Below are 72,089 nucleotides of genomic sequence, written 5' to 3' on the forward strand. Positions count from 1 at the left end.
CTGACTGTATGGTTTTTTTGGAACAACATGGCGACACAATGTCACAACATTAGCTCACTCCAAAGGATCATAGAGATGAGTATTACGTACAACCGGCTACTTCACATAACACTAACCGATAACAAGGAACTTTGCCACAGGGAGCACATACACCATAGGCACCAGGGAAGCAATCAGGTTCTAGCCCTATAGAGTCTAAGGGAAGACCAGATTTCTGTGACCTTTTTTATGTTTCATCAAAAAGGTCCATGTAGTGTGGAAAACAATCATCAACAAAGGGTACCAAATAACGATAGCCAAACAAAGAGGTAGTGAGAGAAGGACCCTAAGCATCGGTATGCATAATATGAAAAAGGAACTGTGGATCTATTGTCATGGTAAGGACATAAAGAACGACAATGTTTAACAAACAAACATGGTTCACATTGAAATACATAGGAATATTGAATAGAATAGAACAAGTGTCGCAATTTTTTGTGCATAACACAGAATGAGGGCTGACCTAAACGTTGATGCCACAACATCATAGAGTCAGCAATACTGTTGTCACTACAGGCATAGGACTGAGGATGAGGAAAAAAGATGTTTACGGATCAAGAAGGGGGAGCACTTTTCCTCATGTCCACTGACAGTAATCCTCTTATTCACCAAATCTTGAAAAATACAATGTTATGGGAAAAAAGTGAACAAAAAAAGTGACAACAATTCAGGGATTTGGTTATGTGGCTCACAGATTAGAGGTTAGTGTTAAACTTAGGAACATGAAGAATAAAATGAAGGGATATAGAGTTGGAAGTTGAGTAAGAGAAAGAGAGAAGAAAGGAAGAGAGGAGAAGGAGAGACGATGAGAGGAGAAAGAGAGAGTTGAGGGCAGAATTGTGTGTGAGCACATTTGCTCACCACACATATATTAGATTCTAATAATAACTTAGGGAATTACATATTCCTCCCTAGGGAGGTGAAAGGAAATAAAAGGAAATACAAAATAGGACGACTTAACATAAATACAGATCCTAAAGTACCCCTATTACATACATTCTAACATCCCCCTCAAGCTGGAGAATAAGTGTCATACATTCCCAGCTTGCATAAGAGGGAACTGAACTGGTGAGGAATGAGTCCTTTGGTGAAGATGTCTTCTGTCAACTGATCACCCATCTTTACAAGGGTGTGCAAATGTTGCCAGTGTCAATTTTTTCTTTGATAAAGTGTCGGTCCACTTCAATGTGCTTGGTTCTATCATGTTGTACTGGATTATGGGCAATGGTTATAGTGGCTTTATTGTCACAATAGAGACGCATAGGTACATCAGTATCAAATCCCAACTCAAGAACTAGTCGTCTCAACGAAATGAATTCACAAACTCCATGAGCCATTGCTTGTACTCTGCCTCTGCATTAGATCTAGCTACAATAGGTTGTTTCTTGCTCCGCCATGTAACCAAATTACCACCTACAAATGTGCAATAGTCAGAAGTAGATCGTCTGTCAGAGATGGATCCAGCGTAATCAGCATCAGAATAACCTTCTATCCCCAAGTGATTGTTTTGAGCATATAAGAGTTATTTTTCCGGAGAGGACTTCAAGTATCTGAGGATACGATACACAGCATCCAAGTGCCCACTCTTGGGAGCATGCATAAACTGGCTCACTACTCCCACTGCATAAGTGATATCTGGGCAATTCAGAGACAGATATATCATCTTCTCCACTAGCCTCTGGTATTTTCTTGCATTAACAAGAGAGGAACCACAATCTTCTCTTAGCTTGTGATTTTTTTCAATAGAAGAACTTGCCGGTTTACACCCCAACATCCATGTTTCCTTCAACAAGTCTAACACAAATTTTCTTTGACAAATGTTGATTCCCTTCTTAGACCTTAATACTTCAATCCCCAAGAAGTATTTCAAGTGTTTAGGTCTTTGATCTGAAATTGTTTGGCTAAATAAGCTTTCAGCCTAGCTATCTCATCATTGTCATCTCCAGTCACGACAATATCATCAACATAGACAATTAACGTTGTGAAGGTACCTTTACCACTCCGGGTAAATAATGTGATCTGCTTGACTCTGAGAATACCCATTCTTCAAGATGGCTTGCTTGAACCTCTCAAACCAAGCTTTTGGTTATTGCTTGAGACCATATAAAGCTTTCTTTAGGAGACTTACCTTACCATCAGCTACTGGGAATTTGAAGCCAGGAGGGGGCTGTAGATACACTTCCTCCTCTAAGTCACCATGGAGGAAGGCATTCTTCACATCTAACTGATATAGGGGCCAATTTCTGTTTGCTGCCATAGACAAAAGAACTCTTATAGAGTTGTGTTTGGCCACTGTAGCAAAGGTCTCCTGATTGTCAATTCCATAGACCTGACTGTACCCTTTGGCCACCAATCTTGCCACCTTGTACCTCTCAATAGCACCATCTGATCGATACTTGATTGTATAGACCCACCTACATTTAACTACGACTCTTCCTTTGGGATTGGGAAGATCAACCAGTTTCCAAGTGCCATTCTTCTCAAGAGCCATCATTTCCTCAGACATGGCTTGCTTCCGCTTGGGGTTTGCCATAGCCTCAATAACAGTTTTAGGGATGGAAGCAGAAGAAAGAGTAGTAGTAAAGGTAACACCTGTAGGAGAGAGAGCATCATAGGAAACAAACTAGGCTATAGGATTAGTACAAGCTCTCTTGCCCTTTCGAGCAACAATAAGGAGGTCTAACTCAGAAGGAGAAGAAATGTTACTTGGCTGAAGATGATGAAACTCAGGATGTGGATCCAAAGAGGACTCTTGGCAGGTCTTCTTTGTCCTTCTTGTGTAAACAATAACCGGTGACTTCTCTATATAAGGCCCACCAGTCTCCATAGTGTCAACATCATTGATGCAGAATTGAGGCTGAACCTGGTTGACCCTTCGGGCAATCTCAATCAAGACGAACCTGATCCAATTTGATTTTTGGGATTAGTAGAATATTTTAGGATTTTCTTTGTTTAGGAAATAATGAGTTATTTTATTTGAGAAGATATGTAATTTTTTATTTTTGGGGTAGCTCTTAATCAATTAGGGAGTTACCAATTTGAGTTTATTGTGTTTCTAATTTCATTAGTTAGAATTTAGGAAGTAATTAGAAGTTGCTAATTTCAGTTTTAGATTTTAATTTGGTAAGTTTTAAATTCAGTTTATTATATAAAGACATGTAACCCAAGGTATTAAATAGATTTTGAATGATGAATTGAATTGAAGGTTTTTGTACCAGGTATGGTGCAAGACGTGTGACCCCTTTCCCCCTCCTTGTGCTATTCTTGTCTTCTTCTCCCCTACAACTCTGAGTTCATTCAGGGTTTTCTTCCCTTTCTCTACAGGCCCTCCATCAATCATCCACCTGTTTATGTTTCCTAGTATCAAAAGAGAAAGGAGTAAGAGGCAATGGAGTAAAAAATGGAATAGCATCTGCAACCTTTTCACTTGCATTCCCATTCTCCCCCTGAAGAGGATGATGATGAGGAGCAAAGAAAGGCATAGACTCAAGAAATGTGACATCTTTGGAAAGAAATCTCCTACGAGAGGAAGGGTGATAACATTGTAGCCTTTGGTAGTAGAAGAATACCCAAGGAAGAGGCATTTAAGAGCCTTAGGATCAAGTTTGGTGCGGGAGGATTTGTTAGTATGCATATAACAAATACAACCAAACACGCAGGGAGGAAGGGAAAAAACAGAAGATTGAGGGGACAAGAGTGCAACAGGGTTTTGGGACCCAAGAATTTTGGTGGGCATGCGATTGATGAGAAATGCAGCAGTAAGAACAACTTTAAACCAAAAAGTTTTAGGAATATGCATACCAAAGAGAAGGCTTCTACCAACTTCTAACAAATGACGATTTTTCCTCTTAGCCACCCCATTCTATTGGGGGGTTACATACGCAAGCTGATGGATAATACCATTGTCAGTGAAAAAATCCTGTAGACCACCATACATGTACTCCCCCCTTTTTTCAGACCGGACAATTTTGATCCTGGTTTCAAACTGGGTGTGGATCATTTTATAAAAGTTTTTTTAAGGCATTATAAATCTCACTTTTCTGTTTCATAAGGATAGTCCAAGTGCAACAAGAGAAATCATCAACAAATGAAACAAAGTAATGATGACCAAATAAGGAGGTAGTAGGACAAGGTCCGCAGACATCAGTATACACAATGTGAAAGGGAACAACAAATTTACTATCATGATAGGGATAAGAGGAACGACAATGTTTAGCAAAACTACATGGTTCACAATGAAATACATGAAAAGAAGCAGAAGATGTAAATAAATGAGGTAATTGGTTCCTCATAACAAGAAAAGATGGATGTCCCAAACGTTGATGCCAAAGCATCACAAAATCCATAGAACTATTATCACTATTCACTATGACCACATGTATAAGACTGTGGTGTAGTAAAAAAAAGATGATTGTGGCTCAAGGCAATAGAGTCCGCTCTCCTCACGTCCACTGCCAATAATCCTCTTTGTCCCCAAATCCTGAAAAAGATAGTGGGAAGGGAAAAAAGTGATACAACAATTCAAAGACTTAGTCAAATTATTCACAGACAAAAGGTTCAAGATAAGATTAGGAACATGGAGAACTGACTTAAGTGAAATAGAAGAAGTAATGGGAATACTGCCTTTACCGGAAAGAGAGGAAATAGTACCATCAGTCACCCGAATCTTATCCTTACCCGAACAAATGGAGTAAGAATCATAATAGTGAGACGTACCAGTCATGTGATCAGTGGCCCTAGAGTGAATAACCCATGATGGGGCTGTGGAAGGTGCAGATGAGGTGACATGCATAGCGGAAGTTGAGGCATCCTGCGAGGTAGATGAACTATCAAGTTGAGACATGAACTGGCGGAGCATTGCAATATCATCACTAGAGAAGGAGCTGGTATCTTACTGTGAGGATCCCCAAGGATCAGTCTCTGTCACAGTAGCATGGGTTGTAGCTCCACCTCAACGACCATCATGTGTACTAGTAGACCCACTACGTGTACTAGGGCGGCTATGAAGCACCCAACACCTATCCCGAGTGTGCCCAGGTTTCCCACAATGATCACACTGTCGGAGTCTATCTCTGTCGTCCCCACGGGAAGGTCTTTGGCCTCGGCCACCTCCACACCATTTTCTGTGAGTGGTGGAAGTAAGAATAGATCGCTCAAGTGGAGTAGCAGACTCCATAGCACCTCTTCTAGTCTCCTCACTCGATAAGTAGCTACACATCTCATCAAGAGATGGAAGGGGTGACCGTCCCAAAATCTGTATCCTGATTTGCTCATAATCCGAGTTCAACCCCCCCAAGTAAGATCAGAACTCGCTCCTTTTCAAGGGATCTATAGACCTTGGTTTCATCTTCAGTATTAGACAAGTGAAAATCTCGATAATGATCATACTCCTCCCAGAGTTTAACAACAGTGTTGTAATATTCAGATATAGTCCTGTTTCCTACTTCATAGAGAGGGCCTGCTGGAGGAATTGGTAGACCTTAACAGAGTCACCCACTCTGTCATAGGTCTTAGAGACACTATCCCAGATATCCTTAGCTGTTTCCTTTCGGATAAATTTTCTACCAATCTCAGGTTTCATGGAAAAGATGAGTCAAGTCATAACAGTGGAATTTGCAGTTTCCCACTTATGATATTCTGAGTTAGAGACCGCGGGAACCTTGATAGCCCCATTAATATATCAAAGTTTCCCTCGACTCCTCAAGGATAGCTTCACAGAGTGTGACCAGTCTAAATAGTTGGTGCTATCCAACTTGACAAGGGAAATCTGAGTATTGGGGTTGTCAAAGACAATCTGGCAGGGAATGGTGCTACTCGTCCCACACGAAGTAGCTTCCAAGGGTTCAGTGAGATCAGACATGATGAGTGGATACTCCTAAACAATCAGAGTGGGAGATCCAAAGCAAGGGGCAACAAAATACCCCAATAATGTCTTCTCAAAACCAGAAAAAAAAAAAAAAAAAAATATCCAGCTAAAGACACATGAAACTTGGGATAAAACCAATCAAATCCACTATTAAGCTGTAGAACTTCATTCCAATGTCACTCATATGTATCATAAGATAGAATACATGCATCAAAACCAACCCAAGAGCACAATACTAGTCATTTCAGTTCATATATGCAGAAAAAAGGTTGCTGTCGATACCTGGCAGCAAGCAAAGATGTGAGGTGTGTTCCATCAACACTACAAAGTTCAAACCTCAACTTAGGATGGCCAAACAAGGGGCCTTGGGCGACACTTATAGGCCCAACCCCATCCCCAACACTTGATGCGAGAGAGAGAGAAGCTCGAACCTAGATCTGGCGGTAATGGTGTACAGGTCAAAAAAGCATGCCACGGGCTCCAATGATGCTGTATAATGCTTCAACCTCCCTCCAAGAGTCTTCAAGATGCTAGGTTTGTTACCTTTTTAAATTTGTTTTACATAGTATAGCCTCTATTGGAACCCTAGAAATCAAAGGGGTCCAAAAGAGACTCAAAGAATGAGAGGAAGAAAACTTAGTCGACTCTCAAACTCCTTATAGATGCTCTAATACCAAGTTGGAAGTTGAGTAGGAGAAAGAGAGAAGAAAGGAAGAGAGGAGAAGGAGAGATGATGGGAGGAGAAAGAGAGAGTTGAGGGCAGAATCGTGTGTGAGCACATTTGCTCACCTCACATATATTAGATTCTAATAATAACTTAGGGACTTGCATATTTCTCCTCCTTAGGGAGGTGAAAGGAAATAAAAGGAAATACAAAATAGGACGACCTAACATAAATACAGATCCTAAAGTATCCCTATTACATACATTCCAACAAATAGAAGAAAGGCACCATTAACTACCCTAATATTATCCTTTCTTGAACAAATAGAACAAGAGTCATAATACTGAGACATACCAATTATATGGTCAGTGGCTCGAGAGTCAATGACCCAAGAAGACGTAGTGGAAGGAGTAGATGTAGAGGCTTGTAAGGCGGAAGCTGAAGAATCTGGCACTGTAGGTGTAGAAGAAGAGCTACCCAAATATGATATAACCCTACGAAATGCTACAATATCCTCTTGGGTGAGAGAACTGGAGTTTGTCCAGATGGAATCCCATAGATTCAGTCTCACTCATCATAGGGTGTGCTCTCGCTCCCCCTCTCCTGCCACTAGGCATACCAGGGGGACCACCATGAATTACCCAACATCTCTCTCTAGTGTGCTCAGATTTCCCACACTAATCGCATCTGAATCCATATCTGACATCTCCACAGGGTGGCCATTGGTCTCTTCCTCTAACCTCTGACATAATGGAGGGACATAGAGAAATTGGGGATGATAACCAAGTTGGAGAGTACATGTTCTGCCCAAGTTCTTCCCAAAGAAATTAAACTCAAATACACTCTTCAAGGTCCAGCAACATCTCATAACAACTTGAGAGGTCCAAATACGATGGCGTGCCAACAGGTGTCAGATAGAAATATCACACAACATTTCACGAATAGAAATGAGCAAAAAAAGGTGCTGGCAGCACCTATCCAGCCAAAGGAAAATGAGTTGTGCTTTAACAACTCATGTCTTCAAGAGTTGAGGCCACAAAGGGTATTGGCGGGGAGTCTTGGGCGATCCAAATGGGCCCTATCCCAATTCCAAACAATGCTTGATGAGAGAGAAATAACTCACTTTATCAGCAAACGAGACTATGGGGGAAAGATAGATACCCCCTGGGAATTCCTACAAGATTAGCCTCGCTTGTAACCAAGGCCCGATGAGAGAGAAGGGAGATGGACAAGGTGTTGCTGGTAGTACTTTGTTCTTTTTTTTTTTCTTTTTCAAACGATCTTCACAGCACCCAATCTCCTTCCAGTGAGTCTTCTAGTTGAAGATAGACTCCTTTAGGTCTTCTAGTTGTATCTTCTTACATGGTGTAGCTTCTATTGGACGCCCTTACTTTTCTAAGGTTCCAAAAGAGGCACACAGAATGAGGGAGAACTGCTAGTCAACTCTCAAACGCCCGAAGCTCTTATACCAAGTTAGAAATAACCAAGGATCAAGGTAAGAGAGAAGAGGAGCAAGGAGAGGAGGAAAGAAGAAGATGAGAGAAAGAAGAGGGAAAGAGAGAGAGATGTGTGCAACCATATGGGAGAAGGGGAGAGAGAGAGAGAGAGAGAGAGAGATCTTCCTACCAATGTTGGATTACTGTATGATAGGAGAAATTACATGCACCTCCCTAGGGAGGTAAAAGGTAAAATAGGAAGAACACATTACAACTTATTACAACATATTATACATATATCTAAAATTCCCTTATTAACTCTAACACAGCTCGGTTAATCGCACTATGGGTCGTACTCCATTTGGATCATGCTCAGAGTTGAGCCTAAAAGGCTGATTTGACTCGGTTCCCCTCCCTCCTCATGAACAGATCAGCATTGAGCAGACTCGTTTATTTGGCATATCACTGAGGGGCATGCTGATGTACGATGTCGCATTGCTCTTAACAATGATATGTACATGCAAGAGGCTGATACGGCTGATCATCATCACTGTTATGTAGAATTCAAACCTGGAGATATGGTGATGGTTCGAGTAACTCAGAAAGATTTGCTCCTGACACCAATATTAAATTGCATCCAAGGAAGATGGGTTCTTATAAAGTGCTGACAAAGATTGTCCTTAACGCATATATTTTTGACTTCTAAGGAAGATGTTCTTCACAGCAGCATGTGTTCTTATAAAAGTGCTGCTGTGAGAGACTTGAGTGAGAAACTCTGATTGGGGAGATTCTGATCTAGGCCTGTTGGTGGGAAATCAAAGGTCATCCCCCTTTCCTATGTTCTGTTTTCCTTCTCAAGTAATTGCTGTTTATCAGTTATTTATATTACTTGCTGTATTCTGACTTAATCTGAGATTGGGTGGAAATATTGCCTACTCAAGTTGCTGTTTGTGTGTTTTATTTTTGAAGATTAACTTACAGCAGATTCATTCATCACATAACTGGTGGCAGCCTGTTTTAGGGCTTATTTTGGGATAATTGAGATCTGCTACTGAGGGGAATCCATCCATTAGATTCCCACCAGCTTTTGGGATATTAAAGGGCCTACCCAGAAAGGCCCTTCGAACAGGGTTTGTAGTAAAACAGAACCTCTGATCTGCTTTGACACGAAATCTCCTGAATTCTGGGTTTTGAATTTCAGATTCCATTTTTTTTTATTCCCGACATAAATCTAACCCTTGGATCATTGCAGTACTCGGGTTTTATTATACTAATAGCCTGCTGCTTTTGACCAGAATTTGATCTCCATCCATAAATGTTAACTTTGACTTTCATACAGAATCTAATTTCTGGTTGTAGGGCTATTTTGGATCCCGTAAAAGGGGTGACATCTGAAACCACCACATCTGTTCAGCTTACTTATCTCCCACCAGAAGGGCTTGCTATTGAGATATAATGTTATAGGGGGATAAAACATCATCTGAATGGGGTGAGCAATGTTGCTTATGGTAAAATAGTGTGATCCATGATCTCAAGTTTGGTGAATTTGGATGGAATTTATATTTAAGTCCTTTTTCTTTAATGTCGGAATTTGATCACTTTCCCTTAATTCAATTTTTGAGATATCAACCAGTTATTTTTTTAGAGGGTGTTACCTCTTTGGGGTAAAATATCTGTGAAGTCTGTCTGGTTGGTATTTACATGCCTTGAAAGTAATTCTTGGAGTTGTTCATTACAAGGAAAAATATGTATTGCAGGTGAAATACATCCTTCATATATTTTTCTTGCAGCTATGAATGCCCAATTTAGCTGTCTATCCTGATAGGCCTTTGTTCATTATTTCTGCCTTTTCCTTGAAGCTGATGGCCTGAATAAAAAATGACATTCCAGTAACATATTTCTGTTGGAATTTCAAGTCTTCAGAGAACTGCACCCTCTACACACTTTCTTTTTTAGGGTTAATTCCTCAATTCTTGAGTTGGAAAGATGATGAGCTGTATACTTGGTTAAGTATTTTACTCCGCAGAATCTTGGCTGATGTCATGGACATCTAAAAAAGATGGGATGCTTCAAGGCCACGATTTGATACTTTTCTTCCACATAAGTTGTTCCAGCACTCCCGAATCAATTCAAACTCCTATCTTCTGCCACCCATAGTCTCGAGCTTGCTTTAATCCGATATTCGTTATGCTTTGTTATCTCACGTTTCACCAGTATTATGTTTGAGGCACTTCATGTTTCACCAATGTTATTTTTTAGGTTTCTTAATTTTTTTTTAATTCCACTTTTACCCCACTTATTCCCTATTCCCTGTTCCCGTGCCCATCCCTCTGCTCCATGCTACATCGCCATTGCACCCTCTCTCACCAAATCCCCTTGTCCTGCAGTCCCAACCCACACCCCCTCCTCTGCTACCCCTCAGAATCACACTCCTAGTCCACAATGATCCCATATTATTCCATGGCCAACATTATTACCAATACTAGACTCATGGGCAACAGCCTACGAGAAATCGGACTTACAAGATTTGATAAGAGAAAGAGGAAAAAGAAGCACTCTCATAATCTGCAACATCTCATTCTCCTGAAAGGCTGTCCATGTAATTCAAACTGAACTTGTTTTTTTTTTTTAATGGAATGAAGAAAAAATTAACATTAATTAAAATAGTTGATTGAATCCACATTTGTTCAAGTCCTAAAATACTTCCTGTGCATAACAAGGTAAGCGAAATGCTTAAACGAAAGCAATTCATTTGACTGCTTGAGAAATAAATTAGTCACATAAAAAAATGTGCAAGAGACCCCCTATGGCAAGAAGTGTTTCAAGGAAGAGACCAACCACCCATTCATACATAAAGTTAGGCATTCCTAATCCATCAAGGAATGCAACCTCCTAAATTTAGAGGATATGTCTCCAATATTTGTTTGGCAATAATATAACGATTTTGAGATTTCCTTTTAATGAATCAATCCAACACAAAATAGAAAGCGAGTGTGTGCATGTATCGTATGGTTGATTACACTCAAATCTTTTGCATACCAAACTATGCTTAGTAAAACTCGTATCTTCCTCTCTCACTTTGATGTAGATAAATAATTTTAATTTCCGTATGCCGATTTGGTTTACACTTTGACAAGGTAAAAATCAAAATCAAACTATTAGGAATCAGTCAAAAGTATAATTGTTTTGTATTCGGTCTAGTTTTACCAATTTCTATTTGTTTCAAATCCGGTTTACTATGCAATTCTTAGTATCGCTTTTGACAACCGTTTTGCACTTTTGATTTATAATGTGTTTTAACTTTGGTTCCTATATACATACGGTTTGTAATGTTGAGTCACATTCGATTTCATCTTTGTACCATTGTGGATTCTCTTACTAAACATTCTAACATCATAAACAAGTAATCATAGAAATTTAGTCCCTTAGAAACATAAAACCAACCTTTGCTTGAACATAAGCCAATAAAGAAAATTAAGTTTATTCAGTCTAATTTTATCAATATTTTATTAGATTCGATTTATCGGGTCCTACTTGATTTGGTTTTATGAATTCCTCTACAATTTAGAATCGTCGATTTTCTGGTGTAAATTAAAACTGAACCGAAAAAAGAAGCTATGAAATCAGAATCGAATCATTTCTCTGCGATCCGATTATAAACGATCAATTCCGGTTCAATCGACACCTTTGGCCCAAAGTGTATTTTCCTTGAATTTCTGGTCTTTGGGGTTTTCTCACTGGAATGCCTCTCGTAATGCTCCACCTGTCTAAAACTTGGCTAATCCACGGCGATCGGACTGTCCGGCGAAGTGAACGCTGAAGGTGAGTCTTCGAACTTGGGTCCCTCACTTCCTCGTCATAAATCTCTCTCTCTCTCTCCAGTGATTGTGAGAAATTAGAGAGTTTCTTCTTATTCTTCAAGGATTTCTTTGAAATTTTTTGATAGTTTTGGTGAAGTGAACAATAAGCCGAGATGTCTCAGGCATCCCCAGTTTTTTTTACCTTGATCAGTTGAAGATCTAGACTAGGGGATGAAAAGAACGCCCCTAAATCTGGTGTGAAACCAGAATCATGGTTTTCAGTCTTCCTGGACTCTGCCCTTTAGAGGGTTGAGAAGATAGAGTAGCTAAAGGAACCGAATCCATCAAGTTAGTTTTTTATTTTAATTTTGTGGTGAACCCAGATCATATTTTCCACAACCCAGAAGAAAAAATTACCAGTTCGATTTGTTTGAAGCTTGACAAACCTATTCCAGAGATTTGATTATATATCGTGATACTGTTAGATTTGCATCCATGTTAGTTTCTAGAAAGGTTGACAATGGCCATTTTAATGTGGCAGCTAATGATATCTGTGTTTCAGAGATCTCCTATTGGGAGGATTGAATGAAATGGGAATATTCAAGAGCAGTTTTGTGTTTATGATTGGGACTGTGTGTGGAGTGTATATTGCTCAGAATTATGATGTTCCCAACATAAAGAAGGTTGCCAAGACAGGGATATTTATGGCTAAGCACATTGAAGAGAATTACAGGAAGCCAAAGAAGAAAGATGACGATGATTAATAGTTTACTCTAGACTTGTTGCTGCAACCCAGGTTCTTCTTCCTCTTCTTTTGTCTTTAGAGTCGACAGCTTTCTGTATTGGTGCTGATGTACTAAAATCAGTTCTTTGTGTTATTTATTTATTTTATTTTTTTAGACATTATAATTGTCATCAAACCAAATACCATTTTCGATTGAGATTTAATAATGTCCATTCAATTTGTTTTGAAAATGTGGAATCCCTTCATTTTATCTTTGGTTCCTTCTTCCAGTTATGTAAAGTGGATTATATATCATGTCTTAATTGAACTGGAGAATAACAAACAAAGAGGAAAGAGGTATGGAAAGATAAGGGGAAGGAGGCTCATGATCCACAATTCCATTAATGACCACCATTAGTATCACTCACCCCCTCCCCCCTCCCCCCTCCCGGACAATCCGTTATGGAAAAATTTAAACTGAAAAAAGATTTATTGGTAGTTTCTAGGATCATTGCATCAACCGAATGGATCAACAGAATCAAACCAAGAGCTGTTATTCGATTCAACTAAATTAGACTATTCATTTATTAGTTTTTTGGATTTCACTTCAGTTTGACTTCCATCTCATTTGGAGGATGTCTTCACTAACTTATAGTTTTGTTTTAGCTTCTCTAATCAGCCTTTTTTTCTAGATCATAGTCCCTCAATAAAACATTTCTTGAAGTGTTTCCCAGTTTAATAGGAATTATGTACTTGCATGTTAAGGTTGAAGTCTGATGGTGCCTGCTGCTGAGAGAGTGAGCCATCAAACATCTTCGAAGAAAACATCTAGGGGTCAAATCCAAGCCCCAAATATCTCCTTGAATATTCTCCTTTACTAGAATTGTAGTGCATTTAGTTGTGTGTTAGTTTGGCTTATGTTGAAACCTTTAGATCCTAAAGCCTTGCATGGCTGTGGCTCTGTATTTAGTCCTTACCTAGTATTGTCGATTAAAAGGCAAACACATATCATGCGTCCTATGTATGAATGGTTTATTCATCCATGACTAATGCAAAATGATAAGAGCACTTATACTGAATCATGGGGTTGGATTAGTGTTGCTCATCCATGGCCTAAATAATCCATGAGTTGTTTAATTCTGAAAAGCAACTAGAAATGCCCAAAAGAGGAGCTCAAGCATAGGTAGGAGTAAAAGTTGTTGTACCTAAAGGTCTTGATGACTTATGGATCAAAGCATGTCAATCAGCCCAAAAAATATGAAGAGTAGTCATCAGAGTAGAAGTAATAATCCCATTGAAATCATTGATGGGAGGACCAAAAGATCAACTGTTTCTTAACCTAAATCTATCATTACTTAATATTAGGGAAAGCTATGTTGAAGGTCCTTCAACTCCAATAGAAAGCATGTCTATTGAGAAGCTCAGTGCAAATGGGCCAATTTCATAAAAACTGGTGGAAACCGCTCAGTTGAATCATCCCCTTGTTTTATTCATTTTTTGGTCCATTTGGAGAAACCACCATATCAAATTAGATAACCAGCTTCATGGAATGTATGATGCCTGCTGCTGTTTTCAAAACAACTCAAGAGGTTGTTCAGAATCTAGTAAGAAACTCAGGACATGGTAAAATTTGCTTGTTACAAGGTCCAAGCTGTAGAAGATAATTGGTTTGCTTTTGCTCTCAAGTGGCTTCAATCATGGTCAAACCATTCTTACAAGTGCCTTCCCCTTACAATTTATATTACCCAGATCAGCTTCATAATGGGCTACAATTCTAATCCCAAGGAATTATTATATAAAACAAAAGAAACTTACTGCTGCATTTGAGCTCCCTTAGAATCTTTTGTTGCAGCAGAACATATCATGGAAGTGAGCCAAACATTTGTTAACAACCCTGACTTCTTTGCTGACAGAAATAAGCCAGATGAACTTAGTAACTCTTAACTCAGCATTTCTTTTTCTTCTTCTTGAATGAAGTCCAGGGCAGGTTTTTGTGTCTCCATCACCTTGTTATGTTCCTGGAATTACATTATAACATGACAACAATTACCTACCCTAGCAGTAAGGGCCCTCCCTTTAATTCACCCCACCAAATTCTGGATTCATATTTTCTGCCCCTGTTTTGCATATCCCTTCCACATTTCCAGGGTTCCTGACTTCCTGTCAAGTGGCCCTGCTGTATGCATTTTTTATGTGATTGAACCTCAACAAGGTGTTTTGTTAGCTGTTGCCGCAAAGGATATTTAGATATGCATCTTGTTTGGTATCCTTACCACTAAATTCTGGTGTTAACTGGGTCATCCTTTGTAGCTTGTTATATCATAGTGGTGAGTGTGGCAGCTGCTCAGTTTTTTACACTAAGAAATCATAAAGGAAAATAAAAAGTTATGCAAGTGGTTCTGTCAAAATAACACAATTACACTATGAACACCTAGGTGCGGACAGTAAGAAAGGATCATTAGAAGGATACCTAGCACTCTTGTATTATGATTTTACCCATTGTGATGTAGATCCAAGTTGATGCTCCAACCTTGTTGAACTGTTACTGTTGTCTATGCATGTGGAATCCAGGTTCTGGGCAATGATTATTCTCTGTAGAAGTTGTAGGAAATTGACATTGAGATTAAGGATTCTGCAATTGAAGTTGTGCTCCCAGAAGTAGAATCCATGAAAGGGGGGGCCTTTCTTGAATGAGAATACCAGAGAGAGAGAGAGAGAGAGAGAGAGAGAGAGGCTGTGGAACTGTAGTTACTTGTTTGTAACCTTGGTTTTATGAACTTATAGTTCAGGTCCTGGGAAATTATCCTTTTGAAGAAAATTTTTTTATGGAGACATCTAATTATTGAATAACTAGTGTTTGATGTTCAAGATCAAATAGTGAACCACTTTGCATGATTGAACAACTAGTATGTGATGTTCAAGATCAAAACTGTGAACTATGTTGAATAAGTCTGGTAGCAAGGACTTGACATGCATGCTACTACATTCTTGTAAGGGGGGACGGAGCACATGGTTGCACTGAGGTCTTTCAGAGCAGGAAAGGGAGAGGCTGCCGATGAGCCTCCACTTAGTTCTAGGCGTTAATTTAACTGATATCATTTCCATTTAGGGTCGACTAATTTCAATACGATATGGATCAAAATTTGCAGAGATCGATTTAATCCCTAGTTCCATATTTTGAGAAGATGCTCTAAACAACATAGTGTCCTGTAGAAATTCTTAAAGAAGAACCCAGTGCACAAGGCTTCTGCTATTGCAGGGTCTGAGAAGGGCAAATACATCTAGGCTTACCCCTTGCATTGCTGGATTCCAAGTTTGGAACCTGCAACCAGTAGGTTGCAATAGCCCAGGGAGCCTAATGTTTTCCCTCAGAACTTTGTCCGCAGCTGGACTGTCTAGGTAAATTTTGGGTGAGTGGAATCAATCTTCCAGGTTCGAACAATGTAAATTTCCCTGCTATGTGCAACAACAAATCTGGCCATTTACAATATAGTTTGCAAAGATAGATAATTGCAAGGTTTAAAAGCCTGGAATCAGGCACCAGATCAGATTCCCTTAATATGGATCTGATTTGAATTGGTTTGATCAAATTGGCCGAGAACCCTAAAATTTTTCTTTTCCCAGTTCTTTGACATTCGGAAAAAGTGGCCAAAAAAGATTTTGAAAATCAAGCATAATATGACTAGGAGGATCAGTTGGTTGATTCTTATTCTGAATCAGTGGAGTCTATTGGTTTTAATCTGATTTATCAAACCTTGAATATTTTCTTGTCCATCCTAGTCGAAGAAGTTAAATACCAATTTGGGAATTGGTGCTAGTATTATTAGGTTAGGGTGTTATTTGTAATTCAAGGTGCAGTGGAAGGTGTTCAAAGTGGGGTTTTGCCAACTATATAGTAGAGAAGGTGTTATTTACAATATAGTTTTTAGAGATTTAGATATGTGTCGCCCCATCATAGTGTAGGAAGCTAAATACCCAGCCTGTTTGTAGAAGTGAGCTGTATACCCCCATTCAGGCCAGGAGCCTTCTTGTCCTTCAAAGAGAACATAGCTTGTCTCACCTCTTCAGCTGTCACCTCTTGAATCAGATCAAGAGCTTGCTGATCATCTAACTTCCTTTCATAGTTAATAAAATTTGCCACATCTGCACTCAAAAGGAGATAAATCTTAAGGACCCATTAACCCAACAGCCCCTTGGTTTGAGAAACAATGCAAACCTTGATCGCTTCAGGTGACTCGAATATTGTCTTTCCATCCTTATTGGGTGGGTTTTTTTTCTTTTTTTTTAAGGTGTGGGTTTTCCCAATTGTACAGTAGAGGTGGTGTCCACAGACAAGAATTTTTCCTGATTGGAGTTTACCTGTGTTTAAACCATGGGAAAGAGGATTCCAGGACACTCACCCAGAAGTACCCAGGAAGCCTGTGTTTTTTGCCACATGAAAAAATGAAGTTTAGGAAATGTAACTTTGTCACATGTCAAATTCCTTGGGAGGCTGGACCTTCCTCTTTGTTTGTCTACTTCTGACCTTCCAGATCAAACCCATATAAGCAGCCTCAGGAAACATTATATACATTGCAGGCACCAGATCAAACATGCTCATACATACATTGTGGTGCACAGTGGGTTAAGTGCAGGATCATGTATCAAATTGATGCATGTATAGCAACAATAATATGCCTTCACTGATCTAGTTTGCAAGAGTATTATCCCAATCAACTCCTTTTGTCACTATTATACCAAGTTTCTTATTCTGTACAGGGAAGCTTTAACATCTGCCTCATGTTAGATATTGCTAGTGTTTATGTTTCTATAGAGTAGAACTTCACAGAAATTATAGTATGACAGCAATTACATAAAAAATATCCTAGCCCAAATAGTTGCAACAATTTACAGCCTAAGTGAAACAAGATATCTAGTATACTACATGGATCATAATTCACATACATATCCTAGAATTCTCTGTCAGGAAAGATCAGAGGGGCAACAAGGTTCCACACATACAGTGCTGCAGTGACCCACTCGGTGCAAATCCGAATCCATACAGATGTCCAACCAACATCTATAAGTTCTGAGCTTTCTGACGAGCTGGTCCACCCTGTAAGAAGCATACCCGAATACATGCTAGCAAGAGCAAAAATCAGATGGAAGAATGTATAAGAGTAACTAACTGGTCGGGCTTCAGTGTCCTTATCCTTCTTTTCTTTCCCTTCCTCCAACTTTTTTGATTCGAGAAGTGGTTCCTTTGCACCTGAGGTTGGATACAATTTTTAGATGGCTCAATAAATAAGAAATTAAAGAGGAACTTTTGACCAAATTTCAAGACTCCACTCAACGTGGCTTGGTCAATTTCATCATTTCTGAAAAAAAAATTATGTTCTAAGATACCAGTTTGGTGGATCTAACAGATTATCTACTGACATCTCACGCACAAACAAACTTACATGTGACTGAGACCCACAAGTCTGGGTTACTCCAAGAATCCAAACCAAAAATGGCCCAACCATATTAACAATAACTGTTTGATAAATCACATTTTCTTGATAGTAAGAACTGGAAAGTCCCAGAAGAAGTAGATTTTAACCATGATGGTGAGTCAAACTCAGGTCATAAGTAGCCCCAATAGTGGTCCATTATTTGGCAGGCCAACTTCAGACGTGTGACATAGGAGGTTTTAACATGATCTGTGATTTTATTTCTCTGGTAAATCAAGATTATAGGCTAACCAGTACAGGTAAGAACAAAAGTAAACTCTCTCAAGAAGCTTTATTTTTTACCCTTTATTTTCAGTTAGGTCGCAACTGCTATTGTGTCTGGCATTGGATTTAGAACAGATAAAAAGGATCATATGCAGTTCATATACCTGATTTGGGTGAGGATGGTGGGGACAGAAAGGTCGTAGATGATCCAGCGCGAACAGCAGAGTACACAACTGAGAGTACTGTTGTAAGCATCCCAAGAATGAGGGTACTCACAGACACTGCTTTAGAGTTCTTATGGAGGCCATTACATGCATAATCTTGAGGCTCACTTGAGAGGCCAGTGTAGCACACATATCCACAATATAACGAAATTACAGAAGCAGGCAAGAGGCTGCCATTCACCTGTTTCAAAGCCCAAATCACCTTTTAAGTTCTTAAACCTATAGCTCTAGCGCATCATAAAATACAAGGGAAATCCCATTGCATATTTTCTCCTTTTTGTTTTTATTTATTTTTTATGACAGAGTTTCCTTACCTGTGGATGCAATGCAATAATTGCAAATGCAAATGCAAGGATCATAGTCATGACAATGAAGAAAACATTGAGGCTGCAGTCATGGCCAGAGGGGTTGAACCAAATGAATAGAATTCCTGAGAAGGTAAATGCTGCAAGGTAGCACACAACCGATACTGCAAGTAAAGCTATGTACCTGTAGTACCATTAATAGTATTAGCATCAGAAAGAATACCATGAGAAGAAGGATGATAACATAAAGGTGCTTGTACCAACCACTTCTGTTCATCTTTCTCTACCCATGCATCATTCCATGACTGTGTGAAGTCTAGCAGCATAACTACTTGAACCAGCAAAAACAGCCCCGAACCAAATTTTGATAGCGTTGCTGGAAATAAGGGACCAAACATCAGTTTCATGAGGTTGATGTCAAATGAAGGAAAATATATGGATATTGGACAAATTACAAGTTGGGTAAAAAAAAAATTGCTACAAGGTCATTATACCATATGGTGGGTCCCATCATGGAGCTCTTCTTGATCAGTAAATGAGTCCATCTCTACCAGAAAAACTCCTTGATGGGACACACAAAAATTGCAGGTCCGACCCACAGAATGGATGCCATCTGAGAGCAGAGTCAGGATCTCCTAGCTAATGTTGATCATCTACTTGAGTTTGGTTAGATTTTCCTTTTGCCTCCTAAGCTCCCTGATGTATCATGAATGTACTGTGGACCAAAAGGACATTTCTTCCCTTTGTCATTAACTACTTCCCCTACATGGATATGAATAGACAGCCCTACATAGGCGAACATCTAACCAAAAAAACTAAAGGGTTGAAAATGTTTACTTAATAAAGCCTGGATTTGAAAAGAGAAAAGTAGCTAGACAGAAGCCAATAAAGATCAATTTGAATTTAGTGTGAGAGAGAGAGAGAGAGGAAGCTGACCATAAATTGTGATGATGACATTCGGAAGGAAAAACATGAGGATGATGAGCAAGGCCCACACCACAATTTTAGCTATCCATCCACCGTGGTGCCATGAATCTCGTCTATCATTTTGGTCCTTCACCCCAATCATTATAAGGGCAAATATTGCAAAAAATAAGAAATTTCCCAAGCTGACTCGAAGGACAGCATTTGTTTGAAACCATTCCTTCGTGTGAGAAGAGGTGTTTATCCCTGTAAACAAAAAAGGAACATGATGCAAAAGTGAATTGTTTACTTTGAAGGCACCATTCCAAAATTCTACAAAATGGAAAAAAGGGGCCATACGATAAAGAATTCTCCCAAAAAATTATCATAAAAAATGTTAAAAAGTTCTGCTCTAAATAAGTAAATTGAAAAGCTCTTTGCAGACCGCAAACTGATATCACAAATTCATGAAGGAAACAAGAGCATGAAAATCCAGGATCCATGTGGCCAACCCCATTTAGTTGGGAAATTTGAGTTTGAGTTGTCCTCCTATCCTTATAAGTCCCCATTGAGAAAAAACAAAGCAAGGTTTTATTGAAATGCAAAAGAAGTTCAGAAAAATAGGGATAACAAGGATTGAAAGCAGCATTGCCTTCATATTGACATCCTAGTCCATGATACTTCCTCCTATACTTTAAACAGTATACAGCAAAAAGACCCTTTAAACTTTCACACCCACAATAAAGATCAGTGAAAAAGATCAATCTCAACCACTTAAACTCCAACCTTTAAATAGAACACAGTTATGAAGTTTCATTTCATAAGCTACTAATCCTTTCATCCGTTCAAGGACTGGGTCACCACTTGTAGAACCCTTCATATGGAAAAGCAGAGTCAACCAAACAAATCCATGCCATCCCTTCTGTAGGAGGTGGCAAACTAGTAATCTCTGGATGGTCACTGGAATTGAAGGCAAATAAACAAGCCACCCACATTATGAGAAGATTTTGAGCTCAACTGATTATTAGCTCTGTCAACCTTCAAAATCATGGTTAGGGATTCACTTGATGGGTCTTCTCAAATTGGTGGAGATTGGTGACTTTCATGCCAGTCAATATTTTCTTTTTTCATGAAGTTCCTCTTTTGAAGAAAACCGCTTCTTCTCATTCTCACTTAAACTCCAAGCTTCAAGTGAAACACAGCTATGAGGTTTCATTTCATAAGCTACTAATCCTTCATCCGTTCAAGGACAGGGTCACCGCTTGTAGAGAAAAATCTTGGATATGGAAGAGCAGTGTCAACCAAATGAAGCCATGCCATCCCTTCTGTAGGAGGAGGTAAAATAATCATTTCTGGATGGTCACTGGAATTGAAGGCAATAAACAAGTCACCCACAACATGAGAAGATTTTGAGCCAAACTGACTATTATCTCTGTCAACCTTCAAAGTCATGGCTAGGAATTCGCTTGATGGGTCTTCCCATCTTGGTGGAGATTGGTGACTTCCATGTCAGTCGATATTTTCTTTTTTCATGAAATTCCTCTTTTGAAGAAGATCACTTCTTCTCAATCTCAGCGAAGTCAGATATCTGATAAACTGTGTTGTTTGAACACTGAAACCTGTTTTAAGAGCATCCCAATCGAAAGATATCCTGTCACCATATGATGGGGAACCACCAGCAGATTGGCCACATTCGTCTCCCATATTATGGACAGGAACACCAAGTGATATGAACAAAATGAAAAGAAAATTCCGGATCTGTTTAAGACGTTTTTCAAGGACAATAGTTTTATTTGTTTGACCTTCTTCTCCACAGTTCCAACTTAATTCTGATGAGAGCTCATTGCTACTGAAACTGACCAAGTCCACAAGAGGAAGTCCAGAGTTCCTTGCAATAAAATTAAAAGAGAATGCAGGACTTCACCCATCAGAAAAAGTGTCCCCACTCCCACAAAGCCGTGTTGCAAGGTCACTAAGAAGGCCCTCACCCCTAAAAAATTTTCTTACATCATGACAAAATTGGGAGTTCATTTCTGCCCACCTGTTCCAATGAGGGAAACATATTTCTTTGGACACCATGTCCTTTGGGTCCCAGCAGTCCGCTATAATTTTACTTCTAGAGAGTAACGGATCAAATGCAATGGCATCAACTAAAGAAGGCCGAGATAAGTGTTCACCATTTGACCCTTTCAAGAGAGATGATGCATTCATAAAAACAAAACCATCAATATGAAACTCAGTCACCCAATGCTGAAGACTATCTAAAATCATTCTCTGGACAATGGGATGGTTGCAGTTCAAGCTGTTTCTAGTTTTTGATTCCATGTCTCCATCAAAAACATAATAGAATGAGTTATCAATCCCTCTGAGTGCTACCATTTCACGAGCGGAATCTCCTGTTTCTGCAGTATGGGTGAAAACAACTTCTAACAAAACCTCTATTCCATTCGCATGCAATTTCTTGACCACCTCCTTTAAAGCATTAATATTATTCCATCATGAGTTGGTCCATATAAATTCATAGGTGAAAAGAAATTGTAGGGGAAATATGACCCTTTTTGTTCATAAAAAGGGAATATTGGTTCCATTAAGATTGCATTAACACCAAGACCTTTCAAATGGTTTAACTTCTCATCTATGCCAGAGAAAGTCCCTGCAACATCAGCATGTAGCTGACTGGACTGGTCCTCAGTAAAGCGCTTCACGTTCAATCGGTAAACAACTAGTTTCTCCATTTGCAGATGAGAGTGAGCATCACCAGCCCAATCAAAAGCAGGTGCTGTGCGTAAGAGCCCAAGACACTTCAGAAGTGAAAAGGATCCAGATTGATCAGGAAAGAAGTTTCTGAGAATTTTAGCATAAGGGTCCAAAAGAATCTGTCCATCTCCTCCACTCCCAATAGTAGTTCCCCGGCATCGGTAACCATAGCTGACATATGGCCCAACACTTTACATTGAGACATGCCAAATATCACCCCTTCGATTAATGTACGGATCCAGATCAATCTCTAAAGAGGATTGATCTGTCATCTCATCATGCAGGCACAAGACTACACCTTCTGGATTCCTTGAGAAAAGGGCGAAATTGACTAAGCCATCATTCAAAAAGGAGATGCCCAATGGTGCAGGATACCCTGAACTGAAGCCAACAGGCACACAAAATTTTTTCTTCCTATGGCTTCTTATTCTACTTATGTTACTTGAACCTCCATCAGATAAGTATAGCATAAAAGAAAAATAAAAGGGAGCTTCATTTGATTTGAATTCCAGCTGTAGGGCATACCTGCCCAAGGATTTCTGCTTAAATGGGATTTCATTGGTATTGAACCTGGTTTCTGGAGCTGTTTGAGGGTCTGATTCATACCTCAACAACCCCCAAAGTAGTACCAAATTATTCTCACTACTCCACCGTGGCAAGGATGAAACTTCAATATTAACTCCATATTTCATATTTTTTCTTCCAACATATACCTTCACCAGACCACCATTTTCTGTCCTAAATGAATAAGTTGACTCCTTCTCCACTTCAACTTTGCTACCATCCAAGCTCTTTCCGATTTCATCAACAGAAATCTTTTCTGCAGCAAAAGTTTTGACATCAAGATCCCGTTGAATATTCCCAGTTAAATCTCTAAAACCTTCTCTATTGAAATGGCATTTTTCCATATCAGTTTTCTTTACATTGTGGATCCATTTCCTTTGATCATAGTAACAGGAGACAATTGACAACCTTGCCAGGTTGATGGCTCCAAGTGATGCGGATCCGGGTTCCAAAAGTCGGAATCGGATTGCTTAGGGCCCACTTAAACACTCAATAAAACAAAGGTAACACCCAATAACAATTGTATTGAAATAAAGCTTCAACTAAATGGCAGAATTGTAATTAAGCTGAAGTTTCCAATGAAGGTGGCAGTTTTATAAATAAATGGAACTTAACCAAGGAAAACCAAAAGTGACTTGAGTGGAAAGCAAAACGTATGGTCAAGGACAAATTAGGAATAGGGACTCAAAATAAGGACAAACCAGAATAAGCATAAAAGGTAAGGGTACTTTAGGAAATAGGGAAAGAAAATTACAATTACTAACTTATGAGGTTGTCTTCAACCTCACGACAGAAACAAGAGCCAGCACCCAAAAAAAAAAGAGATGGCGGTGATGAGAACTCTCTCCCTGCACCTCGATTCAGCCCCAAACCTTGGGCGAAGCTTGGATCCTCTATGGCCTTTTGATTTCCACCGAAAGACACTTCGAAACACCAAGCAAAGAAGAACAGTTCCTCTGCAAATCAGATCTGGGAGGTAGTTTTAAATAACCTGAGTTGCAGGTTTTCTGGCTCACAGCAGGAAGTATTGTCAGGTCTGAGATTCAAAGGTTAAGGTCGCCTTTCCATGGTGAACTAATCCCCAAAAGTTGCTGAAGAAAGAAGATGAGATGAAGGAGAGCTATCGATTTCTATGGGTCATCAGCGTCCTCTCAAAACAGGGCAGCAAGGGTCACTGTGATACCCTCCAACACTAATAGTGAAGAAGAAACCAGCGATTGATGGGGGAAAGGGGAAGATGAGAGATTTCAGTGGGGATAATAGAGAGAAAATTTCAGAGAGGGAAAAAAGGGAAAATCGGCAGCCATGGTTCTCATACCAAACTCTTAATCAAATCTCTATTCTTCAAATCTAAAACTGAGTTCTTATCCATTACAGGGCTATTTAAAGAAAGAAATAATGACATAATTTTGGAAGCTAATTAAAAATGGAAACTAAACCTAATTAGCAACTAAAATAAAAATCAAATCTAAATAAAAGATTGTTAATCTAATATCTAACCAATAAAGGAAGTAAATAAAAATCAAGTCAAAAGATAGCAACTAATTCCATCGTCGAGCTACATCAACTCTCCCGGTCTGAAAAGAACTCGACTCCGTCGAGTTAGGTCGTGCTCCCAAGACACCCTTGTAAGTTGCTCGCTGATGAGGTGGCACGTATCTCAAAACAGAAGATGGGAACATAACACCAAGAGGAGGGAGAATAGGTTGACGTATCACTGAAGCAGGAGTCAGTAGACGACGTGGCATGTCTGATAATGCATGTGGCCTCATTAAGTATATACGACCTCCTTGCTTCACCTTGATGGTGTTCCGTGCACCATCATAGAGAATGCCTGCATGTCGCTACCAAGGTCGCCCTAGAAGAATGTCCCAGTGTACCAATGAGATGACCAAACGAGTGACATGGTACTGTATCGGCCCAAACTGTAAGTGTACTCGAACAACTGCAGTGGCCTCTTCTCGAGCTGTGGGTCCAAAACCTAGCACGTGAATCTTCTTGAAAAGCTGCTTTTGTGGAAGGTCGTGTGCTCGAACAAATTCAGAAAATATGAAGTTTGCTTCTGCCCCAGTATCAACAACTGCATGAACATCAGTATGGTCGGAGCCGTGCAGGAAAGTACCCTTCTGTCTGAAGAGAGAAGCCTTATCAACTAGTCTATCCGAAAAGGATGAAAGGCTAGCTGAATGAGCTTCTACATCCTCATCTTCATCATCAACAATATCATCGTCCTCGAGGGGATAAGGATATAAATGAGATTCATCTTCATTCTTCTCTGTCGGATGCTTCTCTGCTACATTCACAGAATGAGTCTTGTTGGGACACTTGTTGGAATAGTGACCCTTCTCGCCACAACTATGGCATATGATATTCTTCACCCCAAAACTATCCTTGTTGAACTCTGACCTTTTTTCTTCAACTCTGCGAGCTTCAGGCTTCTTTTCCTCCATACGTGGTGGAAGTCTATAAACTGAAGAAGTCTTGAGCATACCTTTCCAATAAATGGACTTCTCTTCAGCTGCCTTGGCATGAGCTGCTGCCACATCAACAGACCTGAAATCAGTGTTAGCCAACTGAAGTCGAATCTCAGTACTTAACCCACTGATATATCGCATCACCCGTTGCTGATCTGTTTCCTGAAGTCGACACCTTGAAGACAGTTTGTGGAATTCGAGGGTGTAGGAATCCACATCTTTGTTCCCTTGTTGCAAGTTAAGTAATTTATGGAACATTACCTTTTCATAATTAAGAGGAACAAATTTTTCAGTCAGGATCTGCTTCATGACCTCCCAATTGGTAACGGGTCCAAGTCTTCTGACAAACCTTGCATGTAGTACATCATCCCACCATGAACATGCATACCCAATAAACTTGGTGATAATGAGTTCACACTTCTTCACGTCTGGAAGAGACTTATACGCAAAAATTCTCTCCACTTTAGTAAGCCAGTCAAGAAATTCCTTAGGTCCCTTTTCATCACTGAACTCGGGAACCTCAACTTTGATGCCATAATCTCTGTCAGAAAATTGCCGGGTAGCATCCTAGGGAACAACTGGATCAAGTTGCTGCCTCTGAGGTGTGTCTTCGATCCGTAAAGTGTTGAGCTGAGAAGGTAATGTAGAGGATCCTTCTTCAGCTCACTTGTCGGACCTCTTCATAAAGGCAGTCATCTCTTCCATAAACTTGTCAAACTTGGTTTCAGTCCTTCTCAAGCCTAGCATCAATATTCTGTTGGTTCTCGGCTAACTCACGATACAATTTGTGCAACTCAGCATTGGTGATGTGACCTATCATGGTTAGAAAATTGCAGGAAAATTTGCTCTGATACCACTTGATGCGGATCCAGGTTCCAAAAGTCAAAATCGGATCACTTAGGGCCCACTTAAACACTCAACAAAACAAAGGCAACACCCAATAACAATTGTATTGAAATAAAGCTTCAACTAAATGGCAGAATTGTAATTAAGCTGAAGTTTCCAATGAAGGTGGCAGTTTTATAAATAAATGGAACTTAACCAAGGAAAACCAAAAGTGACTTGAGTGGAAAGCAAAACGTATGGTCAAGGACAAATTAGGAATAGAGACTCAAAATAAGGACAAACCAGAATAAGCATAAAAGGTAAGGGTACTTTAGGAAATAGGGAAAGAAAATTACAATTACTCACTTATGAGGTTGTCTTCGACCTCACGACAGAAACAAGAGCCAGCACCCAAAAAAAAAAGAGACGGCGGTGATGAGAACTCTCTCCCTGCAACTCGATTCAGCCCCAAACCTTGGGCGAAGCTTGGATCCTCTATGGCCCTTTGATTCCCACCGAAAGACACTTCGAAACACCAAGCAAAGAAGAACAGTTCCTCTGCAAATCAGATCTGGGCGGTAGTTTTAAATAACCTGAGTTGCAGGTTTTCTGGCTCAAAGCAGGAAGTATTGTCAGGTCTAAGATTCAAAGTTTAAGGTCGCCTTTCCATGGTGAACTAATCCCCAAAAGTTGCTGAAGAAAGAAGATGAGATGAAGGAGAGCTATCGATTTCTATGGGTCATCAGCGTCCTCTCAAAACAGGGCAGCGAGGGTCACTATGATACCCTCCAACAATAATACTGAAGAAGAAACCAGCGATTGATGGGGGAAAGGGGAAGATGAGAGATTTCAGTGGGGATAATAGAGAGAAAATTTCAGAGAGGGAAAAAAGGGAAAATCGGCAGCCATGGTTCTCATACCAAACTCTTAATCAAATTTCTATTCTTCAAATCTAAAACTGAATTCTTCTCCATTACAGGGCTATTTAAAGAAAAAAATAATGACATAATTTTGGAAGCTAACTAAAAAATGGAAACTAAACCTAAGCAACTAAAATAAAAATCAAATCTAAATAAAAGATTGTTAATCTAATCTCTAACCAATAAAGGAAGTAAATAAAAATCAAGTCAAAAGATAGCAACTAATTCCATCGTCAAGCTACATCACCAAGATTTGGATGGTGTGATTGTACTGTGAGTGAAGGTTGAAGAGCTGCCATCAATCTTTCAAAAGTAAAGCAAAACCAAAATTGGAAAGCAGGAGAAAACCCTTGCAACCTAGAAGGCGATTTGCCTACTGAATTTGCGGGGTTCTCTGTAGGAAACAAGGAGAATCAGATAACCTAATGAGCATAAACCGGATGTGAAATCGCAAGACTAATTTTTGTTAGGTCACATTGATGATTGATGGTAGGCAAAGCAACTAGCTTATGCTATAGTGGAGAATTGAAGCAAACAAATTCAGGTATTTGACAATATAAATGTGTGGTTGTACCAAGTAAATTGCTATAGACTGAAACCACAGAGACGTTCAATCAAAGTTGATCTTCACAGATGAGATTGGAGAAGGAAACCCAACCAAAAGGACCAAGTGATGTTCATTAGAAAAGAAAGTACTGAATGCTCATTAAGAAAAAAAAAAAAAAAACTTGTATCGAATGATTCAAATTCAGATTTGACATTTCCCTTCAGATGGGAACAATTTTTAAATTATACACTTAACAAATGACCAGGATTCATTAAATAAAAGGAAAGAGTGAACAGAAAATGTTAAGAGCAGAATGGGGCGGCAAAAATATTAGAGGTCGGATCTGAAGGAATTTTCAATGTCAATATTGATTTTAATTTTTTGTTTTTTAAAGACGAAAATAAATAAAAAGGAATAAATTGTAAAATAACAAAGCAGGTCAGTTCTAAGTTTCTCTGAAAGATTCACTCCATCAATGATCAAACTACTCGAAGCTAGTATGAAAGATAAAATAAAAACCACTCTCTCTCAAAACATGGTCTATCAAAATTTAATTTAGTTGAGACTCCAGGAGGTGCAGAGGTTGCAGATTACAGCCGAATCTCACGTCAGAGCCATGACACTCAAACTCAATATTACCCAGATGGATGCAAAAGTTATAGAGCATCCACACATCCCCAAGTACACCCCATCATCAAAATTGGAATCCAACACCACCGAACCAAAACATAACAAGAGAAACTACAATTAGAAAGGATTTCAAACACTGTACAGGGAGTAATCATTTGATGGGATTTCACCGGATTGACATCCAGAAACAAAGAAAAGAAGCAAAACCAGATTAAGAGAAACGTGAACAGTGAAGAATAAAAAAAACTTACATGGTATCTTCTCCAAGATAGGAGGTGCAACTTCCCTAACGATCCATGAGAAAATGAGAGAAGCACCAAATATACCACAATAAGCGAGTCTCGCCGACCTTCTTGAGATTTCAGATGCCACTGAACTGCAGAGACCGCAAGTAGACGCTGCACAGCAAGAAGCCAAGCACGACATCCTCTTCCTCTTCTACAGAGTACTGAGTATGAATCGGATGACCAAACCCTTTAAGCAATAGATTCAACCTTAGGAGATAAACTATAGAATATCCGAGAGAGGATTGGTACTATAATAGGTTATGGAAAACTCTATACGTTTCTTCCATTTGACATTTTTTACCGCACAATCGATTGATGGCAACTTAACAGTTAAGAGTCGAACTAGTAATGGGACAAAGATGATGTAAGAACGGAGGAGTTCCACACTTCCACCTCAAAACCATGAAGACTGTTAGGTGGACATGGATGGATTGTTAGATCGAGAAAAAACAATTTTCTTATCCACTCCTCGTCAGCTCAGTGGACTCCCCAGCTTAAAACCAAAACCAAAAGAGAGAGAATTTCGCTTTCTCGTGTCTCTCGGACGCCTCGGCTTTATCTGAAAAATCTCCCGTAGCACAATGGAGAATGAAGTGGATTGTTCAGAACTCTACGCCCGCGCAACATCAGAGTGTTGGGCCAATGAAAATGCATCTGGGATCATCTTCATTACATGGGACAGAGGGGTAGTGCGGTCATTTTCTGTTCTGCTTAGTTAAGGTCATTGGTCGTGGTGGGGATGTAAATGGATAGTCAAAATCTAAATTCAAATTTGTATTCGTATTTATTTAAAAATATCCGTATCTAAATAAGGGTATATGGATTAAAATCCAAATAATCTAAAAAATTAATTATTTGAATCGATTAAATAATCAATTAATGATTTTGAGGGTTCTGAAAATTTAAACAGGTTCTAAAAAATTAGAGAATGATGAAAAGAGTCAAAATAGCTTAGAAAGATGGATTAAAAACAAATTATATTCATTGAGAGGGGAAGATCTAGATTACACAAATTAGAGAATAAACAGATAATTGAAAATCTGAATTTAATTCGCATCCGAACACATCCAACCCAAATTTTATCTATATCTGATTCATTTACATCTTATGCTAGAATAGGTTTTTTTTTTTTTTTTCCCGTAACAAAGAACTTTGCTAGTCTGACACAGATATATCCGGTGAATGAAGTCAATGAGAAAATGCATAAGAGCATCTTCAGCGCATGACAGGATGAGATCGCAGCCTCTGTCAGTTAATTCTCATATAATACGACCATGTGACGGAATTGTGGTGTAATCAGAACTAAATGAAGAGGTGTGTAAGAGCATGTTCAGAGCAGGACAGGGGGAGGTAACAGACTCTGTCAGTTAATTCGCGTATCATACCACTGGATTATGGTTCAATCAGAGCCCTTCTTTTGTCAGGGGAATCTTAACAGGGAAGTGTGAAGGAAAACATCATTCCTTCATCCACCCTTTATTCCAAACCTCCCTCTATTGGGTATGAAGATTTAAGATCACCCATCCAGTGAAATATCGGATCAAGGGAGCATCAAGCAATATGGAGAAATGCAGTTCACTACTCCTTTCTACCAAAATATTCTTCAGGTATTGAGAGACAAGGTTTTGAATTGATTTCTGTAGAGCCAGGGAAACTGGTTCATGGAAGTTAATAGAAATGAGTTTTTAGCTTTTTCAGTACCAATACTTGATCCCTTTTTCCCAAGGTAGAGAGCCAAGGCCATTGGTAATGATCGAATGAGTTATTGGTTCTTATTTCCATCTTTTGGCGCTGTCTGGTTCACTTTCCATGGTGTTATATGGAAAAATAAATAAATAAATAAGAGAGAATTTCGCATTCTCTTTTGAAAATAATAACTTTTGGTTTCAGGACTTGGCTTACGGTCATGGTTCGTAATCCCAGAATAGACTGACTGATCCTTATTTCGGTCGATTCTAGGGTTTTGGGAACTTATATAGTCTCGAGTTTCAGATCTAATGATACAGACATAGAAGAACTTGGCTACTGAGGAAACGTAACATATCATCATGTTTCAAAACCCAATGTCCACGGCGGTCCACTCTGAATCGGGCGGGTGACCCTTTCTTAGCGGCTCTCACTCTAACATTAGGTCACCCTTTCCACGCGTGGATTGGGATGAAGATCGACTACTCTAATACCAGTGATACAAGCCTAAAAGAACTCGACCACATAAATTGACTTACTGGATAAAATGATCCAAGACCATATTAACTCACATCAATTCCTTTTGAAAATTAATGTGTGATCAACCCCTCATAGGGTTGATATGGGACCGGAACATCTAAGTAGTCGGTCCTAGAGTTTTGGGGAATCAATTTTTGTCAATTCCAATTTAACATGATTCAACCTTGATTCCAGGTTTAATCATTGGATTTGGAGATTCCGATTCTCATCAACCTGACCTCTAATTGAGAATCAGCTATGAATGGTTTTTTTCTTTTTAATAATTAGTAAATAATGAAATAGTAAGATATACAATTTGTATAGGAACCTAAGACGATGCATAAACAAATAGAAGTCGCAAATATACAAGCACACAATGTCAATGAGAAAATTTATATAGTCTAACAAGATTGTTTACATCCACGATGAGGAAACCTTTGGTCTTAACTCAATCTCGGAGTATTGAAGGCTGGGCCCATTGAGGAAACCATCAATCTAACCCAAGGTTTAAAAATCCGGAATTGGATCCGGATCACTCCCAGCCTCTGGCACACTAGATTATCCCAATTGGTTGGAATTAATCAATAGATCTTAGGAACTATCGATTCCATTGGGATCGGCCTCGCCTGATTCCAATCCAGATGGCCTGAATTGGCCCATCCGATCCGTTATCACTGGTCTAAGCCCAACTCATATATTAAGTATCACTAGTGCACCGTGGGTGGAGCCCTCAAGCTAGTCTCTCTGATTCTGCAGAACTGTGTCCTGGGTTCCAACTTCAGGGATGCAGGCTTTGTCATTGTAAAATGGGACTTTTGATTTGTAGTAGTTTTTCCAAACGAAAAACAAAATGGTTTTGAATTTAGCCCAACACTAAAGTGTGAAAGTAACATGGGAATATAAGCACCAATCTAAAGTCATTAAGCATCAGCTTCAGAACTGATTTCAGAACCATGTTTACTGTCACCTGGTGTGCTTTTCCGAGAATTTCTTTTCGTGGCCACCAATGGGTTGTTCTCTTCTTCATCAATGGCTGCAGGTTTCTCAAACTCGCTACCTTTGAACACAGGGTGTATATATGCATCCTCCAGGTAGCTTCTCTGATTAAAGTTTGGATCAGTAGCCCTCTCCAGTGTATCTTTCACCATTGCATCCTGTAACCAAAGATTTAAGAAACAACAAAAATATGTATATCAATATAGATTGAAAACACAATGCTATCCCCCCCCCCCATTCGATCATCATGAAACTTCAGTTTCTATTACTGAAAGTCACATGCTATGGGTGTAATCCCATGGGTGCCTCACAGAGTCATCTCTTAAATCTGTTTCTCTCGCTTCTATGAAAGGTCCACTACTGACAAACCTACACACAGAACCTTTATCAGTATCCATCATTCTATGATCTATCGAATGATGTGCCTCACAAAGCTTAAGGTCTCTCATACGGTATCTTTAGGTGCTGGAACACCGGGTTCCTTGAACAGAGAGAGAGATGACTAGTGTGTAACCTTCTTTACTTCTATAATATATACAGCAAAGTGTGATGGTACCATCAGTTTCAGTGCATCTTTATCGATGTCCATCAATCAAAGCAAGGACACATATATGGTTTTCCTGTAGGAGGTGATGAGGTGTTAAAGTTATCAGAGACCAAATAAATGAGAAAAGGACTAAAAACAAACCTGTAAAGGGTATTTCTTAAATGCTGATTCAAAACGACCTTTGCAGAATATATGGAACCAAATGGTCAATACAGGAAGGACAATGAGCAATTGTGTTGAATACTTGGCACTTTTCGTGCTCATCAATCCCATCACTAGAAGTTGTGATATTATCAGCCCAACGATTAAACGCCGATGCACATCTGGCCAGAATGCTGCCCCACTCTCATATTTTTGGTCATACACATTGATAATCTTTAAACCAAGAAATACAAAGCTGTCAGTAAGGTTTCACACAAAAATGTGAAGTCTTTGAAGGAAAATATTTATTGCACTAACATCATATTGGGAAGAATGTGTAAACAGTTCAAGACTACAAGAAACAGTTCTTTGATACACTTTAACATGCTCGTGTGATGATTTTGATATTATACTGAGTAGAACTTTAGCTTCTGATTCCTCTCTTACAACCATTTATTAACTTCTGACAGTTCCTTCCGTCAAAAGAATAATTTGGATTGTGCAAATCAAGGTCTGAAATCTATTGATCTGGCCAGGTTGGATTTGGTTTTGACAATAGAAATTACAGGAAGGGTTTCTAACTGTTATGAATTTCAAAAAAGCTATGAAAAGAGAGGTCTGGTGGGTTTACACTTCGTATTAAGAAGATTATGGTTCAATTTGAAGGTGTGTTATACGGTCAAGCAAATTTGTCAAAGTTTGAGTTAGAGTTGGATATTAGGAGGTCTAGTCTCCAGCTCAAGTCTCTTCATGACTGATTTGCTACACGGGTTAGGTGTGGCTGTGTGGGCCTGAACCGTAAAACCGGGCAGGTTCAAGAGGTTCGACGTTAGGGAAAAAAAAAAAAAAAAGCTATAGGAGGTCTATTAGCAACAAGGTAAATCCATTGATAGGATTGGTCTGGATTGGGTCAATTTTGATGATAGCAAGGTTGTGATGCAGCAATATCTGGAGGATCAATAATGGTAGTTGACAGATCTGCTGAAAGGGTGTTCAGTTAGTTTATGCCTTATGCTAGGAAGGTAAGTGCCTGGAATTCAGGTATTCGCTGGATGCATGCACTGCACAGTTAACTGAAGCACATTAAGGATGACTCAAAAATGTAAGGTTTATATTGAAGATGAAGGGGAACCACAGGTCAAGGTGGGGTGATGAGGTGACTCAAGGAGAAGGGAGGCAGTTAGTCTATCAAAAAAAAAGAAGAGATGGGAGGCAGTTATCTTCTAGATGTCTTAATGGAAATGATAGAGGCAGATGCTAAATTTCTACAAGACCAAGGATAAATGCAAAATAATCATCCCAGGTTTCAATGAGATCAGCTACAAGGATACTGTTTTCTCATCGACTCTAATCAAACCTATGCTTGTTGTCGATCCAACTTCAAGCATGTCTTATTGTCTTTTCTCACCACTTCTCTCAAAATCATTTTAGGCCTGCCTTTGCTTTTTTAGCTCCTCCAGTCTACTCTTTCACCACTGCCACAAGATTGTTAAGGAAATTTTTAGAACCAGGGATTTTAACTACTGAATCATGGAGGTATTGTCACTTTCTACCGCTAGTATAAGCATTATTTCTGAATTTTTGCTTTGAAAAAAGAAGTAACTTGTAATATTTGGTTTTTTTTTGGTTGAGCAGTCAGAATTTCCTAATAGCTGGGTTAGACATTTCAGAATAGGCCTAAATATCTGTCATGTGATAAATCGGATGGGCCCAAATTTTATGGACTGGTAGACCCCAAGGTCAGATTACTCACAGAAAAATTTCAGCTCAAACAGAGTTTGCCAAGTGGAAAAATAGAGGTTCGAAAATTCGTGACTATAGGAGAGTGCACAGTGGTGATCAGAGTACCTGTGGGTGTGCATGTTCATAAATGGAGATGCATGCCAATACACAGGACTACAGGAGGGTATTTGAATTAGGCTCTATATTTGACACGTGTGACATGGGTAATCTAAACCTTGTGGAGGGCCGGTAGGGGAAGGGAAAGAATCCTTGAGATGGAATCAGAGTCGCAAGAAGAGAGAGAGAGAGAGAGGATTCGCACCAGAGAAGGGGGGGGGAGAGAGAATTGCACACACGCACTAGCCCTCAAGCTTCAACCACACAAACTCAGTTCATCTTTTCAATCTGTCTTCTCAATCGGTTATAATAAGCAAGTATTTAAAGAGAAAATTAAAGGGAAACAAGTGCTAGAAGGAAACAAGTTCAAAAATGAAACATCCTAAACCAACTCTAGTCCTACATATCTTACTACTTTGGAAATAAAAGACTTAAAACAAAAGATTCCTATAATATTCCTATATAAATAAAAGTTCCTAAAATCCTACTAGACCAAGGATTCAAATATGGATCTGGTTCATCTCTGTTTGGATACCCAGATGGGTTTGGATTGGTCCACATTTGTGCACCTTCATCAAAACCATTTACTATCTATCTAATAGTCAGAATTGTCACATCATTATTCCAGTGGCACAATGAGGAAGTGTTGCTTTGATAAGCTTATCAAAGTGGGCCGCTCAAAGAAGTTTTTTCCTTCTTAATATTAACAGTGTAAGAAATATATAAATAGGCACGAAGGTTTCACTCAGTGTAAGGGGATTGAGAGAGTTCTTTACTGAAAGGAAGTTGCAAAATATAGGGTATCCACCAATTGTTGGTAGTAAGTTGGGGCTGAAGCTGAACCACTTACAATCATTAGTTTACAAATTCTTTAGATTTTTTGAGTTTTTTACATATCCATCCCCTTCTAAATTTCCTGAAAGAAATGTAAAAAAAAAATATCAGTAGTTTCTCTTAAAACCCACTGAAGCTAAACAAGGGGTGTTAATCTGAAAAAAAAAGTTTGTTGTTAATGTTATGAATTATGAATAGATGTCTGACCTCCACTAGAAATTCTGGAAATTATGTTTATTATACTCTTTCAGAAAAAAAAAAAATATATATATATATATATATATGTATTAAAAAATTAATTTACTCTGTGAAATGGAAAAAGAAGATTCAAGAATAATTTAACGCTTTACATTTTATCAGAGTTGACATGATCTGATCACAGAAATGCTCATAAGAAAGAAATTGCTTTTTTGATTGTTACAAACTTGAAGGCTTTAAATATTTTATTGAACAAATGGAATGACTTTTAGCCAACTCAATAACAATGTCAAAAGGAATATGCTACCTACCCTCTGGATGTTTGGTAAGTCTAGATGGCAACAAAACTAAACATCTCAATTGGCAGGCAAAATTGTAGCCAAGTGCATTATGAACCAGCAGGATGCAAGGATGATGTATCAATGGCATAGAGTGTGATGAGAATGTCAGAATTCCAGTGATCAGCAGTAGCATTGCATCTATTAAATATTCTAGTAAAAAACTAGAAAATTAAAAATAAATAAATAAACATCTCAAAAATCTGCTTTGGATTTTTTCTCATTTGCGCTCATGTTTTTCTGACCATAAAATGTGATAGTGGAATTCAATGGTAAGCATCATTCAAATGGATCTTTGTCTTTTTGGACTAAAAAATCTTGTGGAAGGGATCTACAGAATGGGGATATTGATATTATATAGAAATACAGTGATACTCCTCCTGCTTTGTGTTAAATTGTTGCTGGAGTTATGATCCCTCTAATGTTAAATGCAGACTATTGACAAGACATCAATTTTGTAGCAATGCATGATGATCTTGAAATTGTGTGCCAGTCTATGTTCATATGCTATTTTCATTCCTACATACGCAACAAATAGTATTTGTTAAAATAAAGTGACTCCTAGGAGCATCGGGCTTTAATTTAGATACATGAGGATATTTCCACTTGTCCATGAGATTTGAACACTATCAAACATAGAAATTGTCAAACATAAGTCACTTCTATCTAAAGCCATGAAAAACGCAGCCTCAGTTCTTATTGATGTGAAAAGAAATACGTATATCTGGCAGTTATTGCAGACATAAAAAACAAGTTCAATTATACTCGAACTTATAGTGACTAAATTTAATTATATGAGATCCTCCGTCAGAAATTGTTGAAGCTGCAGTTGATTGCGATTATTTCCATTAGAGTTCATACCTGATGACGAAAAACAATATAAGATAGACCAAAGAAGACAACAATGAAAGGTAGTAGGATGGGTGTCACTGCTGAATAGACAAGACCCAGCAAGAAGTATAACTGTATTCGAGGTTCTGATGAAGCAAAGCCTATGCTCCCAGCATCCATAGCCTCCTCCCTGTCCTGGTCTGTCTTAACTAAGAATGCATTCTTTAGGTGGAAAATAATCAGTGGAACCAATCTTAGTATCTCCGCAGCAATGCCAGCCCAACCATCAACCATTATATAAGTAATAAAGAATGTTGCTTTCATTGGGACCGTTACTCCAACTGTTTTTGGAATCCTGTGAAAGAATATTGAAATGTCATAAGAAGGGCTTCCTTGATGCCTGAAATTGTTAAAAGACTGGGTAAGCTGGATCCCATTCTTGCCCAGGCCCAACCCTAAGACTTGGTCAGTGAGCTAACCAACTTCATTTTCTACAGGTTCAAAGATAAACCAGGCCTAGCAACTTGACCTATAAGAATTAATTAACCAAATTGACAGCCTTGAAGTGCTTACCAGATGTCCTAACAGATGATGTATACATTACGTTGCCCTTACATAACAGTTCGAGCTTTTAGGCTAAGCGGTAACGCACATGCTAGTAGGGAGGTCAAGTGTTCAACCCCTGGGAAGAGCAACATGGTATCCTGACACCTCTTACCCTCTCAGTGCCACATGAAGTGTTTCCGCATGAGTGGGTGTCTTGTGCAAGGACCACGTGTATACAGGCCTGCACATGCAGGGGGTGTTGATGTATACATTTACGTTGCCCTTACTTAACTTTTAAGCTAAGAGGGCACGCTAACCAATACTTTGATTAATTATTATCTATAATCCATTAGATCATAAGTTTACCAAATCATGATTCATGATAGCATACTAAATATAATCTCCAATAAAATTGATTACGAATTCAAGAAGATACAAAAGAACGTTTTCTATCAAATCATATTAGCAAGCATGGGGAGTAGTCCTTTTTTCTTCTCCATTTATTAAGGTGTGTTAGTGTAGAGGATTTGTATTCATTGCATTAAAGAGTTACTTACTACACTATTGTTGTAGACAAAGAAGAGTTATACATAGTAGGAAATGCTTGCTCACTAAGGAGTCTACACAAGAAAGGAAACCTAGCTGTCCTAGCTCTACATGACATGGAAGCCCAAAAAATAGCACTGGCCGAATATTGAGTTCCCTTCTTGAGAGGGTAACTCAATATACATTAATATACACCCTGAAGTTGAGGAATCGGGGGATCGAATCTTCAACTTGTCTGTAGAAATTGAAAACGCTTGGTCAGGAGACCCTTTGTAAGAATATCTGCCAGATGATCCACAGTGGAAATGAACTGAACCGATTTCTTGCTGAGATTTCAGTTTATTTTCTTGGTTTCAAGTAGACTCGGTCAAAATAGATCAAGTCACATTAAGCTTTAAACCCCATAGTTCTGGCCTTTCTCACCTGTCTTGCTTTACCTTGAAGAAAATCCCTACAAGACTTTGTGTTTTGGTGCTTCTTCTTGCCAGACCTCTACAATAAAAATGATCAACTTCAACACTTGGAGATTGAAGATTGACACTTCAGCATCAACTCTTGGAGCTCCATTTCTTCTCAAGAACACTTGTAGGTTTTAAAAAAAAATCTCAAGAACTATCTTTTCCATATAAACATGATCGATGCTTGTTTTTTTACTATGTCCTAATTATATGTGATACATTATGCATTGATCCATGAATTGATGGAGGATTTTTTTCTTTTTTTCTCTTAAATTTCTTTCCTGTTAAAAAACTTTTTTTTTGCAAAAGAAATTGAAAAAAAATATGGTTCACTCTCATATATGATATATGACTCCAGATGAGCATAAAGTGAGTCATCCACTTGGATTGTCCTATACAAATATTTTCTATTGTTCACTCTCATATGATATATGTGACTATGTGTATGTGAGTCATCTATGTATTATAACAATTAGCAAACCATTTTTTAAGCTTATTTACACTTTTACTTGAATTATGAGTTCTAAAAGGACTAGATATTGTGTGGAATAGCCTAGGGTAGAGTTAACCTACACCATATACTACTGTTGATTTGGAGAATTTAGTTTATGTTAATTAGACACCAGCCGCTCTTTATTTATAGTGGAGGAAAGAATGTTCTAGAATACTACAAGGACCAAAATACCCTTAAAGACTAAAATACCTTTTAAAGACTTCAACACCCTTAAAACCCCACATCACAACACTCCCCCTCAAGTTGGTGCATACATGTCAAACACTCCCAACTTGCTAGCAAATGGATAGAAAAGTTTACCACTAAGACTCTTAGTAAAGTTATCAGCTAAATGAGTTTCAGAAATCACAAAGGGAGCACAAATAGTGCCTTGTTTCAGCTTCTCCTTAATAAAGTGATGATCAATTTCCACATATTTCATCCAATCATGTGAACTGGATTGTGTGCAATATTGATTGTCGACTTCCTGTCACAATAGAAATGCATAGACAAATCAACAAGAACACACAAATCCTAAAGGAGACCCTAGAACCAAAGAAGCTCACATATGCCATGAGCCATGGCCTGAAACTTTGCTTCAACATTGGACCTTGCAACTAGTGCTTGCTTCTTGCTTCGCCATGTGACAAGGTTACCTCCAACCATGGTACAATATCTAGAGGTTGATATCCTATCATCTAGGCAGCCAGCCCAATCCGCATCAGTGAATGATTCCACACGCAAATGGCCATGAGGAGAGAAAAGAACACCTTTTCCCGAGGTAGACTTCAAATATCTCAGAAGGAATATGAAGCTTCTAAATGAGTTGATTGCGAATCATGCATATATTGACTTACCAGACTAACAGTGAAAGCTATAGTATGAGAAAGATATATGAGTCAGACAACTAGTCTAAATTAACTTCTCTTGTCAACAAGTTCTCCATCTTTGTCCTTGAGTTGTGAGTTAGGCTCCATGGTTGTATCAGTTGTTTTACATCCTAACAACATTGTATAAGAAAGAAGGTCAAGACTATACTTTCATTGGGAGAGGAAGATATCTTGAGCTGAATGAGCTACCTCAATGCCCCAAAAAAAATTGAACTTTGTGCCCAAATAAGATTTTAGGTGAGCAATCTCCTATGTGTCACTACTAGTAATCACTATATCATCCACATAAACAATGAGACTAGTGATATGTTCCCCTGACTTTTTGATGAACAAGGTGAACAAGGTGTGATAAGCATTGCTATGTTTGTAGCCTATGGCAACCATTGCCCTATGGAATCGGCCAAACCAGGCTCATGGGGACTGCTTCAACCCATATAGGGCCAGTTTCAACTTGCACAGCTTGCCTTGAGTTTTCTGAGAGGTAAACCCATTAGGGACTATTATAGCAAATACCGACAAATACGAAAATAAACAAAATCATATCCACACAACACAAAGATTTAACGAGATTCACACACCGATGTGGTGTGCTACGTCTTCGCGCAAAGAAAAAGATGTTTCACTATATAGAAGAGAAAGATTACACCCAAGCAGTGGCAAGAAAACTCACACTGAAACCCTAGCTCAAAAAACCCCCAAATTACAATGATTTTCTTAACAAGACGATAGTATAATATATACTCCTCCAAGTCACAGGTCAATCTTCAAAACGGTCAAGAATTCGAGACAAACTTAACAAATCTCCACATTGGCTTGAATTCTCCTCCAATAAACAAACAAGTAGCTAAAATCTTCATCTTCTCCAATAGCCCTCCCAAGGGCTGAACTCAAAAGCGGCAAGTAAGTTCAAGCAATGCTCAAAATTACCAACACACAAAGGCTTGGTCAACATATCATCTAGATTGTCTTCAGTATCAATCTTCAACACTTGAATATTGCCTTAAGCTATTATCTCTTTGATAAAATGATATTGAGTGCTTCATCCTCTCATGATACATCTAATCTTTAGTCAAGTGAATAGCACTCTGGCTATCACAATGGACAACAGTCACCCCATGATCCATGCTGAGTTCACTACCATATATTCTGCTCAGTAGTAGATAATGCAACTGTAACCTGTAAAGTAGCTTTCCAACTAACCATACTTCCTTCAAGAGTAAATACATAGCCTATGAGTGACCTCCTCTTGTCAAGATCACCTGCATATTCTAAATCAACATAATCAAATAAACTATCATCATTTTTCCCAAACTCCAAACAAACACCGGAGGTCCCTTTCAAGTACCTAAGTATCCACTTCACTGCTTCCCAATGAGCTTTACCTGGACATGACAAATATCTGTTCATCACACCAACAATTTGTGAAATGTCAGGACGAGTGCAAACCATAGCATACATAACGGAGCCAACTGCACTAGACTATGGAACACTCTCTCACAAGTCAACAAAAAGAAGAAATCAAAAAGGGAAAAAGAGAACCAATAGGGGGTTGAGAAAGTTGGAAGAAGAATTAGTGAATGGGCATCTCACCCCTCAAGGTAATAGTTATTTCAACCATGAGTAAACACTCAATTTTTCATAAACATCAATTTTTATTTATTTTTTTCATTATGATCAATTGGCTTTAAATAGGCTTACAAAACTTGGACAAAAAATAACAAAAAAGGAAACTAATAGACTGAAATAAGACTTTCTAATTTGTGTCTAACTAGCCAACCAAGCTTAACAAAACTAGAAACTAACAACTGAACATAAAAAGGAAACAAACCTAAATCATAAAATAGAAACTTCTTTGACTAACAAAATAGGAAACTAACTTGACTAATTTGCTCACTACAAAAATAGAAACTAACAAAACTAAACTAAATGGGAAACTAAAATTGAAGAGATTGACCCAATTTACTGTTCACATGAACAGTAATTTCTGACTCTTGTTTTTGTCTTCTTCTTCAAGTTTTGATATGCATCAGTCAGTTTAAGGGACAAATAATGATGAGTAGGCCAGATGGTGAAGTGGCGTGAAGGGATGGTGGAGGAGTTGGATGCGGGTCGTGTAGTGATGGTGGCGGGTGATGAAGGTATGGTGAAGGGAGGAATGATAGCAGGCAGTGGAGGGGAAGAATCATCAAATTCCAATGAGGCGGGGGGAATGATATTGTTAACAGTGGCCATTGATGATGGAGGGGCGACTGGTTTTGAGAAGAGGTGATCTCAGCCGGATAGGTTCTTGGTATCAGCTATGGGGAGGGGAGAAGGAAGACAGCGCAGCAGCTATAGAGCGAAGGTGCGGCAGCCGTTGGAGAGGGAAGACATTGCAGCAGCAGGTCTTAGAGGTGCTGTGGCAGGAGCAAGATTAATATGGCTCTGTGGAGCAAAGAAAGCAGAGAGGAAACAAAAAAAAAAAAAAAAGCTATGCATGTTCGTGCTTAGAGGCTTTGGATACCATATTATGGTAGAAGAGTTGTATCCATTGCAGTAAAGAGTAAAGAGTAAAGAGTTACATACGGCACTGCCGTTATATACAAAGAAGAGTTATACACAGTAGGAAATACTTGCTCACTAAGGAGTCTACAAAAAAAGGAAACCTAGCTGTTCTAGCTGTACAAGACATGGTAGGACTAAGCATAAAGCTGGCTGAATATTGGGTTCCCTTCTCAAGAAGGTAACTCAATATATATTAATAAAGTGCATATGCAAGATGATGATCAAGGCAAAATATTCATCCCAACAAGCCTAAACTCATAGATCATGTTTGTTTACATAAAATAAATAAATAAATAAAAAATAATTAGCGTCATCTATAAAAAAAAAGAAGGAAATATTAGCTTATAAAAATTTCACAGATAAAGAAATACTGTTTAAGCTAAACCTATCTTTCTGAAAGATGCAAACAAGCAACATACTCAGTTGCAGACTGGTTGATAAAGGTGTTGAGTTGTTCAAATGCTGCACCGGTGATTATGCTCCCAAGAAACACATTGACAAGTATGAATAAGTGATACTTTCCAGCTGATCTCCACTCTAGAGATGATAGTGATGTGAAACCTTCTATCTTGGACATAGTCATCAGTATTGTTGGAAGAAGAATAAGGAATATCTTCAGAGCAATTCCAGGAAGAAAACCTTGAATTAAAGACTTGATAACTTTCCTGCATACCATTTTCCAAACACATTTCATCAAAAAAAAAAAAAATTCCAATCACTTAAGAAGACTAATTTGATATGAAAATATTTTACATTTCCTCCAATGAATAATCTGCACAATGAGAACAAGGAACATCAGATATAAGCTTCTTTTTTCCCCATTTGTTGGAAGAGAATGCAACAGGCCACTGTACAGCATTATAAGTTCGATTTTATTGGTTTATGTTAAATAAAATCCGACTTTTATGAGAAATATATTTCAATAACCGAGTTGCTAGAGATAACTATTGCTTTCTCCAAACAAAATTTTCAACTACAAAGTTCCAACTCATAAATTTGATAATGGATCTAAGAGGTTGTACATAAAAAACTAATTTAGGACTAGGATAGCTAGCAAGACCTGGGACCAACAATTCACACATTACTGGAGCTTTCTATGGCTTCCTATGCTTTTCTCTTAACTTGAATCTGACAAAGCTCTTGAGTTCATCCATCAGTTGTTTCAACTACATTCAATGTACATGATTGTCCTTTAAAAACAGACATAAAAAATGGATAATATTTTAATAATATTGCTAGGAAAGCAAGAACTGAAAGTTCTTGTGAAAAGATTTATGTTGGACACTGACATAGACTTCAAATTTGATTGGTATCCCGTATTCCTTTCTAATCTGTAGAGATTTGAGAACCAGAATCAAAGAAGAGGAAAGAAGAGAAAGACAAAGGAATTGGGGGGTGAGGCTTGTGCTATTGATTGTTCGATGAATCACAATCTACCACCAGCCACTTTAAGTATGACTCTAAAGGCATAATATGAGTAGGACTCTAAAACCTAATCATAACAGGGAACTTAGACTAGGAAACTAACTCCTCCTAACTCATGTGGACGAGGACTAATTCCATGACAGGAACACTCCCCCTATCGTGGACTCATATTCCAACACTCCCCCTCAAGCTGGAATATATATGTATCAAAAGAAAGACTCCAGTCTGAACCAACAAGAATAGAAGATCAAATGCATCACCAATCTTTAATAGTAGTTGTTGACTCCAATGAACATTAGGAACTTCAATCATCCATAATGAAATCAACAGTAATATCAACTCAAGCACACCAACATCAGTAGCATCAGTAGATAAAAAGGTCGTGTCGAAGCACTAGCAACAAACAAAGTGGATGATAGATAATCATCAACATGTGCAATACTTGATCTTCAAGAGGAGAAGACTTAATCTTCAATCTCTGATGAAGACTCAATCTCCAAAAGGATCAATAGATTGCAGAAAGAGTATATATCATCAACCGCAATCCAAAATACCATAGCAACAGACAGGTTACAACGACAGATGCCCTCCTATGATTGCGGAACTTGATTTCCAATAAGAGAAGACACGATCTTCAATATATACAGGATTTACTCGATCTTCACAAAAAGAAATCAATTCAATCGCACAAGGTGGACAGCCAATCTTCAAAAAACACCATATCATGCTTTAAAAGAGGTAAAGATGGAGGGCAATAACTTAGATCCTTAAGAGATCTCATCTTAAGGTTATCACTTTATTAGTGTTGCCCTTCAAAAACTAAAATTGTTACTGAAGACACGAGAAGATAAATAACCTCCACTGATAATAATCTCCAATTGATGAATTGTGCAGAGCGGATAAAAATCTCCAATCTCCCCCTCACGTGTCGTATTATATGTGAACAAATAATTCCAATAATCAGAATCCCGAATAAAATCTTAACCAAGAGAATAAAATAATGTTTAATCTCCCCCTCATGGCAGCAAGGCTGAACAAACAATCTCTAATTACCATGGCATGCCAAATCTAGTGCAAAAAACGGTGTCAATCCTAAAGATGTGATTTTGGGTCCACCAAAACAATAATATGGCACACGCATATATATAAGTCCTTCCTTTCCGTTCGAGTTAGATCTTCCCATTTTTGTATGAAATGGAAAGAGAGCTTGTACTAATTCCATACCCAAGTTTGTTACCTAGAATGCTATCTCTTCTACTGGTGTTGTTGCCTTCTTAGTTGCTCTTTCCTATACTGTCATCCCCAAGAATGTCACCAAGGCCATGATTGGCCTAAAGTGGTAGGAAACCATGTGTGAGAAAATGATGGTGGCCAAAGGATATAGCAGGGTGTATAGGAACGACTACCAGGAGACATTTGCTCCTATGGCCAAACACATTTTGGTAAAAGTCCTTCTATCTTTGGCAGCCCATATAGATTGACCATTGTATCATCTAGATGTGAAGAATGCCTCCACGATGACTTGGAAGAGAAGTATAGATGCACACTCCACCAAGCTTCAAGTTTCCCTTAGCAGACAGGAAAGTGTATCTTCTCAAGAAAGGTCTATATGGCCTCAATCAATCTCCGAAGGCTTGGTTTGAGAGGTTTAGACAAACTATTCCGAAGAAAAGATATACACAGAGTCAAGCTGATCAAACTTTATTTACCCAGTGAAGTAATGGTACTATCACAGCCCTAATTGTCTATGTGGATGATATTGTGGTGATTGAAAATGATAGGGTTGAAATAAATAAACTAAAGTCCTACTTAGCTTAATAGTTCGAGATCAAGGACTTTGGACCCTTGTTATTTCCTTGGGGAGTAAAGTGTCATGGTCATAGAAGGGAAACAAATATATGTCAAAGGATATTTGTGCTGGATTTGTTGAAAGAAATAGAACATTTGGGTTGAGAACGAGCAAACTCTCCTATTGAGCAAACTCACTAGTTAGGAGAAGATTGTGGTCCATCCCTTATTAATGCAAGGAAGCATCAGAGACTTGTGGGGAAGTTTATCTCTCTCCGACTCGCCTAGATATTACCTATGCAATTGGGGTGGTGAGTCTGTTTATGCATGTCCCGATGAGTGGGCACTTAGACATTGTATATTGCATCCTCAAATACTTGAAGTCCACCCAATGGTTATTATATGCCATGCACAACCATTGAGAATAGATGTATATTGCACATTTGTTAGTGATAACCTAGTCACATAGAGGAGCAAAAATTAGCTTATAGTAGCAAGATCAAGTGCAAAGAATAAAGAGTATGTGAACTCCTATGGTTGAGAAGGTAATTCCAAGAGATGGGATTTGATACTAAGGCACATATGCAGCTATATTGTGATAACAATGTTACTATAAGTATAGCCCACAATCCCATGCAACATAACCGTAAAAAGCATATTTAGGTGGACCGACACTTCATTAAGGAAAAGATTCACTCTGGTTTTATATGCACCCCTTTTGTGAGAACAGGCGACCAGTTGGCTTATATCATCACCAAAGGGCTTATCTCTCACCAATTCAGTACTCTTCTATAGAAGCTGAGAATGTATGGCGTTTATTCTCCAACTTGAGAGGGAGTGTTAAAGTTCATGTAATAAGGGTACTTAGGGTACTAGCTTATTATGTTGTATTGTGCTTTTACTTTTTTTACCTTTTACCTCCCTTGGATATCTTATGTTAGCAAGGGAGTAGGTATGTAATTATCGTTATAAGGCTAGGTGAATCAATATAGGGGAGAGAAATCCATTCTCTCCCACAACTCATTACTGCCAACTTCTCCTCTTCTTCTTCTTCACTTCTTCTTCTCCTTCTATCTACAACTCTCATCTTCTAGCTTCTTCTCTTGTTCCCTTACAGCCTTATTGTTATATATCTTGATTCTTCTTTATCAAGTAAACTTGAAGAATTGACATTTGTCAACTTGTGCATGATCATGGAGGTTCCTATTCAGCCCTTGTGGTGCAAATATAACCTGTATGAAGTTGTCAGAAACTCATTGTAGTCATTTTACCAAATGCCATCTTATGACAAAATCCCTAACAGTTGAAGCAAAGTTTCTAATACTAAACATCCAACGGCTAAAACATTTAAAAACATGGCAGAACAAGCTTATAACACCAAAACAAGGAAAAAGGTACGAGAGAGAAATTTTAATAAGTAAACTTACTTTTCAATTATGTCCTTCAAGAAAGGCGCAACCTTCTCAATCCCCTCAATGTTGGCTAGAGATTGAACAAATGCAATAGGGATCATAAAGAAGAATGTAAGAAAAAAAAGTGCGACAGCCATAATCAATCTCCGTATAGTGAGTTCAACATATGGTATTGCGAGATTAGTCCAATAAACATCACGTGGTTCAGGAGCCCACTCTGTCAACCAAATTGTTGGATTACGAGATTGTTGAGTTTGAGCACAGACAGCAGCCCCCCAACGAGTTCTGAATGAGACAAATGCTGCAGGCATTATAGCCTTAGGATCACTTGTGACCTTTTCCCTTTCTATGTCTTCCTGGACAATAAATTAATGCTTCAGTTGTGGATTTTCAGAAGATAAAAGAAGAAGTCTGGAAGAAACTCAATTACACTTCTTTGGAATATTAATAAATAGGGCATCAACAGCTTACTTAAGAACCCAAGAAAAAAGGAAGAAGAAAAACTCAGTGTGTCGAAAAACTAAGACTTACATCTTTTGCCAGCTTTTCAATCTTTGTACTATAGAAGTCAATTGCGTCCACTTTATCACCCCAAAGGCCCCAAAAACCTGTCTATATATGGGGAATACTTATATGAGCTGATGTAATGACTTAAATAATAAACGAAGAGCAAAGAGAACCACTTCCAAGGGGAAAAAAAAACATATCCAAAAGAAACCAAGTAAAGAAAATTACCTTTGTCATTGGTCTTTTTGTGAGATTTCTATCATATTTATTTTGGTAGTAGTTAAGGCGGTTTTGCAAGCTCTTCCTTTCTTCCACTAATGCTGCTAGCTCGTTTGCATTATATACAACCTAAAGTTGAAGATATTAAAAGTCATGGTAGGTTGATTTTGAATGAATGCAACTACCAACAATATCAAATATAAAAGTTGCAAGACCTTTGTCCTTCCAAATATGACTCCACTAGGACACTGTTTGAATGATTGAGGTTCCAAACTGTTAGGAAAGATATAATTTATGCTGGATCAGGTGGATTCAAACAGATATCATATAAGTGAGTTCTGTTATCTGCTCCATCTAATTCCCACGACAAATAGGAAATGAAAACTCCACCAAAAACAGTGGAATTTAAACTCTACTAGGAAACATGGGAAGTACTTAAGATTGTGGAATTTTTTTTGGACGGATCATCCAAAATTGTTAATTGTTCCTGCATGCAATTTATCCCTTCGACCATCTCAAACACAACAATTAAAGTATTGAACTTTTTGTATTTTGTACAAACCTGATGGGTGAGATAATGATCAGGATGATTTACACAAAAGAAATGTTCAACATGCTCGCTCACTGACTCATCAGGATCTGGAGGGACATTTCTCACCAATACCTGTACAAGACCTTAAAATTAATGGAAAGCAAAGATGAAACTAATAATCATAGGTATGAAAAGCAGTCTATTGCAGTCTATTCAATTTAAAAAGAATCAAGAAAAAAATTAAATTTTCAAGGCCTTAATAATCAAGGTAGTTGAAACCCAAAAATATCAGCCATTATGAACTTCAGATAAAGAGAAAAATAAAATATGTAGAGCCACAATCTGTAACTCATCAACACAAATAGCCAATCATTATTCATGACGTCTGTCACATACAGATTACAAAGATAAACTAAAAGCAATGTCTTGAATAAGAAAAAAAAAAAAATTTAATACATATTGTAAAGAGAAGAGAAGAAAAAGAGAGAGAGAGAGACCTGCAATTGGGGAGCAAAGGGAGTCCCAACCGACTAGATTGGGGCTGCCCTCCTTCGTTCATTAAATAGAACAGTTATTACAAGTCCTACTAGGAATAGGAAAGACAAAATAGAACAAAATAGGAAACTAATACTAATTGCTAACTTCTAACTGTATTCTAATAGGACTAGGAAAACCCAAACCCACAGCCCTAATAGCACTAGGAAAGCAAGGGAGGAGTCTGCAACTTGCGCTAGACTCCTCCTTTCTCTCGATAGTCTTCTAACACTCCCCCCCAAGCTGGAGCATACACATGACAACAGAAAGTTTCATCTTGGACCAACAAGAACTCCAACAAGCACAGAAAGAACTCTAATCAACCATCATAAAGCCATCAGCAACCCCAATACCAACAAAATCCCTTCCCAAAGAAGGCAATCGTCCAATAGCAACGAACAACAGCAACACCAAAAGCCTTTCCCAAAGAAGGCACTCCAACAAAAGTGTAGCATCCAACAGTTACATCAAAAGAGCTTCCCAAATAAGGCACTCCAACAAAAATTGTAGCTCCCAATAGCTATAACAAAATCACTCAAAAGCCTCAAACAAAGATCTCCCCACAGACGTCTCACAGAAAATTCCACAGATAAATAGGCAACATCTGGTCGCTGGGGACCAAACAACATCAGGTTGTTGAATGTACCAAATAGCATCTGGTCGCTGAATATACCATCTTCAAAAGATAAAATAGTATCTGAGGATAGGCAAGAGCAGATACGTCTTCAAATGAAAAAATTTAAGCAGACAATTAATTAAATCAAGCATATAATAATTTAAATCTCCCCCTCACGTGTAGCATTACACAAGGACAAATAATTTCCAACAACCAACATCACAAAGAATCCCATAACCAAGAGCACCACAATAAAATAATTTCCAATCTCCCTCTAACAATTGCAAATCTGTGAAGAAAAAGCAGCTATGGAAAATCAAGCAATCATCTCTGCAAAACCAGCAGCTATCAAATCAAAGGGGCAACAACCGAAAAATTTCTTCCTTGAGAAAACCAACAACTATTAATGACGAAATCACCGTCTCCTTCCTTGAGATGAAACCAACAACGGAAGAGAAGAAATCAGATTCAAAATCTGATGTGTTTTCATAGCAGCTATGGTTTCAACAAGAAGGTCCCAACTCCAGAAACCAATGGTGGCATTAGTCCTTTCAACTACCTAGTCGTAAACCAGGTCAGACGAAACCAACTTCAGACAGAGGATACTAGACGACAGTAGCAAAGCAACAATTGATTCAGAACTTCAGAAGTAGAAGACACGAACAATATCGGGTATGAAAGATAGCTATTACAAATCCTACTAGGAATAAGGAAGAACAAAATAAAACAAAATAGGAACTAATTCTAATATCTAACTTCAATTGTATTCTAATAGGACTAAGAAAACCCAAGGGAGGAATCTGCGAATTGTGCTAGACTCCTCCTTTCTCTCGATAGACTTCTAACACATCAAATAGGTGAGGAGAGATTGTAGTTGTCATGGCACCAAGGTGAGCCAAGCCCAGGCTAACTTTCTAAGGCACTAAAGACATCATATGATTCTCTTTTGCTTGTATACCGAGGAGGTATGGGATTCTATTTGGTAAGTAGGGGAAGTGGCTTGGTGGAGGACAAGTGATATGAAACAGTTGATTGTTCAAAGGCTGATAATACCTAGTAATAGAAAAGGGACAACAATGGTAAATAACATTAGATAAGCCTCTCCTGTACCTCTACTAACCTTAAACCAAAAAAAGAAAAAAAAGTTTTAGTTCCTGACCAGACAGACCTGAAAGGTTGAAACCATTGCTTTGATGTAGATAGTGTTGTGGTCGTGTGTGTCTTGTCTTGTATTCTATGGATCCACACAATTATTATTATTAGTTACGTATTTGTAATTGGGTCAAGTTTGGGTCCAATACATGTACGGGGTGTAAAATTATAATTGTGTGGGGACTAGAGTTTCCAGGGTTTCCTATGTGTTGTCTCTGTGGGGGTTTTCTAGATACAAGCAAAGAGAGATCACATTGTGAGGTGGAAAGTGGTTTATAGAGAGAATTTCTGGTCTAATGAAAAATATCTAGTTCATTCGAGTGGATATAGTAGGCATTTTTCCCGAACCACGTTACATTTCAAATGTTGTGTAGATAACACTCTTTTTTAGGTCATCGGGTAAGCGGATCCGGAGTTAGTCTGGGAAAATCTAGAGAGCAGGTACAAACTCAATTTGTTGACAAATCGGCTATATTTGAAGAAATAGTTATATGAGCTTCGGTTGTTAGAGTGAAATTTAAAGCACAATTGGATGAGTTCAACAACATATTGACTGAATTTTTTGCTCTAGATGTTAAGATAGAAGATGAGGACAAGGCGCTTCTCCTTTTGGCGTCATAACCTCCTTTATTTGATCACATTGTGACTACACTACTATTTGGTAAGGATACTCTTAAAATTGACGAGGTTATTGTTGCTTTACTGATGAAAGGGACACGGCAGAAAAATAGCGGTAACAGAGCCAAAAGTAGCAGCATGAGGTTGTTGGGGACCACAAGTATAACCATCTTCATAAGAAAATATTCTTGCTAAGGACACGAGTAGACGACACGAACAGTCTTCAAATAAGTAGATGACACTTTGCTGATGGCACGAGTGAATAATAACTACAATCGAGTAGATAAATAGGTCCAATTTCTCCCTTGCAAGGACAAATAATGCATAGAATGCAATAAAGAATAATCCACCATCATATGGCAGCAATAACCAACATCATAAAGGATGAGCATCTCATAAATCTCATAATACAGCTGCAAATAACATCAATGGCAGCAACGGATCAGATCAAATTAGATGAAGAACTCTAAGGCAGGACACAAGCAGGACAGAATTGTAATAAATTAATAACCCAAAAACAAAAAGCCCGATGTCTCCCAAATTCTGTTCAAATGCTTCTTGCATTCAAGAACAATAATCTTCTAGATTGCACTATATAGCACGCCCATCAAACAGAACCACAAAAAAATGAAAAGCAATCCAAAGGAATCATGGTTGTTTGCAGCATCTAGCACATCTAACCCTTGTACAACCCAGCGAAAGGAGAGGAGGCTTGTGGTGGTAGAATTCTCTAGGGAAGATTCCAAAATATCAGAAATTGTAGGGAGAGGTTGGAATAGAGGAGACCTATTGATTGCATACCTTCAACAGTTCAAACAAAAAGTAAGGAAAGCCACCCGATCTCAGTAGTTGTTCCGAGGAGGCAGTTGCAGGACTGCTTTAAACCTCTGAACACTGGAAGGAAAATTCTCCCTCTTATGCTACTGTCTTGGCCTCAGATTAGATCAAGAGAGGAGTGGCGCGTAAGGAGGGCATCATCATTCATATGTATATATATAGCGTTTGCTGTGTCTCTCTCTTTAAAATCTCTATAAGTCTTCAAAGTCTTCCCTTTGAAGAGGAAATTTTCTTTCTCTAATACGGTGATATGACATTCATCTAGTCTCCCCAAGAAAATGGAGACTACAACTACAAGGCAGAACATTCAGAACTTTGAATGGGGTCAAGCCTGAAGAGTTCATCAGAGGCAGCAGTAGCAGTTGCGATGGGAGAAGAGCTGCACTGTAACGGAAGATTTTTTTCTCCTTCATCTTCTTCTTCATCGCTCTGATGCCATGTAATAAATGATAAGCTAATAACCAGTCCACACAATACTTGAAGGAGAGAAGAGAAGATGGAGAGACATCAATGGAAGATGAGAGATTGTTATGTTTGCCTCGAATTCTTGACCCGTCTTAAAGAATGACCCACTCCAACATATTTTGGTGGCAACCCGAATGGGATTTTTTCTGAAATCTGTGATGGTAGCAGAGGGATTGAGCCCCCAGAGCTCAGCAATGATCTCTTATTGGGGAGGAGGGGTGTAGCCCACATGGTACGGTACGACCCGCGACTTGGAGGAGTATATAATGTACTATCGCCTTGTTAAGCAAGTAGTGAAAATTGGGGTTTTTGTGTTAGGGTTTCTGAGCGAGTTTTCTTGCTGCAATTTGGGTGCTCTTATGAGAGATCTCCATTGCAACATTTCTAAAAACATAGTGAATCATCTTCTTCTTTGCCCGAGGACATAGCACGCCACCTCGTTAAATCTCTGTCTTGTGCAAACCTGTGTTTCTTTTCTTCGTATTTGTTGGTGTTTGTTCTAACGGAAATCTATACCCATGATAGGTTTAGTGTGTATTGCTATCATGGTCTACCCTCTTTATTTATAATAGCAAAACAATAGACTCATAGTAGGAAACCTACTAAGAGTAGATGTCCAATTACAAGTAAAGAAAGCAACAAAAGACAATAACAAATCTAACTCTAACAACTCTAAGACCAACAATAAAACTCTAATACTTAACTCACAGCACGATAGGGACACTCCCTCTATCATACTAAACACAGTACATATCTTAACAATTCTAAATAATGTCACCAACCCATTGTTTTCTTTGCAACGGTTTTATGCTCAAAACAATGAAATTTGAAAAATAAAATAGCCATAGCAATATTTTTATTTAAGAAAAATGTCAATGACCATTAGTGGTGATTTCTTAAGCACATATCGCTTTAAGCACCAAATAAACAGGATCCAGTAAAAAAAAGGTTTTCCTTTGTCAGACGCATTTAGCTATTTGAGACAGCTTATATCATCAAATGGGTTACATTTGCGATGATTTTTGTATGGCATGCATTAATTATCCCACAAGACATAAAATTGCCAAAAGAAGTGGAAAACATTGACACAACAATAAAAAATAAACTTCCTTGCTATGGTGTGAGGCAGATTTTTGTAAAAGTGATTGTTGATCCAGAAATAATAAGACATGCAAAATAAGTAGCAAATTCTGAAATTGACTCACAGTAAACTGATCTGGACGACGATTTTCAGATGCAAGAAAACGTAACCTCATAAAAGCAACTATCTGGTATTCTTTATAGAGAGTATAGCATGTCCAAAATGTAAAGACATAAAGCATCACCATATGTGCCCAAAACCTGTGAGGGAACAACAACATGAAGACCTCCTTATTAAATGAAATAATAAATCATTATATTATCCAACTTATCCACCCCGAATGGATCATAAAATTAATGCTACTCACTATATAAGAGGCAAAATCATACTATACTCCTCAAGGAGACACAAAAAAATCAGAACCTTTTTATTCTGTAAACCAAGAAGTAAGAACACTTCTTTGGGATCATGGGATTAAGCAAAGATTACCATTGGAGCCCCCTCTCCAGGTATGATAGATATCAAAAACCACATGAATATGACAAATATGATGATGTAAGAACTTCGATATTAGATTTAAGACTATCAATATGGGGCAAGCCAACGCGCAAAGCTTACAGGTTCAATGCACTCCAATCACATGTCTTCCTAATGTTCATCCACTTTCTAGGTATGGATGGACATGCTAAAAGAGACAGGCTAATGTTAGGTCATGATGAGAGAGCTGTCCTCAGGTCCATGGCTAACTGGATACACATGCTTTGAATTCAAGAGGCCAAAGAATATGACAATTGATCCTGCTACACTGATATGTTGCATTCGAGAAAGTGACTCTGAAATCACAGTGCCACTATTGGAGTTGGAGGTACGTGTTAAAGTGTGTATCATGGGTGCTGGACTTCCAGGGACCAGTGTACTGTGAGATAATTCAGTCTAATAGCTTAGTTAGCTAGTTAGTTTCTTTATTTTTGTTTCCTTTATTGTCTCCCTCTGTAATTAGGCTTAGTAGGCCGGTTACTTACATTGTAACTATACTTCCACTCTTAGTAGATTCCTACTACAAGTAGGTGATTGGATTAATATAAGATTGGCTAGCTGGTGCCACAGAAGGCATTCCTTTCTGTTGCGCTCTAGCCCTCTTAACTCTCTCTCTCTCTCTGCACTTCATCTTCTCCATCTTTGGTGCTGGTTTACTAAGCTCTGGTATTATTACAATAAGGAAACTGAAGCAGGAGCATCCCTGCGAAGGATTTACGTGTGTTGATAACTTGATATCTACAAACGCAATGTTAGATCTGGTTTTTAGTTTGAAAGAGCCATAATGATGTGGTATGTGTTGTATGACTTGTATCGTGTTGTTTCTTAAACTAAAAGAGTGTTATAACTGTGACTTTCATTTTAACATTATGACTTAACTTTAAGGTGCCCAGGTGACCAGTCTAGTCAATCTGTAGTTGGGAAAAGAGATTTTTTGAAAAATTTAATTCAGGTGGATCTCCTCTCTCTCATCAAAGGGGCAATCGTTGTTAGTTTGAGTTGGTTTCTTTACATAAGGGATTCTTTATCTGATTAGTCTTAACTCTTAAGAGTCATAGTTGAGTCAAATGGGAGTCCTAGAGTCTGAAACCAGATTTTGATTAGAATAGGAGTTAGTCCAAGTTGTGGTCTACATATAATGTTGTAATCTGATTATTTATAGTTTTGTCACTGTTCATGGAAAACAAATTTCCCTTTCCCTCCCCTTTCGATTCATTTTTTATGTTTTCTAAGAAGCCTTATTTTCTGTTGTAGCCATTACTAGCTAAGCCAGATCTATTTTTCGGGTCTGAATCCATAGGTCAAACCTAATTCCTGTATAGAATTTTTGGTATGTATTTAGAACCCCATCAATCGGGGCCTATTAACCACAGGCATCCTATTCTCTACCTGCGTCAGAACTCTCTTCCTTTATGCTAACAATTTAGAGGGTCAAGGGGCCATTCTACGTTCTGAGCTGATGTCTATTTTTGCTTGGCACTCAGTTGTGGTGGCCTTTGTACAGCTTTTGTTGTCCTTATAAATTATAGTAGGCCTTTCAGGGGGTTTCCTCCGCTACTTGATAAGTTCTTTCGACTTATCGAAACAAACAAAGGAAGAGAGAGAGAGAGAGAGGTGGAGAGGGAATTTGATGTACCCAACATTCTATTCATGCCTACTAGCAGAAAGTGGTAGGCAAGCAGTCTTGACACTCATTCTAAATCGATGTCAGTACTCCATTTTCTACTTCACTTGGACTAATCCAACATTTCAGTTGTTGATAGGTTCATTGTGTAGAGAAAATAAGTAGCTGATGATGGAAAACCAACTTTTAGGTTTCAAAACTATGTAGGAACAAGGGAAGAACTGTAATTATACATTTCTAACTGATATAAAGCCATATGTGAGTAACTTTTTACTGGGAGAGAATGACCACCAAGTTGGATTAGAAGCTAAAACTCTAGAAGTAAGAGAAATTCTGAGCAGATCTCATAACAGCTTGTGATACTTCAGCAAGTTGGCCATTGAGTCAAAATTGAAACTTAAAACGTCATGCGTCCTCGTTTTCCTGAGTCACGACCTAAGTGTTTTGCTGACCAATCTCAAGGATTTGGTCATGGGAACCCAAAATAGTTGTCAACTAGTTCTAGAAAAAAAAGTGGCCAGAAGGGTGGTAATCCTCGTATCATAACTGAGCAATAGAGATCGTAAGCACCATTCCAATCAGTAACCGAGGCAAACATAACCTATAACTAGGTTCTTGCCTGCAAGCCTCCTGTAGCGTTTGCGCCTTTGCGATAATTATAAAGCTACAAAGGCTCAATAAAGATAAGCAACTGTTATGAAATTCCTGCCAATCTATCAAAAGAACAATGTCCTCAGCCAAGAACATTGGATCTGTTAGAAGGCTTTTCTATTTACAGGATCCAAATATTAGCAAACAACATGAGACTAGTAAGTTTCAATCATATGAAAGTAATTTTACTCAAAATATTGCTAGCCATATTGTATACCATCCAATGTGCTATCAGTCATGAAGGGTAAAGGATCCCCAATCTGATCATGCCATTTTCTTTTTTTTGTGGGGGGGCACCAAAAACAATCATTTGAAATTCTGTTTCTGCTAAATAAAAAGAGCTGTATCCCCCCCCCCCCCTTTTTTAGGCACAGCAAAGAAAAGGAATATGAACGTATATTATCCAATGTTGCATATTATTGCTTTTATCTACATAAGAAAGATCATTCTATTTAGCAAACTAATATTCAATTTGTATTGCTCAATTACCAACACAATGAACTTTCTTTAGAACAAAAAAAAAAAAAAAACTTTATTGTCATTCTTTTTAATGCTTTCATCCATTACAGGATCTTATGCTTTCCATTTAGATAAAAAAAGAATTAAAGGATTAAAAAGAATAAGTTACCAAAGTATTTCAAGGGTCCTGAGACCAACTCACATCAAGAAAAAACTGAAATTTCTCGTGTTGATCCTACAAACCATGGTTCTTCTTTTTCCATTTTTCTATTGAGAAAAGTAAAAGAGAATAATTGGAGACCTCATTTGACCATACCCTGCAATTGCGGGAGCCTCATTCACTGGGTTGCTCTTTTTTGTTGAAAATATTAGAAACGGAAGTCTATATGATTTCATAACCATTAAGGAGGCTCAGAATTCTATCATTGATAAGACTGATAGGACTAATGAGACATTAAATAAGAATAACTCTGGTTAGTGCTAAAATTCAACAACTGGAACGATCAAGGAGATATAGCAAAGCCATCATTAGTTCCAAAATATTGCAAGCATTGGATGGCAGTATGACACTGTTAACATTCTGAGTAGCATCTTAAGGCACAGGCTCAAGAACCTCAATTCTGCAAAACATTTAATGCCTTGTAAATTTTTTAGCACCACAGTCAAGTCTTTGGTGTTTTCAGCCAGTTTCATAAGCAAGGAATTGGCCAAAATAATATATAGATAAAATATAAATGGACTTCAGATTTTTCTATGGCTGAATTATCTACCCAGAGAAACAGAATTATATCTTGCATTTAGATACTCCGTGCATAAACACAGGCTCTTCCCAAGCTCTTCCAGCAGGATGAATGACAATTAATAGCATAAAAGCAACACTAAGTAGATAAGAACAGAGGGAAAAGAAAATTCCCACCTTTGTGAACCAGGTGAAACATTGGAAATTGAAAGTTTGTCGATGTCACTGAATGTTAAACCCTTGCTTCTCTCTAACCTTCCATCAGTCATATTTACAGGCACCAAGATGGCAAAAGAAAGTATGGTTAGAGGGATGAATATTTTCAAGCTGCACAAGACAGGTTTCGCATTAGATGACCCATTTAAAACAAAAACAAGAACCAAGTAACAATTATCAAGATGAAAGCCTTTATTCATGCAAGTGTGAGTGTCTTTGTCAAAAAAAATCCAGTCTTACAAACTGGCTGTTTCCATGAATTCCACATCCGTCGTCTGTCTAGAGAACTGAACGGATATTGTTCAAACTCTTAGGCAGTAGAATTAAAAACAACTTGAACAAAAAATTGGCAGAATATTTTTTTCAGTTGGTTTGATGCTGTTGTAGGTTTCTAGAAAAATTAACAGGTTTTGTTAGAAGAAGCTAAACATCCGCCTAAAGAACTGGAGAACTTTTCTATGAATTGCAGTTTAGGTTTTTCTTTTTTTTTTTTTCTTCTTCTTCTTTGTCACAGACAGTGAGACAGGCAACCTAAATTTGAAAAGAGTAATCCGGTGAAAGAAAATTATAGCAGCTTAAGAAAGCCGAGGATAACTATTATAACAAAAATGAAGTCTATATGAGAAATTGCATCCTCCAAACTCACCCAAGAAGATAAATCCTAATATATACAGCAGAATCAAGTCCCGCATGATCAATAAGCTCTAGTTCAGGCATTTTCAGCGCTTCTGGCATCCAATTCAAAAACCTTATGTACGTTCTGAAGTCCAAGTTGACAAATTTGCTCACAAATGCCCCAGAATGTGTTGGGCTGCTTCTTATTCCCTTGAGATACCATTTCGGAAAGTACACCCTATCATTGAATGGTTGAAGACGTAATATGGCAAATGCAACAAGAAATGCAAATGCAGACAGAAGATTAATAGCTGCTGAAACACTGATGTCCTGAACGCTAGCCATTTGTTTCCCCAAATATTGCCTGAAAGTTTTGAGATGGAAGCAACATGGTTAACCAAATACAGCAAATCTGAAGGAATACAGTTACATATAGAATATATAGGCAAATACCTTAGTTTACGTAGTATTTATGGGGGGAAAAACCTCTTCTTTTTACAACCTTGAACAGGATCTGTTTCATAGGCTTGCACTTCTGTATCCTTGAGTTCTAAAGTACCTCTTATTTTCTTAATTATTATGAACAGTGTTATGAATTTTTATCTTGTGCAATTTCATTGGTGAGAAAATCCATCAGTTGGGAGCTTTGGTTGTGTATTGCAATTTGTAAAATTCAATATTTGTGAACTAGGATAGTATAGTCTACCAGTTATGAGTAATGAGTCCTTTGACTGATTTTCTTTTGTTTTAAGAAAGTTCTGTAAACTTATAGCTATGACTTGAATGAGAGCTTGGCCTTCCATTTTTAATTGTTCTAAATTCAAGTGTCATCTATTCATTCTACAGTTGGGTCTCCACATCGTTTAGTTGCCTCTGTCGCCTAGCAAGCCAAGGTTGAACTCTTTTTATTTATATTTATCTATTTATGTGTTTATTTTACTTCTGCTACTCGAGTTTCAATTAATTTGATTTCAAGAACTAGAATGAATTTTACTTCAGCTACTTAAGTTTCAAGTAATTCGATTTCGAGTACTAGAATGAGCAGAGGGTGACAAACTCAGGTCCTCATCTGAAGTTGTTTGACTTCTCACTTTAACACTTAAAGAGATTAAAGGCGATTCCTTAAATTTAAGAACAAATAAATTAGCACCAGAATCTCCATAGAACTGCATGATTCATTGCTAGCATACCAGACTAACTCAACTACTCAAGCTGTAAAGAGAGATACCTAATAGTTTGACATAACCGTGCAAATACAAAGAAGCTCGAATGACACTTCAAGAGAATCCTGCAACCAGTCCCCAAAAAAATGAATGGGTATTTTAACAATTCAAAAAAATTTGTCATTCTTTCTCTCTGATTACCTATTCTTATGGTCCCTTATATATTAGCATAAAACCTTAAATCATAGTGGTAGAACTTTCAAGAGGAAATCAAAGAAATAAGAGAGAGAGAGAGAGAGAGAGAGAGAGAGAGAGAGAGAGAGAGAGAGAGAGTCGTGGCATCACTTTTGTGTTCGGTGCTATATTTTCAAATTTACAAATTAGGGGAATAACAGCGAACACCATCATCTTGTTGGCGTAAAATAAGAGCAAGTAAATATCGTTCTAACAAACACAGAGTGGAAGAGAAAGTAATTGCATCCTAAATTTTGCTCCTCTGCAATCACATTCAAAGTTCAGTGTCCATTAAACCAGATTTTCTCCCATTGGTACTGAAATCAACCAAAAAAGCATAAAAGAAAAGCTAAAAAACACATAACAAAACTTCAAAAACCAGAAATAATGGAATTCAAAAAATTAAATAGAGAATAACAGGAAGAGCAAACCAAAACAAAATGAAAGCGACAGGAAAAAAAAAAAGTACCTATAGAATGTCGCTTTTTCAATCGAACACAACAAGAGACCTTGTTTTCACAAAATGCAATTCAAGAATTAAGATCATTCGTTTAAAAAGAACCTGGTCTCTTGACCTCTTGCGAAGAAAAATGGAGATAATTTAGGGTTTTAATCTTCTCCTCATTATTATCATTATTGTGTTGCTCTTACGCGTGCGAACGAGGAAGAAATGAGAATGGTGAGAGTGGCGGCAACGAGCGTGAAAGTCGGAACCGTTGTTCTTATATTTTCATTGTTTCCTTCATACGGTTCCTTCCTCCGCTCTCCCCCATAATAACGCTCTTAAGCTGGTCAGTTTGTAATGTTTCCGTTTTACGTCGTTTGGCAACTTTTTGGCTTCCATTTTTGAATCCTGTAATACCAATATTACCCTTACCCTTGTTCTTAAATTTCGGATTTGCCACGATCACGTTTCGTTTGCCTAATAACATGAAAATTTTTTTTATCTCATCCCACGATCAGCTAATTAATTTTCTCACCTTGTATTAAAAAAGAAATCAAAATATTTAATTCATATGAGTTGGCCATATTTCTCAAATCAGATTTTTTGTTAGGGTGTCAATTTGGGATCGAATCTGAACCAACTCATTAAAATTTGGAATTGACTCATCTCATTATTATATGGAACGTTTTGGAAGATAATTACTAAATAGGATTGGATGGTTATGGAATCAGTTTCTTAATCAACGGTTTCAGAATTAAAAGACTAGTTAGGAATCGTTTGGAATCCCAACCGCTCAAGACCTATTTGAGATGGACGCTTAATCTTAATTATAACTTATAAGAATTACATCGTAATTACAAGTGAAGATATATGACAAAAGGTTTCGTGCACGATCATGTAGAGATGGGGGTTACAATTCATCCCTTTTATCGCCATCTAAGGTGTTGTGTGCATGTTGTACGACTATACACAAAACCTCTCCCTATATTTATAACATAAATAATCAAGTATCAAACCTTATTTTTTCTTTTATAGTAAACAGATGTGAATCAACTACAAGATCACAAGATTGTCAAGTTCTTTATTATTTCTTCAAATCTTACCCTATAAAGTTAGATAGTGATCATATATCCAATTTGTGTCAAGGCTTATGTTATAAATCCATCTGATTTGTGAGGGACATAAAGGAAAGGGAATTAAAATTAAATCAAAACTAACATGACAGAATTTATAATTAGTACCTAGTCTGATCGTATAATTAATTCAAAAATCATTATAAAACTGGTTTTTTAATTTGCAACCAAATCCATTTGTATTTGAAAAGGAAAATAGCTTTATGTAATTAACTAGAAGATCATTTTAAGTATGGTTTTTATATTTAGCTCTGATTAATTCGCAACCAAATCACTCTGGGTTTGAAAGGGAAAATAAGGATTACATCGTAAAGATATAATTCCCACATATTATAAGATTTTTAAGTGGGTTTTACAATCATTATTATCGCCAAAAAAAAAAAAATTCTTTAACAATCTCACTTCTCTTCCATTCTTTTTAATTGTAATCATATGGAAGCTAACCTTTACCAAAAAAAAAAAAATCATATAGAAGCTAAATTTATATATGTTTATCTTTTTATCTTTTTATCACAAAATATTATCCATTATTGGGTGGATTGGCATTGCCCAATTTGAAATATTTGCTAAATCTGATCTCGAGATCACTTATTACTACGGACCAAGTTTTCCTAAGGCCATGATGAATGGGAATCCCATTTTGTCAAAAAAAAAAAAATGAAAATCCCATTTGATGCTTTAAATGCACGCATGGGGGTATCATAAAAGGTTTTTTTTTTTTTCAATGGGAGATGTATCAAAATCCTACAAGGATTTGTAAACCCTATGATGGAATTGTGAATTTCACCACTGTGAAGGAAAATGTTGTCCTATTACTTATGGTAATAAGTGGTACTATTTTTTTTTTTCCAATCTATCTATTTAACTACCCAGCAAGACACTAACTAAAGCAACTATAGAACGGAGGGAACAAGTGTGGAGGGGGGGGAAGTGTCGGGTTCCTTATGGAATAATGTGGAGATAGGAGTTATCAAATCATGATCTCATAGGGAGCTTGCACTCTTCCGACAGGGCACTAGCCAACTAAGCAAGCAGTTATCTTCATAGTGAATGAAGATCGAGTAGAGGGAAATTTATCCTCCTTGTCTAAAAACATGTAATAAGGAATGCCGGATGAAAGGGGGTTCATTGCAGTATAATATGAAAACAAAAGATTCAAACCTATGACCTCCTAGGAGTCTGCACTCTTACGACAAAAGCACTAACCAACTGAGCAAACAATTGTCCTCATAGTAAATGATGATTAAGTAGATACAAATTTATCCTTCGTATATTAAAAGAGTGTAATAAAAAATGATAGATCAAATGAGATTTTGCAACCACCTTATCATAACAAGTCGAATAAGAAAATTTGAGAAAGTTTTCCACCACCATGGGGGAAGGTATGGTGGAGGAAAACTCACAAATCTAGGGTCATTTTTATCCTCCCAATATGATGAATTCTAAAAATAGCCTTTTATTTTTTATTCCAATTCCATTGCCATCATCAAAGGGTATCAATTGATTTTGTTTTTTGGTTCAATTTTGATTTTGGTTGAAGATATATTATGTGGAAACGGAGATCAAATAAGAGCCAATTTTCAAAATAAGTGCCAAACAAAATCAATTGAACTTTTACGCTATTCACTATTCCATTTTGATACGCTTTGTATTTTGTTTGCGCCATATTTTAGGTGTTTGGGAAACTATTTTACGTCAGAAAAAAAAAATTGTTAGGACCATAAATCTCAAACCTTGTCCAAACATTAAAAGGAATAGAATTTATCATTCACATTTATTAAAACATTAAATAAATATCTGATTTATTGGGTTCAGTTCGACTCTTTCAATCATGAAACCTAACAAAGAAAAAATTCCAATTTCTTAAACCAAAATTGAACCAGTTTTTTTCCAATTTGATTCAATTTTAAACAGTTAGGCGCCCTTAGACATCATGGCCTAAACCCTTTACCGTTGGTGAAAGAAAATTGTCTTAAGTTTAAAAAAAGACTAATTTTTCTTAAGGCCATGATGCATGGATTCCTCTTCAACGTGGCCCATCGCAATCATGTACGATAGGGGGGAGAGAGGTGGGGATTGATGGAGGTCACATCTAAACCATTCTATCGTTTAGCCACCGGTGAAAGAAACTTTCATCCTTAAAAAAAAAAATTTTAAATTAAAAATTAAAACTTCTTTCAACAGCTGTTGGGCTTTTTGGATTTGGTTGGCCCAAACGATCAAATGGGCTTTACAAAAAAATAATCTCATTGAGCAATGACTTTACTACACCAATCAGACGGTATCCACTGATCGCTGCCATCACTTGGCACTTGCTCAATATCTTCTCTCTCTCTCTCATTGGAAGGAGAAGGCTCCTCACTCTCTTTAGAAGGAGAAGGATCACTAGGAGCCGGGCATTATTAGTACATGACCCGACCAACACTGGCCCACCATGAGGTAAACCAGGCAAATCTCGTGCTCATGTAATCCTGAACTCACATGGATGACGAAAGACCAATGCCCATGAAAACCACGAGACCTTGTGCGGGTGGGCCCAAGGGTGGGTAGATCCATGCTTATCCACCTACATGTGTAATGATGGATGAGCCGCTTCATCTCCAACATTGCGCATTAGATGGTTCTGTGAACTTACCAAAAGTTCTATGAGCAAGTGACATAGGGGGGGTGCATCAATTGGGAATCATAGAAGAATAACCTATGCCTATGTCATAAATGAAGAATAAAAATGTCTTTTTCACAAGGGGAGGGGAGAAATAGACTTGTGGCTACTGTTCTCAAATAAAGTTCTAATTCGGCTGCTCCGCATATGATATCTAGTGTGATTGCGTATTGTTGGAGCAAAGACTAAGAAATATGATAAATAAATCAAGATAGATCGCATAGTATAGAGATTTAACGAGGTTTACACACCGATGTGGTGTGTTACGTCATTGAGTGAAGAAGAAGATATTTTACTATACAAAAAAGAACTTATACCAAAGCAACGGTGAGAAAACTCACCATAAAACCCTACTTGAAGAATCCTCCAAAATACAATGACTTTCTCAACAAGACAATAGTATATTATATACTCAAAGTAGCAGGTTGACCCATTGGATCACGGTCAATCCGGTCGAACCATATCGTGGGGGCATATCGGCCCAACCCTCATGTTTCCATCACAGATCTCAGAAAACGTCTCATTCCAGTCGCCACCAAAATATGTCAGAGCAGATCAATCTTCAAAACAGGTTAAGAATGCGAGACAAACTTAACACGTATTGAATCCAAGTTGAGCAAAATTCAAATTCAAAGATCACTCATTTTTTGGATGATACCCCCAATTTATATCGGTATTAGTCTAGAGTACCAACGATAACAATATGTATTAGCCGATACAATACTAATAGCTTGATCTATGTCATGAATAATGGTCTCTTTTTTTTTTTTTTCTGGTATAATGATTAATGGTCGAGTCCAAATTGTCTATGGTGAACGGTGAGGTGTAATGAACATCCAATAGTTGGGAGGGTCAGATCATGCATCATAGCCATTGGATGCTCACTGCACCTCACCGCTTTATACACAATTTTGATACTTAATGGTCCACTCAAAGATCAAAAACCTAACATGTGATTCGATCAATATTCAATTGCCCATATGATAATATAAATGATAACGTGAACCCACCGATAGGACATGTTTTTCCAAAAACTTCTCGTCTAAGTGGAAGCAGAGAAAAAAAAAAAAATCTAAAGGCCACATCATAATGCGATCCATGAATTCCTAATTAACCAACCCCTATTGGAATTCATGGGATTGCATATCAGAGGAAGATTCACCTTATTATTTTCCATCAATCCAGTGACTGTGATTCTGTGTATTTGGAGAAGGAGAGTAGCATGTCTATGTTTGATTGGATTCTATTTCTAAATTCTGATTTCATTATCAAAATCATATTTGGAGGACCATAATTTGGTTCAATTCTAAGAAGCATTTCCAAAACACTGAATAGGGAATTGAATTCGTCCCGATCGATTTCGATTCTAATTAAGATCGTTCCCAATAACCTTTAGTGTTAGATCAAACACCAATAAATACAAAAATAAATAGATAATAGATTCACACGGCATAGAGATTTAACAAGATTCACACACCAATATGATGTGTTACGTCATCGGGCGAAGAAGAAGATATTTCTTTATACAAAAGAGAGATCACACCCAAGCAGCGACGAGAAAACTTGCCCTGAAAACCCTAACTTGGAAAACCCCGTAAAATACAATGACTTTATCAACAAGACAACAATATATTATATACTCCAAGTCGGACAAACCATACCATGGGAGCTATGCCCCCGCACCCATCGGCCCAACCCCTCTGCTTCCATCACAGATCTTAGAAAACTTCTCATTCAGATCACCACCAAAATATGTCGAAATGGGTCAATCTTCAAAACATGTCAAGATTTCCATTAACTTCATTGTTATTTCCGAGGCATTTTCAAAATTTAAACTGAATCTTCTCGCCCTTAAAAGACTTTCCAAGCAACCGAAAATTTGTACGTTGTTATTATTATTATTATTATTATTATTATTATTATTTAAATCTACATCAAGAAAAAATAAATTTCACGACTACCAAGCACAACCTAAAAGCAAATTCCTCTTTAGCAAAGGCTAAAGCCGCTAAAACCCATGAGTGCAATCATCAATGCCCCTCTAGTTAAGCGAAAGAACGTTCCAACCCGTTGTCGTGGACCAGAACCATTTCAAAGCGCGTTACTAATGGTCAAAATAGGTCAGCTACCGGCCTTTCAAGGATCAAGGCGGCACAGCACGGCACGGCAACGCAAGGCAAGGCTCGCTCCCCAAGCAGTTCCTAATTAGCACGAGAGTCGAAACTACAACGGCACGAGGAAAATTGGAAAAGCCTTTCTTCCAATACGAAATTATGAATCTTTCCCGTCTTCCTTGTCCCTTCGATTTAAGAGTACGAAACTAATTGGGGCCTCAGGCGCTATCTTCCTTATATCTCCCCCTCTCCGAGAGTAGGAAGATCTGACGAGAGGAAAGAAATTAACAGTTATGGCATCGGCAATTTCGCTGCCAAAGATCTTACCCTGCAACGGCTCTTTAATCGCTGCAAATGGTAAACATGTCCAAGTCTCAACCCTTTCAGTTGCAGGTAGTCGCTTCACAAAGCCCATTACTAGTAAACCAGTTCCGTCAGTATCAGGTCCTCCATTTGCATTAATCGGTGTTCCTTATGGGCGTTTGAGTGAAGAAGAAGTAGTTGAAGATGAGCATAAGGTGTTAATGAAAAGGTTGGAGAGAGTGGTGGAGAAGATTAGAGTTTTGGAAGTAGAGAAGTTCATGTGCAGAACGAAGGGATCGATTTCAGGGGAGGATAAGCATGTGGTAGAGATGATGAGTAAAGAGATTGTTGAGAGGTTTCTTGAGAAGCCAACACAGTATCTGAGATGTAAGGGTACTGGGAACTTGGCTTGTAAGTTGATGGATTTGAAAATTCTTGTGGATGTTCTTGAAGGATCATGTTCGGGTTCGGCGGAAAAGCTGTCCCTGTGCAAGCGGACCTGATCCCCGACGCCCCAATTCTTCAACGATCCAATTCATTCTCTCTCTCTCTCTCTCTCTAAAAGGAATATATATATATATATATATATATATTCCAAATGCACAATTCAATTTATTATTTGTATACACTATACATGGTTAATTTACTGGATTTTTTTCATTTATAGCAAGGATTTTAAACTCACAATCTTGAGTCTGATTGGAATTGATAACTTTGATTCAAGTAGACGGATTTATACTTTATTTTTAGGGTTCAGATCATTGGAATTGGTGAATAATGACTTTGTCGTGGATTCATCTTACTTTAACCCTAATCCCATCTATTTCCATTGGCTAAGATGTGCATTCTTTTTATGGGGGAACAAATGTTTTGAGGGAAAAAATCATGTCCAACGCATTGGACGGTTGAGATGATTTAGAAGAATACGTCCATGTGTTGGGGTACATAATTGGATCCTCCCAATCATCATATTAAGTTGGGCATTGAAGAGAAGCCCGATCTTGTGTCCATGGTTTAAATAAGCAAAATTGGCAATAAAATTAGTCTTGTGAATCCCAATTCAGGTCCAATCAGAATCAACTAATACTAATCCGGTTCAACCATAATCAATAATCTGATTCTGATTTTGATTCTTCAAACCATTCATGTGTTTGTTTAAAGTTGTTTGGTCTGAATTGAAGTGATTCACTAGTGCTATTCCATGTCCAATCAAAAAGTTATACCTTCAAAGCTGCAAAACGTTGCATGGTACTAGCATTTTTAAAGATGATCAAAAGTGAGGCCTCACTTCATCATAATTAACTTGTCTAAACTCCATAATGTCATAATTTTTTTTTTTTTTTTTTTTTTTTTGGGGGGAAGACCATAAAGCCTCAGTTCACTGAGAAAAAATGGATAAATGCCATAATATGCCCTAACAACTGGGAGCAGACGCGGTGGGGCATGGGTTTAATTGCCATTTCAAACTTCAGTTCCTATAAAGCTTCACAAGCATCTCTCGTTCATCGAATCAATAAATATTAATTATGAGTTTACCAACTTAAAGTGATCGTTGAAAAGGCTTTTGTCAAAGGTATTGGTCATCTGATCCGAGTATTACTTCTCTAGCTTTGCATGTTGAATAAGTTTTCTTTACAAAAAGATGTAATAATAGTGTTTTTTTTTTTTTAGGGCTTTTTGAAGAAGAAGTAGTATAGACGAGTGCACCAATGACATGTGATAAAAGGTTATCATATATTGGAGGACAAAGAAGTTATTTCATATGAGAACGAAAGAAAAAGACATTGAGGTGGAAGTGTACTCTCCCTCGGTGGCTCAAAATCTCTTTTTTTTTTTTTTTTTCACAACACGTCAAGATAGGTTTTGTTGTAGCAATAAATCGTCTTTAGGCTATCGTGGGACATGCACAGAGAGAAAAACATAAGAGAGTGGGCATCATGTTGATCGGACGAGGGACTCTCTATAAGTCAGATATCTCTGCAAATAGGTAATTCTAGTATGAATAGACAATTTTTTATCCTCAGGAAATGGGTTTACCTAGGTATTTATAACTGAAAATGCGTCCATCAAATGAGAGTCAAGCTTTGGTAGCTTCCTGATGCTGGTAGGATTCCATATGTAGTAAGGAGTTGTAATAGGAAAGCTAATTATGGAGGTTCTTATTATGGAATCTCCGCGTATTGGCCATATCCCGAGGATTATGGCGAGATGTCCTTCCATCTAAGGAAGATTCGATATCCCATTAAGAGTCATTTTTGAATTAGAATTGGTCCATATCTTGTGGCCCACGTGCTGGACTTGACAAACTGTAAGATTTAAAATGTAACCGCAAGCGTATGGATCAGTGTAGCTACGGGTCGAACACAGGGAGAGCAGCTACTTTATTTTTTACTTATTTTAATAATGTGAAAGTAAACCGATTAATGGTTGTGATATAATTCTAACTACCGTCCTAAACATATGTATCTAAAATAACGTCTTAACCATTCGTAATCTAAGAATTTAAATACAAAAGCCATGCAATTAAAATTAGATAAATAAATAACTGAAAATAAACAACCCACACAATTAAAAAGCAATAAAAAAAAATATTGAAATAAAAATAAAGTAAAAGAAAGGGGATAAAGCTAGAGAGAGACTCACAAGTATGTTTCTCTACTTAGCCCAAGAGATGCATCATAATATGAGCTTCCCTATTTGACCAGAGAGTCATTCTTACAAGGGTTACTCTACTTGGCTTTAGAGAAAGGGAGGCAATTAAAATAAAAACAATAAAATGATGGTTTTATGGCTAGGAGGGGCAAAACCAACACATACACTAGCCATGAACCTTGGGGGAAAGGGAAAACAATAATGTAACGACTGAAATTAAAATCTTAAATTAAGAAATAAAGGGTAGTCAGAAGAGGGAATGAAAGAGAGGAGAGAAAACTATTGAAGAAGCCTATCTACCTGAATCAATGTTTGAACTTGAAACCTTGGGTGATTTGAGATACTGCCAACTCTAAAAATTAGATCTGGAATGAATCAAATCTGAAATTTATAGGACTGGAGAAAACAATTATGAAAAAAAATTGAACTTGAAAAAGAGATGCTTCACGGCTTGTGATATTGTCAGCTATATCTAAGTCTAGAACTATAACTTAAAAATTACAACTCAATTGCCTAAATCATAAACATAAAATGTTGAATAAAAATAAAAGAGTGGTTGCATTAATTGAAATAAAAAGTTATTACAAAAGAGATAAAACAAAAACAATGAATAACTAAAACTAAAGAGAGGGAGAGAGGGAGAGATAGAGCAACTAAAACAAAAATCTAGAAGAATAATGAAATTTCTCCTCCTCTTACATGAGTTGTATTTATAGGGAATGGGGAGGTATGATAACAAATTTTTATTTCCTAAAATGGGAAAACTCACAATTGGTAGGTGAGATCTTTTGACACAAAAAATGCTAAGGTGGAGGAGAGAGAAGAGAGAAATAAACTTTGAGAAATTTATAATTTTTTGCTGATTTTTTTATAAACTTTGAGAAATTTCCTATAATTTTTTGCTTATTTTCTTTCTTATTTTTTTATTTATTATTCTCTTCTTTTTCTCCCTCTCTTCAAATCTTGGTGGAGGAGAGAGAAAAGATAAATAAACTTTGAGAAATTTATAATTTTTTGCTTATTTTCTTATAAACTTTGAGAAATTTCCTATAATTTTTTGCTTATTTTTTTTCTTATTTTTTTATTTATTATTCTCTTATTTTTCTCCCTCTCTTCAAATCTTCCGCATAACCCTTGTTAGTCGATTTTTTTTATTTCCCTTGGACGATTTTCCTTTTTGCTCTATGTGTTTAGACAATCTTCTGGTGATGATGTGGAAGACCAAGAAGATTTGAATAAGATTTATTTCTCCATTTTTTTTCCTCTTATTGCGTAAGAAGCCCCTCCCACAATTTTCCTTGCTTTAAAGATTTGGACAATCTTCTAATTTGATATGAAAATCCCCTCCATGCCCTTAGTGCTTTAAGTGAGTGAAAAGTAAGAAATATATAATAAAGTTCTAAAAAAAAATATGTAGCATACCATACCTCACCAACTACATTAAGAGGTTGTTGTTGGAAATATATGATGTCTGATAATGTTTAAGGCCTTTAAAATACAAAACCTGCAAAAAGATAGTAAAACTCAAGGTAACTCCATTATAAATATGTAAAAATGCATGCTTTACTCCTTAGATTTCACATATAAATGTGCTCATCAGAATTTCCCCACATTTAAACTTTGCTAGTTCTCGAGCAAATCAAAAAGAAAAAAAAAAACTAAAATGTAAATAACAAAAATCCTACCTCACTTTCATAGAAATCACGGTTACACTTAGCATGTGCAATAAGCCTTTAAACCCCTAGATCACCCCTAATGAACGAGTTGTGTCTCATGGGTGTTTGCAGTGAATATACACTCAAAATTCAGAATAAACAAATCCCAACCTTGGCTAAAGATAAGAGTCATACCGATCCGAAGCAAAGATAATTCCTCTTACAAGGGACCCCTACACTTGAACTTTTATTACCCCATATCAATTATAGGTACTAGCATGTTTTTTAATTTGGAACTCACCTCGTCTCTTCCAAAATATCTTTATCTTAAAGCAAAACCACTTGTGAATAAATAGGGAACCAAGGACTAAGGTGTTAGAGTGTTTTTTACCAAATATATTACCAAGCATTAATGACATTTGCGTATTTTTTTCCGCTTAATAAACTCTATTCTACTCCACTACTTTTGGCCTGAATGACATGGTGGAGCAAACACCAGACACCCAAGTTACTATGTAGCTTCACTTTTTGCATATGCTCACATAGACAGTGGTGCCAGAGTTTTTTTTTCTTTTTTCAGAAGTTTCTCCTTGAGAGTTTCGATCAAGTCACCATGCTTCCTAAGATGCAATGCCCTGTCTAGTTTCAAATGAATCAACTCTTACTCTTCTTTATATCACATTTCACACTTTATTTTAAATTGTGCATTTGTCAACTCATGCCAAATTAAAAATAAAGTCTCAACTCCAAATCAAGAGTACAAGGAAACCAAAGACTTATTTATGGTCCAACACCATAAAACAGGAGTATTTTATTTTTCAAAAGAAAGTCTCATCTCAAGACACAGGTTTGTTTATTTATTCTCAACAGGGTTTTTATACGTTCAAGATGGGTACCTTAATCAAAACTTTTATTTTCATACATCAAGCAACCGAATGGTATGATTATTAGCCAAAAGCCAAAGTAGAACTTCATCCTTAGCAAGCTAAAAAATAAAAAGAAAAATAAACAAAACAAAGTGAAAAAAAGCAAAAACTGTTTTCCCTCCCCCACACTTAAGTCATGCAATGTCCTCAATGTATAGAAAGAACTAAAAACGAAGACAATGCAAGGGGGTCATACATGGTTAAAAGTTAGTCATCAATGTAAAGAGGTTCATGGAGATCCATGACCTCTTCCAAAACAAAATATGACAACTCAATGAAGGGCTTCAACTTATTGGTGACCCCAAATTTCTTCATGAGGGCCTCAAATGATCTATTGCAAAAATGCTTGTCCCTGTCAAAAAATGTAATAAATGATCGCATGATCCATCCACTTTAGAATTTCTTTTTGAATGGCTTCCTTCATCACTAGGTTAGCTTTCCTCTAGGGTTCCATTGAAGGTTTGGACCCCTCAATGAGGTGAATATGATATTGAACAATAGAAGGGCTAATTCCTTTGATGTTAGCCATGGTCTAACCTAGGGTTACCTTATTATATTTTAACACTTTAAGTAATTCATCTTCCTTGCTAGAAGTAAAATCTGAATAAATTTTACAGTAAGACTCTAGCCAGTCCCTAGGAAAGTATACCTCAAATCAGATGGTAACTCCTAAAGATATAGCTTAGGGGGCTCCAACATAAAAGGTTG

The 72,089-nt window shown here is 37.7% G+C and overlaps 3 protein-coding genes and 1 pseudogene across 8 annotated transcripts; 1 reads left to right on the forward strand and 3 right to left on the reverse strand.

The window, feature by feature from the left end:
* Positions 1 to 11,677: 11,677 nt before the first annotated feature.
* LOC122057320 lies at positions 11,678 to 12,780 on the forward strand. Of its 2 annotated transcripts, none has more exons than XM_042619372.1 (2): positions 11,678 to 11,827; positions 12,368 to 12,780. In XM_042619372.1, exon 2 carries the CDS (start codon positions 12,396 to 12,398, stop codon positions 12,567 to 12,569), a length of 174 nt encoding a protein of 57 aa, XP_042475306.1. In that variant the 5' UTR covers positions 11,678 to 11,827; positions 12,368 to 12,395; the 3' UTR covers positions 12,570 to 12,780. The 2 variants fall into 2 exon arrangements, with proteins under 2 accessions (XP_042475306.1, XP_042475307.1); XM_042619373.1 differs by having other exon boundaries at positions 11,688 to 11,827; positions 12,347 to 12,780.
* Positions 12,781 to 17,232: 4,452 nt separating this feature from the next.
* On the reverse strand, positions 17,233 to 29,211 carry LOC122057319 (serine incorporator 3-like). The gene is made up of 6 exons (XM_042619371.1): positions 28,626 to 29,211; positions 19,691 to 19,924; positions 19,019 to 19,130; positions 18,764 to 18,938; positions 18,390 to 18,630; positions 17,233 to 17,777 (listed from the first exon to the last, which is right to left on the reverse strand). The coding sequence occupies exons 1-6, from the start codon at positions 28,798 to 28,800 to the stop codon at positions 17,479 to 17,481; spliced, it is 1,236 nt and encodes a 411-aa protein (XP_042475305.1). The 5' UTR covers positions 28,801 to 29,211; the 3' UTR covers positions 17,233 to 17,478.
* Positions 20,226 to 24,345, reverse strand: LOC122057318 (annotated as a pseudogene).
* Positions 29,212 to 31,658: 2,447 nt separating the features above from the next.
* On the reverse strand, positions 31,659 to 60,272 carry LOC122057250 (CSC1-like protein At4g02900). Of its 5 annotated transcripts, none has more exons than XM_042619294.1 (13): positions 59,961 to 60,272; positions 59,323 to 59,382; positions 58,126 to 58,458; positions 57,441 to 57,590; positions 53,378 to 53,513; positions 47,981 to 48,082; positions 47,428 to 47,547; positions 47,224 to 47,304; positions 46,708 to 47,048; positions 42,487 to 42,732; positions 36,621 to 36,945; positions 32,551 to 32,784; positions 31,659 to 32,020 (listed from the first exon to the last, which is right to left on the reverse strand). In XM_042619294.1, exons 3-13 carry the CDS (start codon positions 58,437 to 58,439, stop codon positions 31,787 to 31,789), a joined length of 2,283 nt encoding a protein of 760 aa, XP_042475228.1. In that variant the 5' UTR covers positions 58,440 to 58,458; positions 59,323 to 59,382; positions 59,961 to 60,272; the 3' UTR covers positions 31,659 to 31,786. The 5 variants fall into 5 exon arrangements, with proteins under 5 accessions (XP_042475228.1, XP_042475231.1, XP_042475230.1 ...); XM_042619297.1 differs by having other exon boundaries at positions 60,143 to 60,266; XM_042619296.1 differs by having other exon boundaries at positions 60,054 to 60,266.
* Positions 60,273 to 72,089: the final 11,817 nt, after the last annotated feature.

Source organism: Macadamia integrifolia, chromosome 12, assembly GCF_013358625.1.
Source record: "Macadamia integrifolia cultivar HAES 741 chromosome 12, SCU_Mint_v3, whole genome shotgun sequence".
Taxonomy (NCBI): domain Eukaryota; kingdom Viridiplantae; phylum Streptophyta; class Magnoliopsida; order Proteales; family Proteaceae; genus Macadamia; species Macadamia integrifolia.

Coding starts and splice junctions, on each gene's coding strand:
- LOC122057320 (XM_042619372.1), top strand. CDS start 12,396: ATGGGAATATTCAAGAGCAGTTTTGTGTTTATGATTGGGACTGTGTGT.
- LOC122057319 (XM_042619371.1), bottom strand. CDS start 28,800: ATGTCGTGCTTGGCTTCTTGCTGTGCAGCGTCTACTTGCGGTCTCTGC. Junction 19,925..28,625: donor TATCTTGGAGAAGATACCAT/GTAAGTTTTTTT, acceptor TTTTGTTTACAG/GGATAAACACCTCTTCTCAC. Junction 18,939..19,018: donor GAGAAAGATGAACAGAAGTG/GTTGGTACAAGC, acceptor ATGGTACTACAG/GTACATAGCTTTACTTGCAG.
- LOC122057250 (XM_042619294.1), bottom strand. CDS start 58,439: ATGGCTAGCGTTCAGGACATCAGTGTTTCAGCAGCTATTAATCTTCTG. Junction 42,733..46,707: donor TTGAAGGACATAATTGAAAA/GTAAGTTTACTT, acceptor AATGGTATGCAG/GAAAGTTATCAAGTCTTTAA. Junction 32,021..32,550: donor TTAAGAAATACCCTTTACAG/GTTTGTTTTTAG, acceptor CTTTGGTTACAG/GATGCAATGGTGAAAGATAC.